This window comes from Nelumbo nucifera, chromosome 3 (genome assembly GCF_055504915.1).
Source record: "Nelumbo nucifera cultivar China Antique chromosome 3, China Antique-T2T, whole genome shotgun sequence".
Classification (NCBI taxonomy): domain Eukaryota; kingdom Viridiplantae; phylum Streptophyta; class Magnoliopsida; order Proteales; family Nelumbonaceae; genus Nelumbo; species Nelumbo nucifera.
The window spans coordinates 43,834,223-43,886,066 of NC_142651.1; the positions used below are offsets into that span (position 1 = coordinate 43,834,223).

Below are 51,844 nucleotides of genomic sequence, written 5' to 3' on the forward strand. Positions count from 1 at the left end.
ACCCAATCCAGCTCGACCCAAGTTGATTGGCTTTTAACAATTTTCGTGAGTTGGCTTCTATTCAGGCATTATGCTAACCCGAGACGTCAGGTTGGTTTTGGTTTGGCTATGTGTAAACTGACCAAAACCGATCTGACTAGACCATATATGTTTTACATTTAAATTTTTTAATATGGGAAAGTGGGAAAACTTCCATATTTTCTAGTTTAAAATATTTTACATTGGAAATTTAATTTTTTTTAATAATACCTTTGCAGTTTCTTAAATTTAAACCTTTTAAAAGGTTTTTGGAACTGGATCCTACCCTGTGAAGGTCGATTCTGGCCTTGGTGGTTTCGGGGTCGATTCCAGGGTCTATCCATGGAACCTGTACTTTCTTTACTCTCCCCATTCACAAAAAAAAATGTTCTTTAAAAACTTGATTTTTAATAAATATAATATAGTTTGAAACTTATATTATCTTTTATTGATTAAATTGGATAACTTTATATGTAGATTACCATTATATGGTTAAAACTTATAAATTAAATTTACATTTTGTAAATATTATCTTTTACACTATTTATTGTATACACTCAAATATTAAAATGAAAATAAAATATCAAATTACTTAAGCAACTCAATGGTCAAGTGAGACCATGGCCTTTGTAACCATGAATGCTTGGTTTCAAATCTTTACATTCCCAAAAGTATTTTGGGGTTTATTTCAAGGCAAGTTCGGTTCTAAGGCAGGTTCATATAAGGTCGGTTCCACCAAGGCTAACCAAGGCTGATTAATTGGGTTGGTTCAGGTAAGATAAACCCCTAGACCCTGGAACTAGCATGGGTGGGGGTTGGTTCCAAGAATTTGGAACCAAACCCTACCTTGTAACAGATTGGGTAGGGTTGGTTCAAGGCCAGTTCAAGGTTGGTTCCATTCGATTGTAAGTAGAACCTACCCATTTGCTCAACTCTAATGAATGTTGTTTTTTCCATTCTTTTCTATCCAACATTATATCGATCATTAAATTACGGGCGTTTAAATCATTTCTTATCGTTTTCACCCAATTTCTTTTCAACCTGCCCCTAGAGTTTAAATCATTCTTATTCTACATTGTTTTTGAGGTGAGGCCAAAGAATTGTAGGCCTGTTGGTGCACAACAATGTAAAGTGAATACTCAGTTTTTTACATGTTATGCCCTTTTATAATTAAACTACCATTTTTAAAATCTTTCCAGAGCACTGATCACTTTCCAGATTTTGTACTTCAACTTAAAAGCATTAGCATCCCTACTTAGCCTACTTAATTAAATTCTCTCTTTTTTCACGTAGGAAAACCTCATTCCGGCAAACAAGTTAAAAGGATACAGCAAAGGATGCTACCTCTTAGAAAATTGATATAATAGATAAACCAAAACATCCAAGGTTAAGAACATGAAAATCAAAAGAACCGTGTAAAAAGGGCCCAATCAAGCACATTTTAGGGATGGGCCGCTCGAATTGCTGTGTATGGTGGGCTACATAACCAATCACGAGTAAACACGCCGGCGTTCTGTACACATGGAGCTCAAATGACAGAGTATGGAACAGTGGCATGTTTACTTGTCATTGGTTATATATATATCCTGCAACACAGTGGTGCAATAAGCAGATCCAGGTTCAATCGAGCAGATTACCCTGTCAATATGAGCTATTCTTCCTGCCAATATCCATATGAGAGCCTAAAGCCATGTTTTAGTTCAACTCTCATTCTTATTTTTCTTCATAATGAAATTCTAGAATGGACAAGAAAAGAGGATAAATGGGCAAACGAGAAAATGTTGCTATGAAGCAAACACTTTTATTTTCAAAAAAAAAAAAAAAGAATTCTTTTTGTGACAATAATGATAATAAATTTTGAACCCATTGGATTGCAAATGTCGTTATTAACCACAATAATAACAAAGGTATAAATACAATACTCGATGGAAGTCTGGAAGATATATAGTAGAAAAATGCAAAACTTACACCAACAAAGCACGTGGGCCACACACCAATAATACAAACTATGAAAAAGAAAAAAAATACAAGAAACAAGAAAGGTTTTATGCATTTGGTTGTGATGATGACTTCATGTTTATTGATTGTCCTCGCTTGGCAAATATAATCGTACACATTGATGCTATCATTCTCATACTGGCCTGGGCACCACACTTCTTGAATGGAGTATGTACTGAAACCACCCTATTATGGACCTGTGTTTCTGATGGAATAGATGAGACTGTTCCAGATTGAGAAGTTTATTTGCTCAAATGAATAGGTGAATTTTCTTTGCCACAAATTGTCCTTAACATAACACGGATGAGTTTTGCTTTGCTCAACCCATGTTCCTTTTGAAATCATGGTTATCTTTTACAAGTCCTGATTCTTTTGAACTAGTAGTTAATGACCAAGTTTTTCTCTTGCCTAGATTCTGATCTAAGAGATTGGTTTAATATGTATGGGTCATCGGAAAAATAATTCTTTCTCCTGGCACATCGAGAACATGCCAAGTACCTTCTGTACAACATTAACGCTCTACGGTAGCTTTTATGGTTGATCAGGGAATAGTATATCACACACAAAAGTTGGGGACTTTAACAATCTCTATAAGCTCAAAATTTGGAACCTCAAGCTTCAGATTTTGAACAAAATTTTTAGATCAACCTCATGGAAATTGCCCTTGATTTTGATTTTACCTCTGTTATGCTATCTTTGATTAGGTCTTCCAATGGTTATTTGAATCATATGCTTCCTGACCAAGCTTGTTTCTTTCTTTTAGTTTTCATGTCAGCATCCCATTGGTTGTTAACACAGATACACTAGGCTAGACTTTTAGGTAGGTAATTTTTTTTTCTCTTTCTAGGAAATGAGAGGATGCTTTCTCCTTTGCAGTTGGGGGTTGACTGGTTTCACTCTGTTATAGGTTACACAGCTATAGATGTAAGGAAGGTTGTAAAGAAAGAAACGGTAACTGTGGAGCCTATGCCAAAACCTTCTCCATTCTCACAAGTTGAAGTTGGAATGGACAAGGATTTTTATTTCACCATTTCTTACAGCATTCTTATATCCACCGGCACTTGGAACTAGTGGTCAAACTACCAACAGTTGCAGGTTTGAGTCCCACTGGATTATTAAGTAGCATGAAGTTAAATAAAAGAAATAACCACAAAATTTCTGGAAGACACTAAAAATATGAAGTTGTAATAAAAAAGATTAGAAATGTAAACCCAAGAAGTAAGGAAAACACCAAAACTTTTCTGATTCAACCTGTGAGATCATGGTTATGAGATCATGTTTGTGGCTGTTCTTATCTGTACAGAAAGGTATTTTTAAGAAAACCTGCAATTCCTTCTAAAGTATACTATGAAGAGGGAAACAATGTAAAATGAAAGAAAGGATGTTCCAGATACTTCTATTGTACAAGGATTGCTTAGCGACACCACGGTTAAAACAATTGGTAGAAATCATAAGCTATAACAGTACAAGACTGCGTTAAAAGTAGGCCAAGAAACAAAACTGGAAGTGGAAACACAATCACCTTGTGAAGTTGTAATCTCTATGTTAATGCCAAAACTTGGAAAATGATGGGTAGGTGAGCACCACTAATAAATCTTTGGCTCAAATACTGTCATACATCCTCAAGGTACCTTGGCAAGCCCATTATGGCATCACTCTATGACCTTGTTGTTTCCTATCAGCTATTGGTTAGTTTAGTCATAAAGTAGGTTCATTTCTGCATTTCCATAAGGACCAAAAGATGATGGAACCAACACCCTAGTTAAATCATTTACCAACTGTTGTTATCTCTTCCCTATGGTATCAATAAACCATGCAAGAATGTCCTTACATGCCATTCCCAGAGTAAATTAAAGAGGTAAGAATGTGATTGACTAATCTTCTGTAATGCATAGAGGATAAGAAAGGTTAGACTTCAGCTATCGAAAAAAGTTTAATTTTGGGTAACAGTGTAACTGATACTAATACAATTATGCAACCAAACTGTTTTTCTCAGTATGCTACTCTAAAAGAGCTCTGATTTGTGAATGGTTTATATGCAGGTTCTATTGAAAGGTTTGTGATCCAACATAAATTGTAAACCAGCCCTGAGAGATTTGGAAAATGAGATTGACTTGGCTGTTATCAACAGGTCTCTATGGAAACAAATGGATATTTACTGAAATGCATGCAAAGTTTCTAATATAGAAAACCTAGAAGACTCAGATTGACAATCCAACATAGGATCCGTAAAAAAACAAAAACTAATTTAGACATGTAAATTCAATTCTGTTGAACTGAAATGATTAATTTTGCGCATACTAGAGATGCTCAAAACCAAGACAAACAAGATCAAGAGATCAATGCTCAAAATACCTTTGCATGTCCTCCCCTTTCTTGGATTAGTAAACACCATGTGAATGAGAAAGTATCACCTCTCTCAAACCTGAGCCAAAAAAGCAAACCTAGATTGCAGATAAAGAGCTAATAGATTAGGGTTTTGTGTGCAAAAAACAGGACAAATAGATGACTTAAATGATTAGACAACTAGAGAACCACAGCTTTGCAGAGAGGAAAAATAAGTGCTGAAAGGCCAGTTGGGCTGATGAGGAGAGAGAGTGCTTACCAAAACTGCAAATAACCCTAAGGCTCTACCATGAGAGAGAGAGAGAGACCACTGTGAATATCCAGAGAGAGGGAGAGAGGGTATGATAGAGTCAAAGGAGGAATGTGAATGGACAACCTGGGGCACGGTTATTTTTCGTGCTGCAAGCTACACCAATTTTTGGGCCATGGGGCCATTTTTCATTCTAAAATGAATGAGACCCATCGCAAGAATTTTGTAACCAAACACTCTCACGTTATTCATTCTAGTTCATTCTTGTACAGAATGAGTAAGAATTTAAATAATGATGCCTGTGACAGTGAACCAAACATGCCAAAAACCCTTGCAGCTTTACCCAGACTCCCATTCATGCTTTAATTTGCTTCTTACTTGTCATGATTCCATGTTAAAATTATTGTTGTTTCTCTTTATTTATTTGAAAGGATCTAACATAGCCAGGCTGTCAAATGTTGCTACTGAGGCAAGCTTTCAGATCTTACCACAGATAAGAACGAAAAATCCAGCATTTACAGACACTAATCTTATGCTAGAATCAACAAAACGGGAAACAGGTGCCTCTTAGCAGATGCCCAACAGATGAATAGAATGCTGTGATCACCAGGCACTTAAAATTTGATACAGTTTCTACTTCCCAAATTATATAATATTAACAGAAAAAGGCCCAAAAAAGAAGAAAAGAAAAAAACGTTCGTCTAATGTTTGCTCACTGCCTATAAAAGAATATATCTGTACGAGGAACTAGAAATTAATGAATCAGATTATCGGGGAACTTAACCACATCTTGATATGATACCTATGATATTTTGACCTCTTAACTGAAAGATTTTCCTTCTGGCTGGAAAGATTTTGGAACTTCTATCTTCACTTCAAGAAATTATGCCTCTCGTTCGTTTCCTCTCTCTACAAATCTTCTTGGTGAATTTTCCACCACGTTTTGTCTTCTTTGGTCTTTTCTCTATGTTTTATCTAAGACTTTTGTTAGAGGAGTACCAGAGTTTCTTCTGACAGATCAATACTTTTTCTTCCTCCACTTTATATTCAGTATTTTCCTTCCTGCAATTCCACCTCATCCCCTTGGCAATGGTTGCCACAACATCCACAAAGTAGCTAGATTCTCGAATTATTGCATAACCATTTGGCCGGAGAATGCGATCCATCTCCAAGAGCACATACTTCATGTCACACCTGCCAAAGTTTGTCACTTGCATCAAAACTGGAAAATATGGACTCCTTTCAAAATGAGTAAAGAGAATCTGATTCATTTCTACAATTTACTTATTGTGACAATGCGCAACTGTAGCGTTTTGTGATGCAATATGCAGGCTGCTTATCAAGATTACCAAACCAATATTGCCAAAAAGTAAATGGGACAATGTTAACATGGACTCACACTTGTCACCAGTAGCTCACACACTATGTTAGACTAGAAAGAAACTAAGGCATTTACCGAAAACATGAAATGATTTGCTTCACATAATGAAATGATGTAAACCAAGTTGAAAGTCCTTTACCTGTGGCTTTCAGCAGTGAAGAGCCCATCAAGGTGCAAGAGATCATATGTTCGAGGGTATGTTGAGAATGCTTCACACCTGCCAAGAGACAGCTAATCTCAATCATAGCAAACCAAGAAAATATAGTAAGATGTTAATTTGATAATAAGCAAAATGTTGCATGACAATCTGCCTTTTTGTGGGATATCAAGCTTCATTCTGTAGTGCTTAATAATGTGAATATTGTATAAATCGATTATCATATGCATTTAAATTACCAGTCATGGTAGGTTCCAATCAACCCTCTGTCATAGATCACCGGGAGTGTATTAAGAGCATAGGAAGAAACAACATTCATAACCCACAGGGGATCATTGATCACAGCTGCAGCAAAGCCACCATACACTGTATTCATATCCATAACATTCCTTATCTTGTCAGTCCCAATTGCATGAAGTAACTTCTTGTAGTGCTTGGCCCGCACCTTCCATTTATTGTCATCCTGATTGAATGCCCCAGAACTTCCACCATGAATGGTTCCAGTGCGTTCAGGGGCTACATGCAGTCGAAGAGGCCATTTTGGGAGATATTTCAACCCCAATTTCTTTAGGTTCGAATTTGGAACAGAAACACAAGAACGGAGTGGAGTGTACCATGCAGAATCAGGTTCAGTACTATCATCACACTTGGGTGGATAGACATCTGGAGTAGCAAGATTATCATAACAGCTATTATCCAGAGATTTTTGCCACACAGCAATATCATCTTTTTTATTGTATAATTCAAAGCACATGGAGGTTAGTAACTCATGTAGTTTCTCATAATCTGATCTCTGCTCTTCAATAGTTGTGTTCCATCCTCGCCATCGGTTCTCATAGTTCACCGGTGGCCCAGAGAGGACCCAAAAGCCACCAGGTCGAAGGATACGATGTATTTCTAGGAGATATATTCCACCTTAAAGAAAGCCAATTACTCACCGTCAGTGGTGATTGTCACTAAAACTAGGAATAAATATAGATGCTTTTGATGTTTATCTTAATGAAACTTACAAATTAGTTAAAATGATCAAATTAATCAAATGTAATTTATCAATCAAAATATATATACAAATGAATGTCATTAGGAAAAGATAAATCAACTAGATCATGAACATCTGGCATAAAACATTTTACCCCTTTTGACTTTTTCTAAACCATTCACCATGTATTTCATAATGCCAAAAGAAATTGTTAATATCATCCAATTGTCTCACCCGAGCAGAGGAGGCTCTTAGGTTTGTGCTTCCTTCCTATTATTATATCACATAGGCATCTTAAGTTTCCTTTAAAAATAAATATACTACAGATAAAATGAAAAGCCCAACATCAATAATTTTAATTTTTTGGCCAAAAAATCAAGAAAATAGAAGGCAGAAAATGTAATAAATATTTGTACTAAAGTATGTAATTTAGTCTAACTGATAAAAAACAATCATGCAACTACGATTGTCCCCAATATATAACTATGATACAGAAACCTGTGCATGCCTAGCATACCAGTGTTGGATGTAATGCATACTGAATATGACAACAGATATTAACACACTTAAGAATATGTAAAAGTAAATTTGAAGAAGTTATAATATTAGAAAGTCTATGCATGTTAAAATATCACTTATTCATGTTCTTTCGGTTCCCAGGTAAGTAATATAATGACATTTTTATATATAAAAAGCTAATGTTAAAAAGGATAAATTTGTCCCATCATGTTTTATAAATTTTCCTTTAAGTGGGAAAGTTACTTGCCCACCTCAGAGATACATAAGTTTTAACCGAATAAATGAATCTCTCTTTACCATAGGGCCCAATACTTAATGTAAAATGAACACTATAAAGTTGGTCAATGAAAAAGAGATACTCATTGACCGACTTTCCCCTTCTTATTTACGGGTAAATGAACAGGGCCTCAAAGGCTAGATGAAGAAGCACGAGATGAGCATATTATAAGGAATTATTCATAGCGATATCCCTTGCCGGGATTTCAGGAAATGAGGAACCATATTTCTGTTTCATGTATTTGTGTACATTTTGGTCTCCAAATCAAGTCATAATTGTTAATAAACAGCATCAAGAGTTTAGAGAGAAGAAATTACCAAATTCTGTCCATGGGATAAGACACCTTGAACAATGTGCCATATCAAATGAATTGGAGGGGAATGGAAGCCGTTGTGTGGAAATTATACCCAAGATTGCTGGTATTCCACGTTCTAGTGCAAATTGAACTTGAGCCTCATGGTTATCTCTTGGTGCTAGAGAGACGGTCAAAATCCCACGATCTAATAAGTCACCTCCCCAGCTAGCAACCTGGGAAAAGGGATAAAAGTATCTAGTTAGTTGTAAATGAGTAAAAAGGTATTTGTATAAAATAATCTATATATCACCACAGGCAAAATAGATAATGTGAAATGCTCTCTAGCGATAGAAAGCAACCTTTCTCCAGAGTATTGACATAGATTAATTTATTTTTTCCTTTTCCAGGGAGAGGGAGGGAGGGAGGGAGGGAGGGAGAGAGAGAGAGAGAGAGAGAGAGGATGCCTCTGAGAAGAAACTGGGCCAACATTGCAGAATATGACTACTTGTTACCTTGGTCGTCAATAAGATGATCTAGTAAAACATGTCCAACTAACAGAGGGGGATGGGAATTGGGAAACAACCAAAAGCAAGGACTATCAAATCAATATTCATGAACATAATATGACTGAAATAGAATAACTTAGAGAAAGAATTAGCATGCACTTCTTGTAACAGTTGCATTATTTTCACTTATTTCCCAAGTAATCAACTAGCATATAGGTACTAGTAAAAAACAGGGGCAAATGAAATATCCACACACTGTTAACAAAAATCTCTTCAATTGAGAAGCTTAAATTATAAGTGAGTTAACATCAGCATACATTTGTTACATGTCAATAAATTACATTTGTTCAGGAGTCGAAATTCTACACCAGTATTGTAAAAGAACAAGAAAGAAAAGCACTCACCCCACACCCTGTATCAAGAGCAGTTCTGATGGATCCATCTTGCATTTCAGGAATCAAATCCTGCATCAAATCAACATATGCACTAACTCCTTTGGGGAACATTGTACCTCCACCAGGAAAGAGGAACTTATCTCCTTCTTTTCTCAGCCAGTTCTGATTAGATTTCTGCTTGTTAATCCAATCATAAGGAACATTTCTGAAATGACATATATGGTACACTCAACAGTATTTACTAAAGAGAAAACGAGAAGACAAACTACTGAAGCAGCGGAATTTAGATACAGACAGCTGCATTACCTATACCAACATTGACCCCTGCTCTTTGGCCATCTGATTGGAACCCGGTAGCCGTTTGGTGGAGGAACTAAGCATTCTTTTCTTTCAAAGATTGGAGGGCAGTGCCGTTCCAAAAAAGTAAGTCTATGTAGGTCATACTTCCTCCACCTCTGCAAAACAAGATATATTCCAATTAAGCAACTTGGTACTATATACCTTGAGCCTGATCAATAAAAGTCCATTACAGAACGAATACAGTGGTCAAGGAATACCTTTGGGTCTGTGCATGGAGTGTAGTCTTGGTAGTCGATACCACACTCGGGGAACATGACTGGTTGAACTTTAAGAGGAGCAGATATGGCTTCTTTTGAAGAGTGTACTGGTCTAGAAATATCCTTCTTTAAGTCCTTTGCAAGGAATCTGTTCTTCTCAGAGCACAAAATACCACCAAGATAGAAGGAAAAACCACAAAGTATAAGAAGCATCAAAGTCATGGGCATCACCCTAGAACTTCTATGAGGGTATGGTTTTCCATCTTTATCTTTGTACTTCATGTTTCCCATGATAACCAAGTATCTGCAGAAGAATGATACATCTTAAGGCAGAGTAGGAAACTAATGTATGGAGAACTATCTTTGACAAGACCAATGTTCCAAAATCCAGCCCAAAAAAATGCCGAACTTCTAATTTATTAGTGCACTATTATGCATAGATATTATGCATGAACATTGAACTACCAAAGGTTGGTCAACATGTAAATAAAGCATTTCAGTTTCTTCTTAACTATGCCAGCTTCCATGAGAAAGTAGCCTTAAAACAGATACCTCAATCATTGATCAATTCTCGAATAAAGAATCATGAAGCGTTTTCACCTCTATAACCAAATTATCCCAAAATATTTGGGCAGAACAGAGAAAGAAAAAAAAGGACAAGAAAAGATAAGGAAAGACTGATAAAAGAAAAAAAAATACTAGTTGGTACCGGGATCAAAGGTAATTAAATAGCAACTACGGCAATGAAGAGTTCCCTTCTCTAGTCAAATTAATGACTCTTAGGTGCTCTCATAAGGACTCTGCCTATTAATTCAAAAGGAAAAGAAAGAAAAGAACAGTGAATCTCACCTAACAATGAAAAGCCAAAAGAAAAGAACAAATTAAGAAGATAGAGAGCATCGATAGATTCTGAACAATACACGAAGAGTAAGTAAATCAAATTTAAACATCAAGGCATAATAAAATATAACAAAGCCCAAACAAGATCAAGTCAAAGAACGAGTAGATAACACATTCGTTATTACAGAGAAGCATCTAAAACATACAATCTTGTTGAGTTTCCAATCTACTGCAACAAAAAACACTACTAGAAACGGAAAACGTTCAAAACAGAGTACACAACGCACGTCGATATACATACACAGAGCGAAATTTAACAGAAGCAAAGAACGCAACTCGAGGAATCCATTGCCACGAGTATTCCATTTGAAGTGAGATACAGTTACCAAATGCATAAAACAATTCATACTTAATACAATTAAACTATGAAACAGAGAGATGGAACGAACTTAATGGAGAACGGAGAGCTTCTCTCGTTGGTTCAGGTCTGTCTTTATCTTCTTTTTGGGCTGGTGCTAGTTATCTGCAATGAATCAAGCTAGTGATCCACCGTAATCCCGGAAAAACAGCTCGGGGAACAGATATGAGAAAGAAAAGAAGGAAAATAAAGAAAGAAAGAGAAGCGACCTCGGATTAAGAGAGAAGCATTTCCTCAAATTTCTGAGGAGCCTCCTTGAATCCTTATATAAAAACGCTACTTTCTCGCTTCGTCCTTGTTTTTGTGTTTCTTTCTTTACCTCCTGTTTTTTAAAAGTAATATTTTTATTAGCTCTGCCTCCTCTACAGCTCTACTATCCTAATCAAGCTTCAGTTTTCCGTTCATTTCTCCTATTGCTATTTTCATCTTTGCGTACTTCTCTCCCTAGTCCCTCCCTCTCAGACGAAAACTTGGACAAAACTGGAAATTCCTCAAAAAAATGACCCTAATTGTAGAAATAGAAATGATCTACGATACAAGAAGTATATTTGAGTTCCCTCCAACCCATGCGGACCAGGCCCACACTGATTTGTAGTCATTCCCAACTCGGGTTTAAACCGAATCACGCTTCTTTGAGTCTTTCTCTAACTTCCTTCGCTGTACTCTCCTGTTTTTCATGGTAACTTGGTAAGTAGGTTGCCATCCCATTTTTGAGATAATTACATAAAAACCACCAACGACGACGAATACGGAATACTCGATGGATTCGAGTGATTAGGATTTAGGAGTTAGGAAAGGCAAGAGACGTCAAATAGTGTGACGCAAGCTACTGTAATAAGTAGTCCCATGATTTTTGACACCGTAAATCACGGAGAGAACTGTGATGGAACGTTTATAATTTTGAATTGTTCTAGGTCTGCTGCATATTCTGAGGGTAGAGGGCAGTCAACTTATAAGTGGTAAGTTGGTAACAATGTAACATAGCTCGTATGAGCGTCGGCTGCGTCGTTTTATATTTATTCAGGATTTTTAACACGTGGCAATAGGGTATAGGATTAAATGAAAGTAATCACGTGAGCGCCCTCCCCAGTCCCCAGTCCCCATATATAGTGATTGTCGGTCCGTCCCCGAGATACCGATCTTTGCTCATTCTCCACCCCTTACCGTTGAGCCAAAAATATAAGAATCACATTTTTCACGATTAAAATCCAACGGAAGGATACGAAGGATCAAAATGAATTCCCTCGGCCGAGCTACCCAAGGGCCAAGGAAGCACCTCTGACACAAGATCAAGTGGCACATATATAGACTTTTCAACTTTTCATGACAGACCTTTGTGACAAGGATTGTGAAGCCATTCTCGTCACTTGATCGGAATCTTTTATTCTCATAATACGTTATGATGTGAAGTCCACATATAACAAACAACTCAACAAGCACCGCGGACCATCTCTCTCTCTCGCCCTCCCACACATGATCGTCGCCATCACCGACACATCCTTCCCCTTCATCGTGTCGTGAACTGTATGCAATCGATAGCAAAAGCAAAAGGTGGGTCCCTCCTCCATGATCTTTTTAATTTCCATTGATTTCAGAAATAAAAAAGCTCAACAACCTTTTATTTCAACTTTCAAGTCCATACTCACCAGATTCTATCGGCACGAGCGTCTAATACACGTAGGCACTATGGGGAAGTGTTAGAGTTAGAGATAGATCCAGATCCGGATCTCTAACGCGTGAATATTATTCATCTTGGATTAGAATTTAGAAAGACAAAGAAGAGTGTCGGCCATAGCCAACTTGAATCACATCACATATTCATTCACATGGTGGAGGAGGACTGAGGAGTGAGGACAAAGGGTTTCGACTTTCGAGTAATGTTCCAGATTTGAAGGGCGACAGGCGAGTAGGCGACAACCGTAATTCTATATTCAGCAATTGAAGCGGAGCATGCTACAATCCTAATTACATCGCAAACTGCAAATCAGAAGTGCAAAACTCTGTACTTTTACATGCCAGACTTCTGACACGTGGCCCACATGTAAGGCTTGAGATGCACAACTTGATAGGTTTTGCTTGGGGGTCCACCATCGACACCCTTGTTACTTCATCCCGACCGTCAGTCCGTAGAAGAATAAAACACAGACAAGAGTTCAGCATTTCAGGTACGATGACTAAGGCTAAGGAGACGAGTGGGGAATCTGGCAATCTGCTCATCACAAAACGCTGGCCACAGCCTCTGCACAAGTAATTATAACTCTCCATCAATGACAATAAAAAGCATGTGTAGGGTCTTGTTCTCAGCCCATTCGGACTCTATTAAGACCGTTTAAGATCAAGTGGTCGGGGCATTATTTATGGACAATGTTCTATCATGGTGGGGCAGCCACGAGCTGTACACATGATTTTCCCTCCCCAACCGCCACCTTTCTTTCTTTTTGCATCTGTGATTACTAACTGTCGACGATGAAGTCCAAAATCCGAAGTCCGATCCAATTGTTTTGAACTACAAATAATTTCTTGATTTTATAGATAATAAAGCGGACTCAGATTATATATGCATCCGATATAAGATCCGAATCTATTGTAAAGCTGCTTCGGTGGGATTTGAACTTTCCGTTTTTTTTGGGGGTGTTACGATTTCTATTATTGAATTCGGATGTGGTTGAACCTAAATCCAATGTGAATCCGACCCAATTACAGCCCCCACGGCCCCACCACCCAGCTGGTGGATTATTTATGGGAAGACTAATCTTAGGGTGGTCCAATGGTTGTTGAGTTGATGGATGGACAGTTGGACAAGCCATGTGAGTGAGGGTCATTGCTAGATGGATACTCATTGAACAAAGTCCAAAATCTTGACTGAGAGACTCTCATTAGTCATTACAACACATGCATGTCTCCCGCCCAAATCCCATTAATTTCATTCATTCATTCTACTTTATATATAAAAAGAGAGAGAGAGAGAGATCCCATTCGCTATGATTCAACAAAAAATAAAGTGGGTTTGGCATTTGGCATGGGCCTCATCCTGCCAGCCTATGGGCCTGATCAGTAGCTAGCCCATATGGACCGGGTTATCCCTTGGACATTTAAATCTTTAATATTTTTATCAAGAATTTATTTATTTATTTTTGTGTATTACATGATGTATTTGATGTATTTCTTATTGACGTCGAGATCCATATCTGAAACATTGAACACTCGATGTAATAGTGGCCACCGAATGATCAAGGAATTGTTTGATTTGGCATCTTTCCGTTAGCATTATGATTATAAAAATGATGGAAAATCCCCTTATTATATGCATATGATTTTGATGGCATTTTTATATTCATTTATCATTGTTTTGGGAGAAAAATATCTCTTTGGGAAGATATTTAATTTTCATCAACAGTCTTAATGATCGAATTCCCATCCATGTAATATAAGTGGTGTGCTAAGGGCAAACCAAGAGCTAAGGTTTGGTTTGTCTTGGCATACCATTGAGAGATTTACATAACTTCAACTTAGATCATCTAACTAAAGTGCCAACTGGTTGGTTGGAAAGGTTTCTGGTTGGTTGTAGTGGAAACTTGTGTTGGAATTTTATCTATCAGGCTTAGGGTGAGGGATAAACTACTCCCTAACCTAGATCTTTTAAAAAAGTGGTTGTGGCATTATGGTGTATTTTTGGCATCGCATTTAAGTAATTATCTACATTTTTTTTCCCTGCAAGGTTGTATTTGATTTGATAGAAAATAAGAGAGAAACAGAATAATTTTATGCCAAACCCATATTTGTTTCTATATGTTTAGAAAACAATGACATTCTAAAATTTTGTATAGGGGTTGATTGTTCTCTAAAAAAATTGAGGGTAAAGCCAGTTTATGGGATGTTTCTGTTTCAATCATAGTTTTCAAAACCGGATCGGACCAGATGGTCAGACCAGAAAATCTGGGAATCGGTTAAGTGACTGGTTTCGGTTTTCTCCAAAATTGAAAATTTGCCCAAAACTGTTGATTTTGGTCAGCAAATCGCTGACCCAGGTGGTTAACCATTCGAACGGTTTTGATCGGTTTTTTTTATTTATTTTTTGTTAAAACAGGCCGACCATCTGGTTTGAACGATCGGACCATTTGACCTGATAACTGGACCCTGGGCCGGTTTTAAAACCCATGGTTTCAATGGTGAATGAATAGCCTAAAGTCTTTGCAAAAAAAAAAAAAAATCGATTTCCACCAATGTGAATGGCTTTGCTTTCTAAAACAATGTTTTGTTTTGTTTTAGAAAACAAAGCTATTCACATTAATGAATAGTGAATAGCCTTCTACAATATAATTGGAAGGGGTATTACTACAATTCCCTGTATGATTTTGCACATTGAAAAATGATGAAAAAGCAAACAACTTTTCTGAGTTGTCTTGAGTTGTCCTATTTTCGTCCTTACAAATATGGCAGTTATTTTGAAGAGAGAGAGACTATATATACCACACAGCTTTCTTTTGATGTGGTTTGACATATTTGCTGTACATAAAATCATCAATGGTCAATTGTACCAAATTCCTTTATGCAGCCCAACATGTAAGTTAACGAACAGCCTTTGGGGTATCTTTTCTTTTCTTTTTTTTGCTTATTCTTTGGGGTTATCTTAACAGCTACTCACATGTGAGATTAGTATTGCACCTCTACCTTTATCACAAGAATCCCCATTGGAACACACAATGCAATTTCATTTGCAGTAGTGCAAAAATATGAGAATACAAATTCTGATTTATTTTAGTTTTACGTTTTAACTTTCACCTTACTTTCTAGTTTCTTTTCAAAAGGAAGAAGAAGAAGAAAGAAAACTTTGTTTTTAGTGTAGATTAAGTGATACATAACTTGCTAGAATTCGCAATCTTTTCATTTGCACTATCATGCATTTGTACAAGTGCAAATGGCATTGCATTATAGACAAACAGAATGGCAAAAAAAATTGCTTCTATGCAATCTAAGTTTCAAAAATACCTTTGAGTAACAAAAATTAATACACCTTACTATATATATTGTGGCCAATTATCTAAAAGAGATCTTATTCATTATTCACCCAATATTATCATAGTCAGGCCCTGCTTGATTTCAGTTAAGTGTTGGGACCACCATTTAGTGGTAAAGAAGTACTTATCTGTGTTTGGTAAAAAGGTCAACAATAAATACTTTTTTTTTAAAGTACTTATAGAAAAAGTGACCTGAGAGTTATTTTTTTCAACACTTTTTGGAGAAGTGCTTTTTCAAATTGAAATGGACAATTCAATCCCCACATATTTTTAATACCAGTTTTACCCCTGCGCGAGGGTTTTCTTCCCTCTCCTCCTATTCGAACATAGCAGATGCAGGGATGGCGAACTCAATTGCAGGTCCATTGGCGACGATCGATGGTGCAAAAAAAATGGTCGACAAACTTGTCGTTTTGCCATTTTGACTCTTTTTGTGCATATATTTTTTTTTCAATTTAAAGCACATTGAAGGGTTTCTTTTTTCTTTAACACTTGAAACCCTCTCTCTTCTCCCTATTCGCAGATTTGTGATTGGGCGAGTTTAACGGCGACACCCCACCATCTAGTTGTTGACGAATGAAGGTTAGTTTGTCCAAACTCCTCCCTTCCATGTTTGGTGTTATTTTTTGGTTTTTTGGGTGAATATTTGTCTAATTCGACTTTTTCAAAATTTTCAAGTGAGAAATCCAAAATATTTATGCTTGGGTTTTTTTTTTGCATTTTTTTTGTTGAAAATCATGCAAAAAATATGCTGAAATATGTAGGTCACAGATTTTTTCTTGATTTTTTGTATGAATAATTAGTTAAATGTTTATATTTTTCTTGATTTGTGATTGCATTTTTCTTTATTTTTTATATGAATAGTTGTGATATTTTATATATTTTGTTGTGATTAATATTTAGTTAAATGTTTACATGTATTCTTGATTTGTGATTGAAATTTTCTTTATTTTTATATGAATATTTGTTAAGTTTTATTTATGTTTTTGTGATTAATAATTAGTTAAATGTTTAAATTTTTTGAAAACTTGTGACCGCATTTTTTATTTGTTAAATGTAATGGTGAAGCTTTGTTAGTAAATATTTTTTGGTGATGTTAAATTCACATTGCATTTTTTCATGAATTTTTTATTGGTGATGTTTTTAATATTTTTGGATAACCCAAATTTTCATTTTTTTTGAATAACCAAATTTAGTTATCCTCTTTTACTTTATTAAATTCTCATTGGTATTGGTAATCTTTTTTGTGGTTTTTTAATAATCCAAATTTTCATTTTTTGATTTATTATTAATATGTATAGTTAATATTATCCTATTTTATTTTTTTAAGTAGGATATTAGTGGTTTTTTTTTATATTTTCCTGAATAATCAGAATTTTCACTTATTGCATTATCATTAATATGTATTATCCTATTTTACTTTTTTAATTCTCATTAGTTTAGGTGTTTTTTATTAATTATGTGAAAAACATTGTTTATATATATGAGTGAAGCGAGGGCTAAATGTGTCATTTATGCCAATATAAGTACTTGTGGGGAAAGTAAATCACCAAACATCCCCCACCCTAATAAGTGTTTAAAAACACAATAAATGATTTGGCAAGTGAGTCACCAAATTGCCTTAAGTGATTGTTAAAATAAGCACTTAATATAAGCAATTGTTGTACAAATGCTTATTTTAACAACCACTTAATCACCAAACATAACCTCTAACCAAACCAGACTGGATGGTAGGACCAAAAGAAAGGATAAATAAAAAAGAAAAAAATAATAGAACTGCCAGGATTGGGAATCAGCACACAAAATGACTATTTGTTGGCTCATATCTTATAAATGTGTACTTTGTTAAACATGCCTCATTTACTATGTGCTATACCTTCTAATATTTATTATTTTTATTTAAAATAGCTTTAAAAGAAAATCTAGAACCATTTTCAATTTTTAGTTTTTTAATGTTTCAATTTCTGTTTTTGAATCAATGGGATAGTTGAAGCAGGTTGTCAAACCATTCGTCCCTTGACCCACTCACCAAAATGGTTATTTATCCAGTCCAAGTCTAATAACAATTTATAACCATTAAGAAAACCTAACTGGAGAAAGGAGAGGAGAAGTGATATTTTGCTATTGACTCTGCCGAGTAAGATAAATGTCTTATACATGTAGGGCCCATTTGGTTCGTGGTAATAAGGATCTGGAATCGGAAAGGGCCATTCTGATTTCAAGTTTCCAACTGTTTGGTTGAGAAAAATCTGAATCCCATTTTCATTCCTGCTAGAATGGCATTCTCACATTTGAGGGAATGGCCATTCCCTCCTCCTCCTTTGGGAATGAAATCCCATCCCAGCTGATTCCAAATCCCATCTGATTCCTATATGAATCAAGCAGACCATAAGAATATATCATTTTTATTCTGATTCTAAAGGATTTTGATTTCCATTTTGATCCCAACTATGAGCCAAACATACCCCTAGATTTGGAATGGTAGGGGCATCTCTGAGTTTATGAAAATTTGTTGAAGTCATGCGACGTCATTCAGTTAATTCATGTGATTGGATGGAGGGATTAACTCGGTCCTACCATGGTCGGACAGAAGCATTTGATTCATTCAAGTAATTTTGAGTACAGAACTTTGGAAAGAAAATAAAATATCAAGTTCTAATGGATTACAACTTGAATCAGAGTTGGTAGGTCCATGATCCTGGTCTCAAAGGAGGAGTTCAGATTGGCTCCCCATAATTCCATATAGTGCGCCTCACACTGGGGAGATATTCTTAATGCACAGTTGGGATGTTCTGTGAGATACATGTGGTGTGTTTTTAATAAGGAGTCAATGCGCCTCAAAGAAGAAGAGATAGACATAAATCAAATAGGTTAGAAGCACTGTTTCAAAACCGGACTGGACCGGACGGTCAGACCAGAAAAACTGGGAACTGGTTTTCCTCCAAAATCACTTTTTCCCTCAAAATCATTGATTTTGTTCAACAAATCGTTGAACTGGAGTTAACCGTTCAAATGGTTTTGACCGTTTTTCAATTCTTTAATTTTTTTGTCAGAACGGACCGGTCGTTCGGATCAAACAGTCAGACCGTTCAAACCGATAACTGGACCCCTAACCGGTTTGATCACCAATTCATTTTTAAAAACCATGGTTAGAAGTTTGAGACCCGGGCTTGATGCAAGTCCGGGCTGAGTTGGGCTTGGGCAGAAAATCCAGGTGGGGGCCCAAAATTTTAGGCCCGACCAGAAACGATGACCCTACCTATATGGATAATAGGAAATCTATTTGCTTATATTTTTCATATAAAGGAACAAAAAATGTATCTGTTTCGGAAGCCAGTGCGGTGTCTTCAACAGGGCTTGATTTGAACCGTATTGATCAAAAACATGAATCACATCAATAATTATAAATCCAAATTCAGGGAGGCCATTGCACTTATTTTCTTTCTTTCTTTTTTTTTTCTTGGGAAAAGGGAGGGGATGTGCTAACAATAATGAGAATGAAGGGAGCTAGACAAATCTCATTGGATTAGATTTTTCACATAATGGTCTCGATGTGAATGTGAAGCTAAGACAAGAATAGACATTACATGCCCAAACTTTCTAAGCCCATGGGCCATGGTATTGCCAAGCTCATAGATAACCATACCACTTATGTTTGTTGCTTCTTTTTCTCTCTCTTTTTTTTTATGTTATTTTAGAATTTGCTTGAGCATCATCTCTTCTATATATATTAAGAGATTACATCTGCGCCTCATAATGCCCTACAGCACATTCCAATTTTGAATTGGTAACATCTTCGGATGATGTCTCATCATCTCCCTTACTTATCATCGAAAGATGTTCTCAATACAAGGTTAGGATGTGCTGTAGGACATTATGGGGTGCAGATCTGAATTCATATATTAAGTGTTCAACTATGATATTAGAAAAATTTATAACCAATCAAGTGATATTCATTAAGGATTTTGATTGGTCAAAGTTCTTATATCATGTTCCTTTGAATAGATTTATTTCTGATCCTGCCCTTTGTTTTTTATTAATAATTTGTGTAAGGGCATGTGTTATGCATTATTCAAGTAAATGATAAAGATACAAGTTGATGCTATATAATTGAATTTAACGTTTTTATGACTTGCGATAAAACCAAGGCAAGTATTTTATATAATGTTTTAATTGTTTTTTATTTTAAATTATTAATGGCATCCAATATTCACTATTCAACTATATTCCTAATTCAATTCTATAAAAATAAAATTAGATCCAAATCTTAATACTAAATAATCAAAATTTGATCCAAATATATCCAATTCAATCCAACGCATTTGAAACCGTAGGTGTGTGACTGCCATGATTATAGGGGTTAATTTCTATGGCTCAACAGAGTGGGAAACCTTTCAATGGGGCCAACATGGCTGAAGCCATACCACAAGAAGCACACCATATTCTGTGAAGATGTCACTGTTACGTAGGGGTTAATCGAACTGTGGCTTATTTTTGAAGTCGGATTAGTAATACCGATTTTTGAAAAATTGATAACTAAAACTGAATTGAACCTAATCGGTTAATCAATTGATCAGTTTGGTTAACTATCAGTTTTCAGTTTTATATATTTATATTATATATTAAAAATAAATATATAAAATATATTTATAATATATGAATAATATAAAATATATGATACACATAAAAAATAGGAATATATGTATACAGGTTGGTTAATCCAAATTTTCGGTTAGGTTTCATTAGTTTGATTCGGTTTTTCAAATTTTCTTGCTCACCCCTACTGTTATGTGGACAATGTAGATTCTTTGTCAAACAAAAATTTCTTTAAAGTACCATAAATTAATTGCAAGACTTTACATAAATAATTGCATCTATTGTGACATGGACTGGTCCAATTCAATCCATACTATAATGTATGACCAATTTTTTTTTTTTTTTTGATTGAATGTAAGACCAAATTGAACTATGCCTCAAAAGAACGCTTTTTGGCATCCTAGTATGGATTGGAATGAAATGAGTTCAAAGGAACCACACTACTGAACAGCCCCATATTTTCAATTAAAATACATATTATTTTAATTATTTTTTATTTTAAATTATTAATGGCATTCAATATTCGACTACAATCCTAATTTAATCCCATACATATAAGATTAGATTCAAATCTGAATATTAATGAATCAAAATTTGATCGAAGTATATCCAATCTGATCTAACCCATTTGAAACCCTACATGTCTTAATAGTCGCAATTATATGGGTTATTCAGTCCTATGGCTCAATAAATGTGAAACATTTCTATTACTAGGCCCCACCATGGGATGGTTGAAACTAGGGGTGAACAAATAGATAGACAACCCTACCCAATCTGTTATAGGGTAGAGTTTGGTTCCAAATTCTTGAAACTGACCCCCACCCAAGATGGTTCCAATGTCTAAGGGTTTACCCTACCTGAACTGACTCAACGTACTAGCCTTGGAATCAAACATGCCTTGAAATAAACCCCAAAATACTTTTGAGGGTGTGAAGATTTGAATACAAGTATTCATGGTTATAAAGGCCATGATCCCACTTGTCAATTGAGTTACTTAGGCCCCATTTAGCATCACTCCAAAGAATCATTTCCCATTATTATTATTAGGACGGAAAACATGTTTAAGACACAACCATGAAGTGTTTCTCATTCCAAATCGGATGAAAAACCGGTTCCGGAGGCAAGATTCTAAGAAGTGAAAAAAAATGCACTTCACAGAATCATGGTACTTGCATCTTGCGAATCTTGCCATGCTAATGTGAAAATGTTAAGAAAATGATAAATTTATGATTTATCATAGATATTATAGTTATTAAGAATAACTTTTGAGTCTTATTATCAATAAAAATTATTTTTTTAACATAAATTTTAGAATAGAATAATTTTTTTAAAAAATATAAAAAAAATAAAAATACTGTTCATCTCCTTTCTCCTTCAAACCACCCTGTTATACCCACCAAGATCCTTCCCTCAAAAAAGGGCAACTTTTTTTTTTTGAGGGGTGGGGGAGGACCCCACGAAGATACTTGGCTCCGCCCCTGTTATACCCAACCAGAACCCATCAACTCCTCTCCACCCACACCTAGAGAAGACACGATCAAGAAGAGGGGTAGTTTAGGTATTGCATATTGACAAATGTATGGACATTTGGTCTCGGCCTACGGATTTCACGAGTTCGCGACTCAGGTCTTGTCTCTTTGCAGTTTGCCGGCTGATCATGCCTTCTTCAAACCTTCACCAGTCACCAACTCCCAAAATTGTGGTCAACGATCATTTACATCCTCCCCATTAATCAAAGGGTTAAAATTTTTCTCATTTTTTATTCATCTCATCAAGTCAAACACGATCCAACGACTCCACCATTTCGGTCCAGTTGGACGAAGACACGATCAATTCATTTGCTTAGAGAATGATTCTAGAATTCGGGACACTTGATGGCACCAAATAAGATTGATTTATTTATATTACACACGTGATAATATATAATGGCTCATAATTGTTAGGTGACAATCCGACGGTAGATAGGCATCGGGTGTGCCGATGTGGTCCAAAGGTGAGTAGTGGGAGCTTTACGGGTTCAGCCGGTTGCCGTCGTGGTGTGGTACTGTGGTATTAACGCGGACCAAATTTTAGGGAAGCCGTCTCCCGTCTGTGCCGTCCACACGACTTTTTCAGGTCGGGATTTTGCCGGCGAAGCGAGAGAGAGGACTATTTTGCAGGAGAGTTTCTTCATTCTTATATCTTTCAGGTATCTTTTTCCCCAAATTTGTTGGTTTTTTCACTTAATCTTGTAAGAGATTGCTTTTATTTCTCTTTGTTTTGATCTTTTTTTTTTTTATTTTTTTTTCAATTATAAGATAATTGAATAAGACTTTGATTTCATGGAAAATTATGAAATATGAGCTTAGATTTTACGAAATGCTCGAGGTTTGAAAATTTTCAGGAAATTGGAGGTAATCGAGGTTGTTGTTGGCTAGATATGTTGTGTGTAAAGTAAACGCTGCGGTTTCTTGCTATCAGATTGTCGAATTTGCCTGGCTTGTGACTTTTCTTTTCTAGTTCTTCTTTTATTTAATCAATGATGTTAGTGAAATTTTCTGTGGAGAGTGAAACCTCTTTGATGAAGCTACAATATTAGGTTTCAATTGTTTTTGCTTCCTTCCAGGATTCTTCCTTAGATGCAAAATGCAGAAACGAGTCTTTCTCATAGAAGGATGGAAAACCTCTCTTATCTGAAAATATAAATTTGTAGAACGCTCAAATTAAAATTGTCTTATCCCTTGCCGTGTACCAATAGTGCATGGCTATGGAATGTTCCCTTTTCAAACCTGGTCACTGTCATGGTGGATCTACTGGAGAAAAACTGATGTCTTGTTAATGGAATCAAGTCCTTAGAAATTAGACAAGTAAACGTTATAGAAATATGTACAGGACCTTGGATGTATAAACATATTATAAGGGAAGTAAAAAGGATGGCTGTGGAATTAAGGGTAACTTTTAATCGAACTCCAAGATCTGCAAACAGTATGTATGATGCAATGGCTAGACAAGGTGTAAGCAGAAGCCAATTGTATTGGGCGTGACTTCCCAAGAGGGAAGTTTGTATGAAACAAGACAACTGATGTTAGAATTGGGTAGTATTTGCTAGCCCCATTTATGATTTAATTAATAAAAACAGATCTGTTACTGATCAAGAAACAAAAAGAAAAAAAGAAAAAAATGTAGAAATATGTACGGCTGCTGCTGGACAGTGCAGGTTCTGATTTTTTTTTTTTGGTATTTAGTACAGGTTATGATGAGACCACTAAATCTTATACCTAGGAATTTCTTATCAACAATGCAGGTACTTAGCAGCAGAAGTGGGCAGGAATTTACTTAATTAAAAAAAAAAACTCTCAGAAAAGTGCTTTCATCAGTAGTGAGCATCTGAGTAGGAAACTTTCAATTCATTACCTTCTAAAGTGATTTGGCTTGCTTGAAATTTTGAAATCAGATATAAAATTTCAAGTTGATCTAATAAATTGTCAATGACACATCAATTTTTTCTTTTTTCATGGTAAGGTTGTGAGAGTTTTTCTTGCTTCTCCCCTAGAAACCTGTGTAGTTCCTTGCACCATCAAAATTTCTTCCTAATGGTATCCACGGTGGACACAATGTTCTAGAAATGAATGCCTAACTTCTGCATCCATCACAGGCAAGATCAAGGTGTTCGTTAGATCATGAGTGATGGCATTACATTTTTTGAGGATATTGAAACACAGATATATTGTTTCCCCTCTAAAACTTGGCCACCTGAGGTCTACAAGCCCATCTTGTTTATTGATTATAGGACTGTAATGTTTTTGTCATGACTCAATCAGATATTTTCCTTCTTTTACTAGTTTTGCAGTATGGCCGGCCATTACTATTATGGAGGTACCTTCGTTAATGAATCTTTTTACTGAACGAAAAAGAAAAGGAAACTTTTTTTGATGGGTAAATATAAGGTAGATGAACTAACATAAAATATGTACAAGTACATAATGAAGAACAGTTTGCACGGCATATTTCCTTACAAAATCTACTCGATCACGAGGAAAATGAGAAGCTGAAAAATTATTTCAGCATTTTGTTATAGAGGGGTAGAATTTTGTTGTCTTCTCTGCATGTATGAACGCATAATCTTCTCTTATGATCTTTGCAATGGATATGGAACCAATGAGTAAAAGGAAGAAGATTAAGTGGTTTTCCTTGGTTTATTATTGACTTCTCCTTAAAATTAACTTTAGGCAAAGTGGTTCTTCTCCAGATAATTGAATTCCCATGCTAATGGGGATATTGGGGTATATTATTTGTGCAATGTCCTGTAATTTCATTCTTCATTTCTTTGCTACAAATCTTTGTAGCACCTTACATATCTTGTCCTTTTTAAAATTTGTTATTAAATTCCAAAGGTCCATTACCCAATGTTAGTATGTCATTAAATTTCTAGCATCTGATAAATAGTCTATTGCAATGATGTTTCTATTTAACACTTTGTTCCTTAACAGATCAAGCTGCTCCAAGAAAGGAAGTATGGATTTTTTCTTTAGAGGGACAAGCGAGGAGTCATTGCCAACTGAAAGACTCTTTGATCAACAGGATATTCAAAGATGTCCTTTCCTGAGAAACATCAATAAACCTACAAGCTTTTCCTTCTCCTCGCCTGGGAATTTCCCCATTCCTGTGAGTTTTGTCTTTTTAGCTTCCTGCTCTACATTTCTTCATAAGCCTTATCCATTTGTGTTTTCATTTCTATTTTATATTGTTAAGCTATGAAACACGTAATTTTAGTCTTATGCTTCTTCATTTTTCTCTCATTTCCAATTTGATGAAGTCATTTGCAAATTTGTGATACAAATATGTCCCTTGTTTGTTGCATCCTTTCATTAGGTACGAGGAGCCAAAGGTCCTATATTTGAAGATGGTCCCAACTTTGATATGGCATTTAGGCTTTTTCATGGGCGGGATGGGGTTGTCCCACTCTCAGGGAACTCGTATTCATATTCTGAAAATCTGAAGCCTGAGCCTGGACCCCAGTTTAATCCCTTAGCAGCCAAAGCAGCCACTATCAGTCTCTCAGCATTTGGGCCAGGAGGGCCCTTCAGCTTTGATTTCTTCTCTGATAAATGGAAAAAGCAGCAAAAAAGATCCAAGTCATCAAACAACAAGGGAAATTCTTCAGAGGTAGATGAAACTCTATTACTACTTGCAATCAATAACAATACTGCTTTGTTCTGCAAAAATTACAGATGCCAAACTAATCTTACTTCTACCCCACCTTCTGACGCAGTAATTTGTTTTCATCTTTCAGGGAGGAGATTCAGCAAAGCATGAGGCAATGAGTAATGAGTGGCTGGAGACAGGGAACTGCCCAATTGCAAAGTCATACAGAGCTGTAAGTCATGTCCTGCCGCTTGTTGCCAAGGTTTTCCAGCCCCCACCAGGTATGAAGCTTAAGTGTCCACCCGCAGTAGTTGCTGCACGAGCGGCCCTGGCTCGGACTGCTCTTGTAAAAACTCTCCGGCCACAGCCCCTACCCGAAAAGATGCTGGTGATTGCTGTCTTGGGAATGGCAGCCAATGTACCCTTGGGAATATGGAGAGAGCATACACGGAAGTTCTCACCATCCTGGTTTGTGGCAGTGCATGCTGCTGTGCCCTTCATAGCCATGCTTCGGAAGTCTGTTCTGATGCCAAAGACAGCCATGGCTATCACAATTGCAGCATCAGTTCTTGGACAGGTTATAGGCTCCAGAGCCGAGAGGATTCGTCTGAAAGTAAAAGCTGAAAGGGAAGGTTCGGAAAAACAGATGGAAAGTAATACAGGTGCAGTTGGTGAATCGATGCAGAGTCAGGATGGTGACATTAAAGTTGGACACTGTGGTGATGAGAGGATGATATGGGACCCCCTTTCCCTCAAGGCAGCTGCAGCTCGGCCCGCTTCGTCTGCAAATGTATGTTTCTAATTTACAAACCATTGTTATTTGATACGTTTATGTAATTTTCGTATGAAAGACTGATATCATGGTGTAGTGCGTTGCTGGTCAGGACACTTTAGGAAGAGAAAAACAGTAAGAGAATACGAATAAAGGATTGCCAGTTGTGGTGGTGTTATGTAGTCCTATGCATTTGTCAGCCATTTCATGGCATACGATTAAAGGGATCTTCTTCTCATTGATCCTACACAATTAACCGTAACTTCCCAGGCAGTGACGAGAAAGCAGGAAACATTCAAGATCACAGAATTCTATCCTTTTTTTCTTCCTCAGTCTTCTCTATAAAAAAAGTATCCCCTCTTGGAATCCACTCGTTTAACCTTTTGGACTTCCGAACTCTAAATTTCTTTCAAGTTTTTCTACTTGTATGCCCTTTGAAACGTGGAAGGTTTCCTTGAGATACGTGTCTCGGCCCTTCTCTTGGAAAGTAAATGATTTTGGTCTCAAATATCACCGTATTTGGAACCCTGGCCGTTTATTCAATAAATGCTGCCACATAGGCACTATTTTCAGTATTTAGCCCATTATGCTGAACCCTATATATAGAGCCTTGCAAATGTAGGCTTAATTTATATATATGCCTATCGTTGCGGGAAGTTTCATTTTAGTGCTTCCCTAATGGGTAGGCATTTATTTACTGTTTTGTTGATGGGTGCCTAGTTGTCAATAAACAGTTTTATTATTTCTTTTCTCGATTTTGCAAACAAATCAAATACAAACATTTAGTGAATAAATGGAAATTAAACCAAACACAGACTATATCTATACAGACAAGTGTGTGATAGTTTGAACATAAGCAGTCATTTCTTGGAAAAGGTGAAAAATTGCCTCCAACTCCAAGACATGGCGACTCCGGATCTCCTGCGCACGAGAACCCTGCCCACGCCTACCCACAATAAACTACCCCCTGTGAATTGGGAACATCTCCCCCTGCATAATATTATGGAGAGGATGAGATGTTCTCCATGGGTGGATGCGATTAACATGGGTAGGGTTATATTGCTAATTGTTTTTTTCAGTAGATAAACATGTTTCCAAGTTTGAATATATCCTTTTTTACCCCGAAAAGAAATCCATCAAAAGGGTTTCCAAATAGAAAAAGTGGATGGGAAGGCATATTTCCGAGTTTGAATCCATCCAAATCCAAAGGCTTTCAAATGGAAGAGTTGGACGGAAAGGCAATCATCAGTTGTCACAGAAGGTGGATTCCAAAATAAAATGGGTTGGACTATGATGAATTTGGAGCTTTAAAAATTAATATTATTGATGTATATAATATTTACTAGCAGGCCCCGTGTGATGTATGAAAAAAAGATGTTAGGGTTTATTGGACTTAAAACTTATTGTTTTATGAGACTACACAACCTAGGGGTAGAAATGACAATTTTCCCATCCTTGTCAAATACCTAGCTTCCCCAACCAGCCGAGGAGATGAAGATTGCCTTAGTGGAAATAGGGTGGGGGTGGGGTTAATAAGAATACCCAATTGCGGTTGGGGAAGGGGAGGGGGAGTGAAGTCCCACCTCGACCCTGATTTTATATATATATCAAAATATATTATTTAAAATATTATTTACATTTTAATTTTTCCTTTATTTTAAATTCGGGGATTCAGGTCCCTGATGGGGAACCCATCTTCATCGGGGACCAGGGATGCTGACTAAATTTTTTCCTGATGGGGATCAAGGTCAGAGATGGAAATTAATTTAAAACTCGAGGTTAGGACAAGGAGTATGATACCCACCCCAAATCCATTGTCCATTGCCATTACCATTAAATTTATATTTATTAATATTTTAATTACTTATTAATTTTCAGTAATTATTGATTTCAATAATTAATTTCAAAAGTTTCTAAAATTAAATTACGAAAATCAGTAATTTTCAACAAGTAATTTTAGTAATTAAATTTCCAATTTACCAAAATTACAAAAAATTGTAGTTTATGTGTTGATGTTTATTGAATAATATTTAATAATATTAGTAATTATTGAAAATATCAAAAGTATTTCACAAATTAATTTAACCAAGTTTTTGGTTTTTAGATGTTTTATTAGGCATATAATATAGATTAAAAGGTTTTAAGAGGAATTTTCGGTAACCAAGTTTATTGTTTTTTAGATGGTTATTGGGCATGTAATATAGACTAAGAGGTGTTTTACTATTTTAGGATGAATTCTGGGTGGGAGAGGTACTTTAAGAGAAATCTTAAGAGAGGGTTGGTTAAGCAATTGGGAACATGAGAGAGAGAGAGAGAGAGAGAGAGAGACTAATAATATAACTAGTGTGGGCCCATGCGATGCACGGGATGGGGCACCCTCTTTGTCCTTCGCCCCCTTAAGTCAAGATACCCTACTCTCCATCCCCACCTTGACCCCATTGGCAGGGCAGGTTCAGGGTGAGGCACCCATTCCTTGTCAGGGATGGGCAATCCCCAAATTTAAGTTCCTTATGAAATTTAATTAACTATATGATTTTTTATTTTTTAATGGAGCTTAAGTTGGTTTTAATTTAATAAAATTTAATTATAAAACTAATAATTGTTAGATAATTTTTATTAGTTTTATATTAATTTTAAATTGATATTTGTTTTTTTTTTAATTTATCTTATTCCTTTTATTATATTAATAAAAATATTTTTATCAATAACAATAATTAGTAATTATTTTTATTTTATTTAAGTAACTTACTAAATTATTTTTATTATGGTTAATTAATTTCTATTATTTTCAAATGGAATATAAATGGATCATAATTTTAAATAGAAGTAGATTATTTAGTGCAATAATATATCCTAGAATATCTCAATTTCAATATAATTAATCTTTAGTGATAATTATAGTTTAATGCAAATATATCTATTATATATATATAGTTAAATTGAAATGGATACATAGATAAAGTTAATGAATTTTATGCAATTTGATAGAGTAATGGAGATGAGAGAGCATTAGTGGCATGAGTATTTGAAGGAGAGAGTTAATGGCATAATTAATGAGGAAAGATTATTTTTTTTGATAAATAATGAGGAGAGATTATTAAAAGTGTTAGAGAGAGAGAGAGAGAGAGAGAGTGGTGTTTTAATGAGGAATGTTAAAACTCTTAAAGGTGATAGGTCACTTGAGTTATTTTGTTCAATTTTAAAATTAAAAAAATCAAAAAAAAAGGTAGGTGCCTTTGAAAGGAAACTAGAAAAGAGATAAGTGGCTTTCAGAATAAACCATAGAACATGAAAGTGCCAGTTTGGCACATTGCATTTTAATATAGATATAGATATGCATAAATAGGTAAGAACAATATCAATATTCTTTGACTCACAATATTATTGGTATCAATATTTTAAAAGGCGTGGGAGGCAGCGCCCCCAAAATGCCTTGAGGCACATGCTAGAGGGTTGATTCCTCTTGGGTGTACACCTCAGGTGCTCAACAGATCCCCTTCATCTTCTTCCTCGTCTTTTGGAGGCTTACACCTTCCTTACTTTCTGAACTCACACTTCCAGGTGGTGGAACGTGTCTCCGCATTTTAAAACATTGATTGATATTGTCCTGGTATTATTACTGTTGTTATTTCTTTCCTATTTCTCATTTTGCTTCATGGTTTTTTATTTTCTCTTGTTACTTTCTTACAGTTCTCTGCTACTAAAAAGAAAAGCAGCAGCTATTCTCTAAATCTTCTCCTAAATTCAGAGCATACTTTGTTGCCATAGATGATGAAAGAGTCTAAAAAACAGTGATAGAAGGTCTAAAGCTCCCCCTAGCTTATCTTTTATCTACCAGCCCCTACATTAGGTCTAAAGCGCGGTAATAGATCACAATTGCCAAAGATGATGAAAAAGTGAAACTTAAAGGTGGTCACACTACAAAATTCTAAGCTCCTAATGAAAGTTCCAGAACAGGCTTCCCAATCAAAGGCTTAACTAGTGTAGCTCACTCCAAGACATTATTAGCTGTGCATAGAATAGAGATCCTTTAGGGGGAGAAGACAATCTACAAAATTCTCCACATGTTCCCAAACCATTTTAGTCTACTTTCCCTCATTTTATCACCTATTGGAGCTACCCCCAAGATTCTTTCCAATAAGATCATTTCAGATCCTATCCTTGTTTTCTCATTCATCCATCTCAACATTAGCATTTATTAAACTAGTACCAAAGGTATGGAAATTAAAGATTTTCACCCTAGCAGCCTTTTCTTAAGCATATACAAGATTTGTATTAGATTTTTGACCTCACATGCGCTGCCAATGAATTAGAGAGGCTAGAGCATTTGTTGCCAAAATGAACATCTCACTCTGCTATATTAGAATATCTGCCAATGATTTAGCTGACTCACTTGCTAGGGGAGGGGTTATGTGGAGTGATTTGCATTAGCTTTCTAGCCTACTTAAGGCTAGAGTCATTTCTGATGTGTATATGGAGAAACTAACAGAACAATAAGCATAATATTTTGTTGTCTATTTTTTTTCTCTATGTACTTTCTTTTTCCTTATTTCACATATTAATACATTTATTTACTGTTGATGATAAAAGAAGGTTAAAAAGTATGTGAAGTTGCAAGGCAATAGAGGAAGATTCTTCGCATATTCACTTTACCAAGTCTGTGACCTGGCAGATGGATAATTCACCTACTTGGAAAACGATTCATAACTAACCACAGGATAATGAATTATATCATCAAAAGTTCCACAGGTTTCATATTCAAATGTGTAACCATTCTGTCTTCTATTTGCAAGCTAGCAGCCAATTTAAAATTGTAGTTATTATAAAGATGGGCAAGAAACAGCAAGGAAGCAATGATATACCTGCATTAGATGTCCTCAGTCTAGTATATCTCATCATCAGGAATATCTGGTGTCAAAAACTTTTTTGGGTCTTTGCTTATTTCTTCATAGTTCAGTCTTGATTTTGCCTTTTCTGGTACTGGCACAAGTGGAATAATGCTATCCCTATCAATAACCCCATCAATAATTCCATATTCAACGGCTTCAATTGGAGACATGTAACGATCTCTATCAATATCTTTCTGGATTTGTTCGAAAGTCCAACCGGTGAAACCAGAAATAATTCTGGTGACATTGTTCTTATTATGCATTATTTCCCGGGCTTGAATCTCCACATCTATCGCTTGCCCACTAGCACCTCCAAGAGGTTGATGAAGCATTATCCTTGTGTTAGGCATTGCAAGACGTTTTCCTTTTGTGCCACCACCTAGGATGATTGATGCCGTTGATGCTGCAATTCCAAGTGCAACGGTGGAAACATCTGCTCTCACAAGCTGCACCACGTCGTAAATAGCCATTGTTGCACTGAACATATGAAATGAAGCAGCAATAGCAAAAAGAGAAAAAGAAAAATCCTAAGAGCAATGTCAAGAAAAAAAATCTGTATATAACAAAGCATTTAAAACTTAGAAAAGTACAACTGCAAAGACATTAAAATGACACTGAACAGGGACCATCAAACAACTAAGAAAACGAAGAACTCCAAGCCATTTTCTTAGAGCTATGGTGACCCACAATGAAATGAAAGCTAAGACTCAAAAACTTTAGGTACTATAAAATTTGTATTAGAGATTATATAGCTATATTAAACACAACTTTCTTGATCAAACATCTCATCAACTTCCATTTTGTTTCAACCTGAAGGAATATTGATTACTACATTGTTGGTTATACACAAAACTCACAAAGCAATTTTTTTTTTTGATAAGACACAAAGCAAGGTATTTTCCCAATGGAACATGATAAATTCACGATACCTTGATGAAGTGAAAGCTAAGATTTGGTGTGAATAAGGTTATAATATCTGCCAATCAAAAAATATTTTTATAATAATTTAGTAACATCATCATCATCCAAGCCTTATTATCGTTAAATCATTTCTTACTACTTTAACCCATATCCTTTTTGGTTTACCCCTAGTCCCCTACCTCTTCTAGCCCCTTCAACTTGCAACAGACCACTTCTTATGGGTGCTATCACAAGTCTTCTGTGCAAGTGATTTTAGGCCTGCCTTTCCCTTTCTTTCCCTACCTTTTCCTTCAAACCAAACATAGCTTTAAGGAATTTGCAGACAATCATGTAATAAGCCATTAAGCCCTGGAATCAATGCCACTTTTTTGGCCTTGATCCCTAAGAAGATTGATGCCAACCACCCAAAAGATTTTAGGCCTATTAGTCTGGTGACAAGCATCTATAAAATTCTGGCTAAAGTGCTTTCTTTGAGGATCAAAACAGTTCTTCCTTCTACCACCGGTGAAATTCAAGAGGCTTTCTATCAAGGGTGACAAATCACAAATTAGATTCTAATTGCAAATGAGTGTGTGGAGGAAATGAAAAGGTCTAGGAAAGAGGTTTCGTTTGTAAATTGAATCTTGAAAAGGCCTATGATTTGGTGGACTAGGAGTTTTTATCAGACATGATGAGAAACTGGTGGACTGGGTGTATTAGTACCTGTAACTACTCTATTCAGGTAAATGGTGTGGTGAAGGATTTTTTTTTCCAGCTTATAGGGGTGTCAGGCAAGGGGATCCACTCTCTCCCTTCCTTTTTACCTTAGTAGCTGATGTGATTAGTAGGATCATTACTAAGGCCGATAGAGAACATGCCATTAGGTGTTGGAGAATAGGGAGGCACCAAATCCCAATCACCCACCTTCAGTTTGCAAATGATCTAATGATCTTTTGTGAAGGAGGATTTAACAAGAAGGTACAAACCTAAAGGAGCTAACTAGAGGATTTGAAAGGGTTTCTAATCTGAAAATAAATTTGGAGAAGAGTTGCATAGTGGGTATAACTTGGAGGTTGGGGAGATTGAGGTTATTGTAGAGTGTCTTGAGTGTTCCATCTCTTCTTGGCCTATGTCCTACTTAGGGCTTCCTTTAGGGGAAAATCCTAGGGATTTGCTTCATGCAAGAAGAATTACATTTCTTTGGGAGGGAGAATCACCTTAATAAGAGCTACTTTAGCTAACTTACCTACTTACTTTTTGTCTGCTTTTAGGATACCACCTAAGGAAGCTAGGAAGCTGGAGAAGTTGATGAAAGACTTCTTGTGGGAGCCGGGACAAGAAAAAAGGATCATTTGGTTAAATGGAAATTTTTTTGTAGAAGTAAAGAAGAGGAGGATTTGGGACTGGGGAGGGGGTTTGAAAAAAATCAAGCTTTGTTAGGGAAATGGTTGTGGCGATGGCCATTGGAAAGTGAGAAGTTGTGGTATAAGGTGGTGGGAAGCATTCATGGGAGCTCAGAGAATGGATGGGATGCTTGTGTATCAAGGCAGGCTAACTTGACAGCACCTTGGAAGGCCATTCACAACATGCTTCCCTAATTTCTCAATTTTATCGAGTATGATATGAAGTTTGTTTTGGCAATGGTGTTCGCTTTTGGGAGGATATCTTGATAGGAGACACCCCTCTAAAGGACCTTTTCCCTTTGTTATTTTTCTTTTTGATGAATGAAAATAATTTACTAATCCAGAAATTAAGGCAATACAGGAAACACATGAAGAGGCATGAGCTGTTACCTCTTCTAACAAAGTATAAAATCAATTAAGAACCGGATAAGCAGAAATAAACAGAACTAAAATTACATAGCAGCCCAAAACAAATGATCCCTTGAAACCCCTTGCTTAGCTAGTCCATCTGCTAAGGAATTTGCTGATCTTTCCACCCAAAGAGTGGTAATTGTCATATTTCTTGTGAGCCAATTGACTTTCCTCAATAAATCTCTATATCGCCACATAGCTGAAGCTGGCTTTGTCAGCCATCCCACAACAATTTTAGAGTCTCCTTCAACTATCAAGTGTTGATCTCCTAACTGTTCAGCAATCTAGATGCCTTGTACAACCGCTAAAATCTCTGCTCTATTTGAGTCTCCTGTTCCCACAGGGCCTGAAAACAAAGCTAAAATGTTGCTCTCTCTATCTCTCAGCACCCCTCCTATCCTCAAAGGGCCTGGGTTTCCTTGGCTGCTACCATCAAAATTCAGCTTTGTCCAACCTTCAGGCGGAGGCTTCCACACTACAGCTGCCTTTTCCCTTTGTTATTTTCTATTTCTTTGTATAAAAGAGATGTGGTCTCAAAATTTGTCTCACTCTCAGGAACACCCTTGGCTCCTAATTGGGATTTTGGGTTTCGTAGGGGACTAAGGATGATGAAATTGAATCTGCCTCTGACTTGCTATGTTGCCTTAATCAAGTTTGCTTGGATCCATCCAAGCCAGATAAAAGGATGTGGGCTCCTAGACCGAAAGGGACCTTTACTTATGCTTCTTATTTCAAGTCCATCTCTCAGTCTTCTGCTCAACAACCCTTTCCATCAAAGGAAATTTGGTGTAGGCCAATTCCCCTAAAGATTGTTGTGTTTTGTTGGGACTTGGGAAGTATTCTATGGGAAAGTAAACACTCTAGATAACATCTAAAAGAGAAGACCTTTCCTCTATATTTCTCTCAACTAGTGTATCCTCTGCAGAGCTCACGGGGAGGATTGTTACCATCTACTAATATCTTGTCCATTTTCTGCAAACCTTTGGGCTTGGCTACTTACATTGTTTGGGAATAGTTGAAGCTTACTAGTAGAAGTTCACATGATCTTTGACCATTCTACTTTCTCTTGGCCTACAAAAAGAGGGAGACTTATGTGGAGATGTGCTCGTGCTGCTCTAATTTGGACTCTTTGGGAAGAAAGGAATGCTAGAATTTTTCAAGAAAAGGAAATGAGCAGTCAGGAATTGAAAGACTATGTGTTGCATAGGGCAATACTTTGGCTGAAGACTTTGGAAATCTTTCATCAATTCTCTTTTAACGACCTTTGGAGAAACATGTCAGAAGTAGCGAGTCAGAAGTCAGCAGTGCTATTAGCTGCTGTACAAGGGGTGCAATTTGCAAACCAGCTGGGGGTACAACATCTGATAATTGAAGGGGATTCCCAGGTGGTGGTGGGCTGGTTAAAAAAATCCTGAGGATGCTATATGGTGCTACAAGAACGAAATGAAGAAATTTAGTTGGTTGACAAGGAACATGTTGGCCTCTTTACAGTGGGTGGGGAAATCAGCAAATACTTTTTCCGATGTGTTAGCCAAGAAAGGGGTAAATAGGGCAGAATTGTTTTGGGCTCAGCTGTGATTCCTGTATTTTTTTCCTAGTTTCTTGTAAGCTTCTAGGAGGGGCTGAAGCTCGCACCTCTCCTTGGGATGTTGTATGAAATCACAACTCTAAATCAGTTTTTGAATTAATAAAATTTTACAATTACTCATAAAAAAATGACATTACCATCTCTTGGGTTTACCTCTAAGGAATATGCATTCACTAGTTAGTTGAGAACTTGGGATAATACATGTAGATGATTGTGTGATTTAACAAGTAGATAAAATATTGGTGTTTATTGCAAATTTTTTTATCAATAACAAAGGCAATAATATTAATAAAAAAGGATATTAAGTACAAGAAGAGAGTGAAGGGGGAAGGGATAAACTCTCTTAGCCCCTCCCCAAATGAATTACATTACAGCCCAAAATAAACTGTTCCTTCCCACCCCTTGTTTAGAAAGTGTATCAGCAAAAGCATTTGCATCTCTCTTGACCCACTTACAAGAGTTTCACAGCATTGCAACTTCATGCAACTATAGCATGTGTTAGTTTTTTTCCTCAATGTCAGAAGGTTCACAGTTTTTGTTTTTTGTTTTTTTTTGTTTTAACTCTTGGTTGCACATGATGGTTTTGTTTATAAATTTGAACTGTATATCCATTCAGATTTCCATTTGACCTTAAGGTAAGCTCAGTTTAGAAAAAATACAAATACAAATGTGTACAGTACAAATACATACAAAATAATACAAAATGCAAGGTTTTACACTCAACATATTTGTATTTGTAGTCCTTCCAAACTAAGCCTAAAGAACATGTCAATTTGCATAAATTTATGCCATCAATCAAAACAAAAAAAGAAATGCAGTCACTGAAAGTGCTGATTTTTGCTTTTTACATGTAAATCTTAGCTCCGGCCCTCTTGATCCCAAATCAATCAATGAAAATATGCAAGACACTAAAGTAATCTTGGTTTACAAACCCAAGCTATTTGATAATAGCAGAAATGGATGAACTGGATAACTTATTCCTTTGAGTAAGTTATTCAGGAGGTTGTAATCTCCGTAATGGTTGAAGTGATGCTAAAGTTGGGTTTATTATTTGACTACTTAAGCCACTAAAAATAAAGCAATAAGACATTCAGTTCAGCATTTCAGCCGTTATCAAAGGACCCCTACTTCAGATTCAGAGAGTAATGTCTGAAAAGGCTGGTTCCATGCGAACAAAATAGCATCCATCAAATATCTCAGTTCCTTTCTCACTTATTAACTGCTTCTTTAGAATCAAAAGCAAAACAAAGCCAATCTTTCATGGATTACATACATGACCATTTTTACATCAAATTATAGAGTGGTCCAATCTTTCACTAACAAGAACGAATCTTCTAACTAATAAATCCATAGGTTTATTCCTTCTCAAGTCAAACTAGAAGAAGCTAATCTTTCACGACCAAAAGGAAACCTGAGATGATACCTCAGAGATCCGCCGGGCGAATTAATGAAGAGCCGAATATCCTTGGTAGGATCTTGAGCATCCAACAGCAGCAGCTGGCTTATAATTGCATCGGCAACGAAATCATCTATGTTATTGCCTAAGAATACAATCCTCTCCTTCAGCAACAACCCCATTACATCTGACGCGGCGCCTCTCATGGCAGTCTCCTGCGTCTGAGGAGCAGTAAAAGATGGGTAGAGAGGATAAGAGGGTTCAAGCTCAAAACCCAACCCCGATGTTTCGACGTCAGTTAGAACTTTTAGGCGGGAGTTTGCCAAAGAAGATGAAGAAATGCGAGCTTGGATTGCTAAAGAAGGGGATTTACAGCGAAAGGTGCTCGTTTTATGAGATGTGGAGGAGGTATATGATAAAAGAGAAGGTGAAGGTCTCAGGAGTGTAGACATGGAAATGGAAAGGGAATTCATGGCTAGAGAGAGACAGAGAGAGAGAGAGAGAGAGAGTGAATGGATGACGCAGTGAGAGTGACAGAGGTTGAGCTGCTTTTTGCCCCGGGGGTTTAGCGGGTAGGGGTACAAGTCGGGCCGGGCTAGACCGGGTTGAGGTCAACCCTAACCCAACCCATAGTTGGGTTAGGTTGGGGCATCGACTATAAGATTTCACACGGTATTTTACATGGTTCTTTTCATACCATTCTGGTACATCTCGCTAGGGTTTTCTCAGGTTTAAGCTTTCGCCACATCACATCGGAGCATCCGCTGCTCCGCCCCCTATCAGCTCCAGTCATGGCGACCCAAATGAGCAAAAAGAGAAAGGTTAGAATGAAGCATTAGTTCTAATCCTAGTTTCAGAAAAATCCGTTCCTTTATGCGATCGATGTCCATTTGATTACAGTTTTCTCTGAATTGCCCCTCATTTATGTAGAAACTTTGGATCCTGAGGCCTTGATGCGGCCTTATTTCATCTCCGTTCTTGTATTTACTTTTCTGTCATTTTGCAGTTCGTTGCAGATGGAGTTTTCTTTGCGGAACTCAACGAGGTTCTTACGCGAGAGCTCGCTGAGGATGGGTACTCGGGCGTTGAGGTTCGTGTAACTCCAATGCGCACTGAGATCATCATTCGAGCTACTAGAACACAGAACGTTCTTGGTATTATTTTTTCTCAATTTAATTTGATGGATTTGTATCTTCAATTTTGATTTAGTTTTGTTATTTTTATGTTTTTTGATTGATATTTAAAGCATATAGTATTTATCTTTTTAATACGTTTTTGTTCATTTTTCAGGCGAGAAGGGGAGAAGAATTAGGGAGTTGACATCTGTTGTTCAGAAAAGGTTCAAGTTTCCTGAGAACAGTGTAGAACTCTATGCTGAGAAGGTCAACAATAGAGGCCTTTGTGCTATCGCTCAGGCAGAGTCCCTACGATACAAGCTACTTGGCGGTCTTGCTGTTCGAAGGTATTCCACTTCTTTTCCGTTTGATCCTTAATGGTCCTTCTGTTTGCAGTGAAAATTCATTTGCAGTAGTACAAATGCATGGGAGTGCAAATGTGAAGAGTATAAACTGTGGTTATTTTTGCTTCATATTTTATGCTGTTTTATTTGCACTCTAAACAAATGCGGCTTTGTTTCCTTTTGTTGGTTATCTAAAGTTGTATTCTACTGTACGGATTGTTTTGCACTTAATGGTTGCATACACTAACCATGGTATCTGCCTTTGTTCTGTATAACTACCATATTTGTCGTTTGATTTGTTCTTGCGTATTCTTCTTTTGTTGTTATCAAAAGAATTTAATTTTCGCATTTTTTGAGAAAAGTCCCAAACGGTAAATTGTTTTATAATTTTTCTGTCAATGTGCTACATGATTTGTGAAGCAAATCAAGAGCTTAATAAAAACAATGCATGGATAAGAGCAAGGTGGTAGTAGTAGGTGGTCAGTGGTCTATGTGCTAGGCATGGATCTGCCGATAATAAACGCAATTTGCATAAACCCCCAATTAATAATGTTTTGAAGAACCTTCTTCCTTTCTTTAATTTTCTAGTATCAAATGACCAGTATTATTTAAAGGAATGATATTCATGGACAAGATTTATACTGGGGCATGGTCCTTCCAGAGTATGGTTCCTTCGGGTGTATCATGTATGGGGGTTGACAGTGTCAGCATGTTCTAGTGTATTTTTTTCAACCCTTTCTTGGGACTTGGGAGTTTATCTGCTGTATTTATTTTGTGCTATTTTAGTAAAAAATTTTATGTAATTGTTACTACTCAAAAAAAATTTATCTGGAGTACTAAAACTTTTTGCTTCCACTCACTCGTACTTGCATTTGGCCATACTCTGCACGTGTATCATAGGCCTCTCTTAACTCCAATAGTTTGGCCATGAGCTAGGGTGCATAAAGTAAAAGCTGTTCTATCAGCAGTGGCCAGACAACCGTAGAGATGGATCCACAGGTGAATGGCTCAAATGTCACTCGTCTACTGATTTCATCTACAGTTCCAGTATTCTGTTTTCTAAACAATGACATGGTCTTATTGATGAAAATAGGGGAAACAGAAACTTTACTGAAAGAAAAAGGGCTGGGGCTTAATTACAAGAGCTATTTTGATGGATAGCTTACATACGTTGGAGTATTCTTCCCCTTAGGGATCAAACATTATGAACCCACGTGTTACAAAACTAGAAAATCACAAACCTACTTAATCCTTTAAAACAAATTCTGTCTATTTAGAGATAAATCCACAGGTGAATGGCTTGGTGCACCACTCAAGGTGCCAAGGTGAAATAGGCTATGTTTTTTTTTAACATAAAAGCCTAAATCCTATGGTAATTTCCTAGGTTTTAATGCAACCAGCCATCATCTTTCACTAATAATTACCAATAATTTTCATCAAATAAGTATAAATTTAAAACATAGAAAAACAACATATTCATTAAAAGAAGAGAAAGAAATGAATACTAAGAAAATATAGGGGCAATCCTCCCTATATTATATGGCACCTTTTTACAGAAAACAACTAAGTGCTTGGGCGAGGCAATCCTCCTTTGTGCCTTGCCTTGGTCAGGTTGATTGCCTAATATCCCATGGTCAGGTTGATCTTAGTATTTGGTTACAAAGGTACTACATAGGATATCAAATAAAGGAGTGGATGACAAGGACACTCTTTATTGTGAGAATGTGTCCAAGTGACAACATTTTTGGTTAATGAGGATGATGGTGAGAAGGCCAATGTTTAAAATGTCAATGCCGGTGGAAATATCGGTCATGCAAATATAAGAAACATGCCAGAAATGTCAGAAATATTGTAAAAATTATAGACATGGTGGAAATAGTGTAAAAATATGCAAAATGTAGAATGGTATTTTATGATCTGATAAAAGAAACATAGGCACACCTTTTTAAATTATTATCTTGTTTCAAATTATAAACAAAGCTAAGATATCAAGGTTATAGATAAAAGAATATGTTCTGAAGTTGCCCTGTAAACCTTAAGATTCAGAGCTTCATGATAGAATTAGTTAAAGCAAATCTAAACTCATAGAAAATGTAAATGGTTGTAATAGGTCAACCAATAATCTACTACAGAAACAAAAACTATTATTTAACTTCATGTTTGAAATGAATATTGAGCTAGCTCAAAGTTGTAATCATGTAAGTTAGGTGGACAATAACTTGTTAATTCACATATCTATGATATTGTCACCAACTTATGTTATAATACTCTCTTGTACTCAACATAGTACTTCTAGTGTTCACTAGGGAATATGTCGGTTCTAGTAAATTTTCATGTTGCTAGCCATGGAAGTGGAAATTCGAAATAGTCATGGATACTATCTCTTGTACTCCACGTAGGTCTAGTAGTTTTCATTGGGGAAATGTCGATTCTAAAATTTCGTGCCACTACCCATGGGAATGGAAACATGTGGAAATATTAGGGAAGTTGGGACATTTTAAACCATGGAGAAGGGTAAAAGACCTGGGTGATGAGGAGGCCTGTGGAAGAATCATAATGAAAGAAACTTATGAGCAAGGTATTGAGAAGATCAAAGCAAAGAAACTTTGCAAAAAACATAAAAATAAGTTTCTTTTTGATTATATGTAAAAGGAAAATCTTGTGGAGAAAAGAGATGGCAGGTTTTTAATAATGTGACTTATTTACAGTGGCGCATGGATACTGCATCTTTGGAGGGTCTTGCAAGTTGATGCCATTGAACTCCAAAATATGTGTTAGACTCAACTACGTGCAAATCTAGTGGATTTACCAAAATTTGCAATACATCAACTCCACAAAATTATGAATCCTCACTTATAAATGCTTTCTATGTAACTGTGATTCAACCATTTAAACTGTCCAATAGAGGACTCTAGTATTTGTATTTCCCAAATTGCATTTAATTTATTACCCATTATTTATTGGATCTTTTCCAATTAACATTGATATTAGGAAAACAATAAAAAATAACTAGAGATGCCAATTTGGGAAATAGGGCGCAAACAAAGGCTGTGAGTTTAACTTGCCAACTGTAGATTGTAGCTTCTTAACTATTAAAGTTATTATTATTTGTACAGATATATGAATTTTAAGTGTAGTATTAAAATATTATGATATACAATATATAATATATTATTATAAAAGTTATTATTACTGGTTAATTTCAGATTCTGATTCCCATGTCCAATGTCCATTCAACATTGCTTGTTTGGCTTGCTTGATTGCCTCAAATCTTAAGTGTGTTATTTTGTGGTCTAATTGATTGGGTATTTATTCTCTCATTTTAGGGCTTGCTATGGTGTCTTGCGCTTCATCATGGAAAGTGGTGCAAAGGGATGTGAGGTAAGTTCATTGGTGGCGGTAAATGTTATAATGTTCTATTGGTTTTTTCACTAATAAATTGTTGAAACTAAATGAAATCAGTGTCTTATTTAAATGCTGCTTTTGAGGTACTCCAAACCAGGGGTTGTGTCTTAACCATACAAGGCTTGAATGGGAGTTTCTTTTGTTTTTAGGTCATAGTGAGTGGGAAGCTCCGTGCACAACGTGCCAAATCAATGAAATTCAAGGATGGTTATATGATCTCTTCTGGGCAGCCAGTTAAAGAATACATAGACTCAGCCGTAAGACATGTTTTACTTAGACAGGTCAGTTGAATATAATTCTTTAGTTCCATCCATCGCAGCTCTATTCGCCCATTTTATTAGGCCAAGGCCATAAACGCAAAGATGTACATAAATTTTGTTCACTTGTTAACAAGGTGTTAGTAAGAAATGGTTCTGTGCATACGCATTGATGTCAACCTTTGGGTAATGCAATTGCAGGGAGTTCTGGGGATAAAGGTGAAGATCATGTTGGATTGGGATCCCAAGGGGAAGCAGGGCCCGACAACCCCATTGCCGGATCTCGTCACCATCCACACCCCGAAAGAGGAAGAGGAGTTCATCAAGCCTGTCGTGACCAGGGAAATTGAGGTTGCTTAATGAGTAGAGCTGTCTCTTGAGTCGAGTGTGATTCATGATTGCATAATGCGACTCAGGAATCAAGATAGATATAATTTTTTAGGAGGTTGATTTTTGGTGCATCGACTTTTATTAGATTTTCCTTCTTTTGAGTTCAAGCCAACGATTTATTCCAAAACACCAAAATTTTGTCAAGGATTATTTAGTTTACACGTTTCTGGTCCCTTTTCTTTATATTGTCAAGGATTTTTCATTTTTCAGTTCAAGCCAAGATTTTCCTTCTACGACAACTTTTGTCGTGCCGCGTGCATGACTTCTGCCTTGCCAGGCATGACATGCTAGGGCTAGAGAGGGGAGGAGGCTCGGGTCCTGTGGGCCAACACGATGAAAATTCCTAATCAGTACGCTGAACTTTTGGGGTTGTCGCAAGTCAGTCCCCAGACTTTAAAATGTGTCTTTGCAGTATTTTAAACTTTCAAAAATGTGTCTGATAGGTCCTGGCTGTTAACAGTTCGACAGTTATCTGATCACATGATGACATGGTAGTGCTGATTCTCATAGATTTGAGCACCCCAACGGCCGTTGGATTGAGGGACTACACCTTTGTATCTGAAAGCTTGGACCTTTGTTGTTGGGATCATGGGTTGTGTTGCCCACCACAACTGTTGATTAGAGTGGCTGCCCCAGTCCTTGAAGCGGTGGAGGCATCTACAACTACAACAACCTGGAGAGTCTGTAGCTATTTGGGTCCGCATTCCGCAACTACTTCAGCAGGGCCATCCATGGAATTTCGTTCTCCTCCGCTTGGAAAGTTGACAAAGTCTGTAGCTATTTGGCTCCCTTTAATTGTGAAATTGAAAGAACAAAGGAACGCCAATCAATGTTTTAAAACCTAATAAGAAAAGATATTATCTCAGCTCCCAGTCTTAATAAAACCAAAGGATAAACGACGGGGGAAGTGTTTTTTTGACGGTTGTGCTCCTATTTTTAGTCCTCCCATTCAAGTTGGAAGTGGCGACATATGCATTTCATTTTCTAAATTTCCATTTGGTATATCTGATGGCTGAACAGAACCTTTCTGATACGTTCCAAAGAAGTGGCTTCAAAGACTCCAAATCCTAAAGCAAATCAAGAATCCCGGTAATGAAGAGTCCATTTGTACACAATCTCCATGGTGATTATCCTTTCTCCAGCTACCATTAAGTGCCTCGGAGATGAGAAGACCATATGCAATCTCTCTTCATCAACCAGGCCTTTCAATGATACTCGTAAACCCACGACCCGATCCGATAATCTCGCATTTGGATGAGGTAAATATCGGATTTAATTCGGATGGCAGAAGTAGAACCCGATTATATTTATAAATATAAATATATTTTATATTATATACTTTTATACATTAATTACATAGATAAAATATTTTAGGGGTAAATGAGAAAATCTGTTACTCAAACCCCTAGTTGGCCAGCCCTAAAATCCTAAACTAAGGCTGTCAACGGGTCGGAATCAGGTAGAACCGGACCTGGATCTGATAGGAGAACTCGTGGACCCGGAACCAATCCAGACCCTATAGGGTTTGTAATTCTAGACCAAGAACCAAACTGATCGGTTCTTGGGACAATCGGGTCCAACCCGACCCAATTTTGATATGTAAGCTAATAATACCCCTACTAAAAAATGCAATAAAAACCCTGTAAAAACCTAAAATGCAACAAAAACCCTACTAAAAAGGAAACTGATAAAAAACAATAATAATTGTATCGATGTATACAGTATATATAGGGGTTGGGTGAGGTCCAAATCAGTTCGGGACAAGGCGGACCTGGTTTTGACCTGGTAATAATCGAGAATTTTTTTTAAGAACCGGAACCGACCCATCGGGACAAGTTCTGGAACCAAAACCACCCCAATCAGTCCAATTCTATTGGGTCAATCAGGTCTGACCCGACCCATTGATAGCCCTATCCTAAACCCTCACTCAACATTTCAACAATTGACATTTTCTTCTCACTCCTCTTCTCTTTTTGTCACCTAACTCGCCTTGCCATTTACCAAGTTGTTGTCGTTCTCTCCTCTCTCAACTTTCACTTTCTGCAACAACCAAGTCGTCATCGTCGTTCTTTTCTATCCATCGTCATTCTTTTCTCGCCTAGGTTTTCTTCTTGACCATAGAGCTCTCATGTATTGTTTTCTTCTTGACCATAGGTTTTTATTTGTTTTGAATAAATTATAGATTATTTCAAAATTTTTGAAATAAAAATTTAAATTTTACAAAAGACAGAATTGCTTCAAAACTTTTGAGTAAAAATTATTGATTATAGATTTTGTTTTAATGATATTACATTCAGCAATTGTGATCATTCAACTGCTGAAATAGGTAGCTTCAGTCGGAGTCGGATTAAAATCCAAAATCTAAAAAATCCCATCAGATTCAAACTCGAATTTCCTGCAAATAATCCGATCGGATTTCGGATCAAAGTCGGATGCAACCAACAACATATCGAATCGAACTCGGATTTAGATGAATTCGATACGATGACAGGCCTATCAACAACATTGTCAACATAGAATATTAAGACAACTCTAAAGAGAATGGTGCTCAAATAAGCTCATGTAGAGAATGGTACTCTAAGAACAGCACCAGCATACTAAGCCATTATGGCTCTAAGAGGTCCACATGACTGGCCCTTCCCCCACATTACAAAATATAATGTTGTTATGCCACCATTGATTATAGAAGGCATCACCTGTGTATTGGCCAGAGGCCTTCCCTTCCCAAGGCCTTTGCAATAGGAATGGCAATGGGGTGGGTTCGGGGCAAGGATCATATTCCCCGTCCCCAACCCTGATTATGAAATTAACCCCCATTCTTGTTCCCAATCCCCGTCGAGGATAAAATTTGTCCTCCATCCTTGATCCTTGATGGGGATGGATTCCCTGCGAGGACCCGAATCCTTGATTTTTTTAAATAACAGTGTTTTTTTGAAAAATAAATTTATTTAAAATAAATAAAAATTTTTAATTATAAATAATGTTTTAAATATGTTTTGATATATAGAAATAATATACTAATATACACAATTAGGGTCGGGGCGGGGCAAGGACCTCAATCCCCATCCCCGACCCCAATCAGGGATTCCTATTAATCTCCATTCCTGCCCCGCCAAAACAATCCCCATCCCCGACTCCATCGGGTCGGGGAAGTCGGGTCCCCGTCGGGGATGGGGAAAATTTCCATCTCTACTTTGCAATGCTAAAAAGAGAATGGAAGATGGAACTAGACAACTGAAGATAAAAGCCACAACTGAAGCTTCATTCTCAGATAAATAGTGGTACATGGAGTAAACTGACCATATTCTCATTAAGTCTTCAATGATGTGAATTATCTGCAATGGAGTATGCCTGAACAAATCAAAATGAGAAGTTCCCCGGTGTTCAGAGATCGGCCTTGGAGACATCATCTTTGTGATTTCTTGGATCTTTCTCCGATATCGATCTTTGGATTCTTGGACCTGTTTAAAGTTCCAAATAAAACTACGACAATTTCATCTTACTAGATTTTGGAACATTCAGATTCCTTAATTCTGTTGTTCGCCTTCTTGTGTTGTGTCTTTCCAAATCGTAACCGAAAGTCGAAGTCCCGATGGGCTTAGTATCTCTCAGAACAAAAGAGTTGAGTTAGTTTAAAGCATAGAAGTGGGAGATAATGAATAGTGCCTTCAGTCTCAAGGTAGAAGACAATGAAGATTGTATTGTCTTCTATCAAAGGGTAATTTTGATTTTTCCAAAATTTAACTGACGGACTGTTAACAAGGACCTATTAGACACATTTTGAAAGTTTGGGGTACTGCAGAGACACATTTTAAAGTTTGGGGACTGACTTGAGACAACCCCTAAACTTCAGAGTACTGATAAGAAATTTTCCCTTTTTTATGAAGTAAAGATTGAAAGAAAAAAATGATGAAAATTAAAAAAAAATATTAGACAATAAATTAAAAATAATCTTAAATTTTTAATTTATGAATTTAAATGTATAGTATCAAGGTTTTTGAACAGCCATTGATCTGGATGATCAAACCGTTTGAACTGAAAATTGGTCATAGTACCGGTTCTATTTTTACCCTGAATTGCCATTCAGGCAAAAATTATTGAAATGGTTAGAGAGTTTCTGACCCAGATAGTTGAATTGCTAAATTGTTCGAGTCGGACAATGGTTCGTGATTTAATAAAAAGTTTATTCAATTTTTTTAAAGGAAGCATTAGCAGAGAAGTGGAGTTTGAGAGACGGGGGAGATATTAAGGTGAGATCTCATATCTGAAATCACTTTGACGAGAGAGAGATCTGAAAGGGTTAGGGAAGAAATGTTGTCGTTGTCGTTTTTGTTGCTGCCGCCATTGTCATTATATCATTGCTATCGTCAATGAATATCATCTTCTTCATTTCTTTCTCAATGGACAAGCACTTTTCTCATCTCTTCAATGTAAATGTTAAATTTGTGAAACTACTTGAAGCTTTCGATTCAGATGGTTGAACCATTGACTCAGAAATTGGTGGAAACCTTGTATAAAATTGCTTGTTTACGAAATAATAAAATGAAATTAAAATAAAAATAGGCCTGGCTCGGGCTTAGATTTTGTCAAAGATCTAATGGGCTCGGCCCGAAGCCCGAAGCCCGAGTCCAATACAGTGTAAAATTGGGGCCGAAGCCCGGCCCGTGAACAGGTCTACCTATGGGTAGTACTGTCATGTGGGCTTTACCCCTCGGGCCCAACTTGGCTTAATTGTTGGGGTGCACAGCACATCATTGCAAACTGTAAGCCATGCTGGAGCAGCCCGACCCATTTTATGCCTATACTTCTATTATCTTTTATTCTTTTTTCAAAATATATGTGATAGAGATAAGGATAACGGCACTGCTATAGATAAGGCCATGCACCAAAGAGTTGTCAAGAATCCAAACACTCTGTTATCCTAATCACTTCTCTTCTTTATCTTGTACATAGTTTATTTCATCCTGTATTCTATTGACAGTAAATAACTTACAGTTGTACACATGTAACTCAAATATAAATACTCAAAAGACTCAACTAGAGTCATCGATTTTTATTCTTCCCTCAACCTGTTTTGTTCATGGTATTAGATCCATCTACGGCCATGAATTCCTCTGCTACCTCTCAAACTTTAACACCACTATTGCTAATCTCAGTCTCCCAACAATAGTTGCACACCTAATCTCTGTTAAGTTATACCGTACAAACTATCTTTCTGTGACAGTCACTGTTCACTGCAACATTGAAGGGATTTAAGGCTCTCGGGTATGTTGATGGGAAAACCAAAGCACCAACCAAGTTTCTCAGCTCAACTGGATCCTGTGACTCAACTGATCTAAATCTAGAATACATACTCTAGGAGCAACAAGACCAACTGATTCTAAGTTGGATTTTATCATCTCTCACTGAGGGCGTACTTGCTCAAGTTATTGGCCATACCACCGCTAGAGGCGTATGGGAAGCTTTATCGAGGCTCTCACTCTAGGGCTCGCATTATGCAACTCAGATTTGAACTCATGCATCTCTAGAAAGGAACTGCAAGCATGGCAGATTATCTTCAGAAAGCCAAGATACTCTCTGACAACTTGGTGGCTATTGGTGAGTTCATTATAGATTCAGAATTGATTCAATATGTTTTAGGAGGATTGGGTCCAGATTATGAATCTCTTGTAACCAGTCTTGTTCTAAGACTTGAAGACTACACATGTGATGAAATTCAAGCTCTTCTCTCTAATCATGAACTTCGAATGGAGCAATCAAAGCTTCTCTTTGATGTTGCACCATTTGCAAATTTTGCTTCTCGATCTACTCTTTATAGGTCTCCTACTCCTAAAACTGATGCTGGCAAGAACAAGAACAAAACTAATAGAGAACATAAGTCGAATCCCTACCAAGGAGTCAAGTGTCAAATTTGTCTCAAACCAAATCATAAGGCAACTATGCTGGTGGTAATGGCTCAGCCTACACTGCAAGCACTACATCATTCATTGACAACAGTTGATACCCTGACTTAGGTGCCAGCCATCACATAACATCTAACCTTGAGAACCTATCTCTTCACTCTGAATATGATGGTCCCAATTAGATTAAGATTGGTAATGGAGAAGGTTTGGGCATTAAAGACATTGGTTCTTCTACATTCTTTTCGTTCTCTAGAAAATTTGCTCTTCATAATATCTTACATATCCCTGAAATCGGTAAAAATCTATTATTTGTTGCCAAGTTTGCAAGGGATAATAATTGCTACTTTGAATTCTATCCCTTTGGCTTTATTGTGAAGGATCTACAGACAAAGAACATACTTCTAAAAGGACCAGTTGAGGAAGGAACCTATAAATTGCAAGTTCATTCCAAGGGAATAGTAAATGATAATAGCTTTGGTTCAACATTTTTAGGTGAACGAACTTCAGCAAATAATTGGCATGCTCGGCTCGGGTATCCTGCAACACCAATCGTTAGATACATCATGCACAGATTTCAACTTCCAGTCTCTTCTTGTCATTTTGATTTTTGTTCATCTTGTCCACTTGGAAAGGCACATAAGTTACCTTTTGTTTCTACTAGGAGCACATATTCTGCTCCACTGGACTTAATCTATTCAGACTTACGGGGACCTGCCCCAACTTCTTCAGTACATGGATATAAATATTATATTGTTTTTATTGATGCATTTAGTCGTTTTCAATGGATCTTTCCTCTCTATAAGAAATCTGATGCCTTGAATGCCTTCCTGCTATTTAAAGCAAAAGTGGAGAATTTGTTTAACACTACCATCAAACAATTTCAATCTGATGGTGGGGGAGAATTCAAAGTATTTAAGCCTCTCCTTGATAAGTACGGTATCATTCAACGCGTGTCATGCCCACACACACAGGAGCAAAATGGTTTTGCAGAACATAGACATCATCAAATTGTTGAGACTGGTCTAACATTACTTGCTCATGCCTCAGTACCTACTAAGTACTGGTGAGAAGCTTCCCACTTAGTTGTGTCTCTTGCTAATCGCTTGCCTACCAAGCTTCTTCAGATGAAAAGTCCGATGAAATTTCTGTTTGGGATTACACCAAATTACAAAGAATTAAAAACATTTGGGTGTGAATGTTTTCCTTTAGTTCGACCATACAATGGTCACAAGCTTCAATACCGCTTTGTAAGTTGTGTTTTTCTGGGTTATTATGATTCCTATCGTAGCTATAAATGTCCTAATCTTGCTTCAGGTCAAACTTATATTTCTCGCCACGTCACATTCAATGAAAGTTCCTTTCCATTCACAGTGAATAATGTGTGTAAAGACAATGTAATGGTATAACAGTCAACTCCTACTTCAAGCTATATTAGACCACCACCCACTATGGTTCCCATTCCAGTTATAAATTCAACTGGATCCACTCAACTGTTGATGCATCAAATCGTATAGTTGAATCTAAACCCGTCACAGATCAGCATAACTCTCCTCCAGTGCAGCTCATTCCAAAGAACACTTCTAATGATGCTTCTCCTACAGCGCATCCCTCACCAGTATCTGTTTCCAGTGCTTCCACACCTCCAACAATAGTTGTCACTCCCTCCACACTTAATGTCCATCCAATGGTAGACAAAAGCAAAGCAAGAATCTTTAAGCCAAAGACCTATACTACCTCCACTTCCCACCCTCTTCCCATGGATGCAGAACCGAGTTGCTTCCGCAAGGCTCTACAAGATCCCAAATGGAAGGCAGCTATGCAAGATGAATTTGAGGCATTGCAATGTAACAATACTTGGGTTTTAGTTTCCCGACAATCTCATATGAACATAGTTGGTTGCAAATGCGTATTTCGTCTCAAGTACAATCCCGATGGCTCCATCGCAAGGCACAAGGCGCGTCTTGTTGGTTGTTGCCAAAGGATACAATCAACGTGAAAGACTTGACTATGAAGAAACATTCAGCCCAGTGGTTAAACCTACCACTATCCAAGTTATTCTCTTCCTTGCTTTCTCTAAGGGTTGGTGTATCCGTCAACTAGATGTCCAAAATGCATTTCTGCATGGGTCTCTTGAAGAGGATGTGTTTATGTTTCAACCACCCGGCTTCATTGACTCCACCCACCCTACCCATGTTTGTCATCTCAAGAAGTCACTCTATGGCTTAAAGCAAGCACCACGTGCATGGTACTCCAAGTTATATGGTTTCCTCCTTGAAAATGGCTTTATGGCTTCAAAGTCTGATTCATCTCTCTTTATTTTTCTGCAAGGGAATATCATGCTCTATGCTCTCGTCTATGTAGATGACATCATCCTCACAAGCTCCCAGCCATCTTTGTTAGATGATCTTGTTCTAAAAATGAGCTCTACATTTGCTGTCAAAGATTTGGGGCCTCTTCATTTCTTCCTTGGCCTAGAGGTGTGTCACACTCCCAAGGGCATGCTTCTCTCTCAAAGAAAGTACACAGTTGATCTTCTTCAACGTGCTGGTATGATTGATGCTAAACTAACCTCTACACCCATGGTATCATCAAGTAAACTCAGCAAGCTTGACGGTCACACTCTCTCTGATCCCTCTCTCTACCAAAGCGTTGTAGGAGCACTACAGTAGCTTACCTTTACTAGGCCTAATATAGCTTTTGCAGTAAATAAAATGTGCTAATTTCTTCACTCTCCAACTGATGTTCATGGGCAACTGTGAAGCACATACTGCACTATCTCAAAGGCACTCCATTCCTCTTCCTTGCGTCTGCATGCATTTTCTGATGCAGATAGGGTTGAATGCCCTAATGATCATCGACGTTTGCAGGGTGGCTTTTGTATATATATGGGACCAAACTTGATCTCCTGGTCATCTCGCAAGCAATCTACTGTATGACGATCTAGCATCAAATTTGAGTATATGAGCCTTGCATTAGCTACCTCTGAACTAAGATTTTCATTTCGTACGAGAACAAGTGACTCAGAAGCTTCTTGAAGTCAAGTTTATCTCCTTAAGTGATCAAAATGCTGACATCCTAACCAAGCTCTTGGTCTTACTCCTTTTTTTGCTCTTCAGTCCAAGTTAACTATATTACCCCCAGTCAACTTGCAGGGGGATGATAGAGATAAGGATAATGGCACTGCTACAGATAAGGCTGTGCACCAAAGAGTCATCAAGAATCCAAACACTAACCGCTTTTCTTCCATATCTTGTACATAGTTTATTTCATCCTGTATTCTATTGACAGTAAATCTGATGATATAAAAATATAGAAATAGATACAAAGAATGAAAGCAAAAATAAATAAATAAATAAAATTCACATGATTCAACTAATAAGTCCACAAAGATGATAAT

General features: G+C 36.8%; 4 protein-coding genes and 1 non-coding gene across 6 annotated transcripts; 3 read left to right on the plus strand and 2 right to left on the minus strand.

The window, feature by feature from the left end:
• Positions 1–5,126: 5,126 nt before the first annotated feature.
• Positions 5,127–11,347, minus strand: LOC104612883 (putative methyltransferase PMT21). 2 transcript variants are annotated; one of them, XM_010280510.3, is made up of 9 exons: positions 11,146–11,347; positions 10,968–11,041; positions 9,679–9,982; positions 9,428–9,576; positions 9,131–9,326; positions 8,243–8,453; positions 6,390–7,065; positions 6,133–6,210; positions 5,127–5,806 (listed from the first exon to the last, which is right to left on the minus strand). In XM_010280510.3, the coding sequence occupies exons 3-9, from the start codon at positions 9,967–9,969 to the stop codon at positions 5,584–5,586; spliced, it is 1,824 nt and encodes a 607-aa protein (XP_010278812.1). In that variant the 5' UTR covers positions 9,970–9,982; positions 10,968–11,041; positions 11,146–11,347; the 3' UTR covers positions 5,127–5,583. The 2 variants fall into 2 exon arrangements, with proteins under 2 accessions (XP_010278812.1, XP_088755936.1); XM_088899810.1 differs by lacking the exon at positions 11,146–11,347 and having other exon boundaries at positions 10,968–11,110.
• An 11,221-nt stretch (positions 11,348–22,568) lies between these two features.
• Positions 22,569–26,632, plus strand: LOC104612882 (uncharacterized). Its single transcript, XM_010280508.3, has 4 exons — positions 22,569–22,738; positions 25,020–25,194; positions 25,402–25,695; positions 25,823–26,632. The coding sequence occupies exons 2-4, from the start codon at positions 25,045–25,047 to the stop codon at positions 26,474–26,476; spliced, it is 1,098 nt and encodes a 365-aa protein (XP_010278810.1). The 5' UTR covers positions 22,569–22,738; positions 25,020–25,044; the 3' UTR covers positions 26,477–26,632.
• Positions 26,633–31,132: 4,500 nt separating this feature from the next.
• Positions 31,133–37,570, minus strand: LOC104612880 (ATP-dependent Clp protease proteolytic subunit 4, chloroplastic-like). The gene is made up of 2 exons (XM_010280507.3): positions 37,061–37,570; positions 31,133–31,812 (listed from the first exon to the last, which is right to left on the minus strand). Exons 1-2 carry the CDS (start codon positions 37,504–37,506, stop codon positions 31,329–31,331), a joined length of 930 nt encoding a protein of 309 aa, XP_010278809.1. The 5' UTR covers positions 37,507–37,570; the 3' UTR covers positions 31,133–31,328.
• Positions 37,571–37,697: 127 nt separating this feature from the next.
• Positions 37,698–42,727, plus strand: LOC104612879 (small ribosomal subunit protein uS3x). Its single transcript, XM_010280506.3, has 6 exons — positions 37,698–37,854; positions 38,040–38,187; positions 38,324–38,495; positions 41,819–41,873; positions 42,047–42,178; positions 42,356–42,727. Exons 1-6 carry the CDS (start codon positions 37,825–37,827, stop codon positions 42,512–42,514), a joined length of 696 nt encoding a protein of 231 aa, XP_010278808.1. The 5' UTR covers positions 37,698–37,824; the 3' UTR covers positions 42,515–42,727.
• On the plus strand, positions 39,376–39,536 carry LOC148801165 (small nucleolar RNA snoR143). Its single transcript, XR_016085097.1, has one exon. It is a non-coding gene; the product is annotated as a small nucleolar RNA snoR143 (small nucleolar RNA).
• Positions 42,728–51,844: the final 9,117 nt, after the last annotated feature.

Coding starts and splice junctions, on each gene's coding strand:
- LOC104612883 (XM_010280510.3), bottom strand. CDS start 9,969: ATGGGAAACATGAAGTACAAAGATAAAGATGGAAAACCATACCCTCAT. Junction 9,577..9,678: donor CTCCATGCACAGACCCAAAG/GTATTCCTTGAC, acceptor CTTGTTTTGCAG/AGGTGGAGGAAGTATGACCT. Junction 8,454..9,130: donor CTCTTGATACAGGGTGTGGG/GTGAGTGCTTTT, acceptor CCCTTTTCCCAG/GTTGCTAGCTGGGGAGGTGA.
- LOC104612879 (XM_010280506.3), top strand. CDS start 37,825: ATGGCGACCCAAATGAGCAAAAAGAGAAAG. Junction 38,496..41,818: donor GGCGGTCTTGCTGTTCGAAG/GTATTCCACTTC, acceptor CTCTCATTTTAG/GGCTTGCTATGGTGTCTTGC. Junction 42,179..42,355: donor GACATGTTTTACTTAGACAG/GTCAGTTGAATA, acceptor ATGCAATTGCAG/GGAGTTCTGGGGATAAAGGT.
- LOC104612882 (XM_010280508.3), top strand. CDS start 25,045: ATGGATTTTTTCTTTAGAGGGACAAGCGAGGAGTCATTGCCAACTGAA. Junction 25,195..25,401: donor CTGGGAATTTCCCCATTCCT/GTGAGTTTTGTC, acceptor TCCTTTCATTAG/GTACGAGGAGCCAAAGGTCC. Junction 25,696..25,822: donor ACAAGGGAAATTCTTCAGAG/GTAGATGAAACT, acceptor TTCATCTTTCAG/GGAGGAGATTCAGCAAAGCA.
- LOC104612880 (XM_010280507.3), bottom strand. CDS start 37,506: ATGAATTCCCTTTCCATTTCCATGTCTACACTCCTGAGACCTTCACCT. Junction 31,813..37,060: donor TCGCCCGGCGGATCTCTGAG/GTATCATCTCAG, acceptor TCATATGTTCAG/TGCAACAATGGCTATTTACG.